Source organism: Poecilia formosa, unplaced genomic scaffold (genome assembly GCF_000485575.1).
Source record: "Poecilia formosa unplaced genomic scaffold, Poecilia_formosa-5.1.2 Scaffold132, whole genome shotgun sequence".
NCBI lineage: Eukaryota > Metazoa > Chordata > Actinopteri > Cyprinodontiformes > Poeciliidae > Poecilia > Poecilia formosa.
Window position 1 is genome coordinate 906177 of NW_006800071.1, and position 71731 is coordinate 977907.

At 39.2% G+C, this 71731-nt stretch overlaps 3 protein-coding genes across 11 annotated transcripts in view; 2 read left to right on the top strand and 1 right to left on the bottom strand.

Moving 5' to 3' along the window:
- Nucleotides 1-3349: 3349 nt before the first annotated feature.
- smad1 (SMAD family member 1) lies at nt 3350-21606 on the top strand. Of its 3 annotated transcripts, none has more exons than XM_007561982.2 (8): nt 3350-3471; nt 10975-11498; nt 13636-13710; nt 17104-17367; nt 17451-17567; nt 19523-19744; nt 19837-20093; nt 20915-21606. In XM_007561982.2, exons 2-8 carry the CDS (start codon nt 11099-11101, stop codon nt 21056-21058), a joined length of 1479 nt encoding a protein of 492 aa, XP_007562044.1. In that variant the 5' UTR covers nt 3350-3471; nt 10975-11098; the 3' UTR covers nt 21059-21606. The 3 variants fall into 3 exon arrangements, with proteins under 3 accessions (XP_007562044.1, XP_007562045.1, XP_016531844.1); XM_016676358.1 differs by lacking the exon at nt 3350-3471 and adding an exon at nt 5744-5922; XM_007561983.2 differs by lacking the exon at nt 13636-13710 and having other exon boundaries at nt 3353-3471.
- A 3088-nt stretch (nt 21607-24694) lies between these two features.
- mmaa (metabolism of cobalamin associated A) lies at nt 24695-32630 on the top strand. The gene is made up of 7 exons (XM_007561985.2): nt 24695-24783; nt 25038-25434; nt 25814-25936; nt 26014-26184; nt 27241-27326; nt 29948-30097; nt 31360-32630. The coding sequence occupies exons 2-7, from the start codon at nt 25041-25043 to the stop codon at nt 31645-31647; spliced, it is 1212 nt and encodes a 403-aa protein (XP_007562047.1). The 5' UTR covers nt 24695-24783; nt 25038-25040; the 3' UTR covers nt 31648-32630.
- A 20323-nt stretch (nt 32631-52953) lies between these two features.
- Nucleotides 52954-71731, bottom strand: part of znf827 (zinc finger protein 827) — a 95324-nt gene continuing 76546 nt past the window's right edge. For 2 of the 7 annotated variants that reach the window (XM_016676328.1, XM_016676327.1), the window contains exons 9-14: nt 70486-70623; nt 67459-67630; nt 65777-65943; nt 61275-61484; nt 59913-60090; nt 52954-54127 (exon numbers count right to left, since the gene is read on the bottom strand). In XM_016676328.1, coding sequence (XP_016531814.1) covers nt 53299-54127; nt 59913-60090; nt 61275-61484; nt 65777-65943; nt 67459-67630; nt 70486-70623 — 1694 coding nt within the window. In that variant the 3' untranslated portion in view covers nt 52954-53298. Of the gene's footprint in view, nt 54128-55938; nt 55990-59903; nt 60091-61274; nt 61485-65776; nt 65944-67458; nt 67631-70485; nt 70624-71731 lie in introns of those variants that run through there. The other 5 variants (XM_016676331.1, XM_016676330.1, XM_016676329.1 and 2 more) reach the window with 5 other exon arrangements.

The window sequence follows — 71731 nt, forward strand, 5'->3', positions numbered from 1 at the left end:
TGTCTGACACTCTTCTGCCACAAAATCTAATTTGTCAGCAAATCTTTTAAGCAGCAGCAGCAGCAGCATTCTCTTTCTGCCAGTTTTCCATGATAAAACACCACAGAATGACTGATTGAGCACTGGAAGTAACAGCTTTTCTAATAAGTAAATATCATTTATTAACATTTTCTGTGTTTTTGTAAAAGCATTCCAGTTTGTCTGGCATTGTTTTCCTGTGCTATGAGAACTGGATCGTCTTCTAAATACCAGTCAACCTGTTTATTAGAAGCTCCAAAAGGCCCAACATCTATCATATGAACTTTGCAGGCAATGGCTGATATTGCAATTTGTATTGTTTTTATTGTTGATACTAGCAAGCATTGATAAAACTATATTATCAGATGATCTACAGCTGACTGAATGGCAGAAATATTTACAAGGATTGTCCTTGATGCTTTATTGAGGATTTTTTGGTATATCACAAAAAAAGGCTATGATATATCATAGTCAGTGAGATATCATAAAGAAAATTTAGATAAAGCAGTAGTAGTAGAACGTAATGCTATTTTTATTAAACTTGATTGTTTTATTGTAGCAAAGCACAATGTCTCCCTGAATTTCAACATCTGCACAAAACTATTGGAGGATATTTTATAGCATGTTGACTGTTTTTACTGCTGGATAAATTCCCCAAAGTAGCAGATGTGCAAAATATTCTTGGACTTTATGTCCTGTCTACATGTGGTATTCCAAAAATTAGTTCTGTTGCATATCTGAAAAAAATTGGGTTTATATAGGAGAGAAAACACTCCGTGAGCAGATAAAAACAAATAGCATTGGAAACAATGTAGAACGCTCTACAAGCGTAACCCTTGGCTCATGTTCACTACAAAAACACAAAATCTTACCAAATAATTTTCGTTAAGTTTCTTGTGCAAATATCTTAAAACACTTCAAATAAGATAAAACTAACTTACAAGTAACTTTTCAGCAAGAAATAGAAGCTTGTTATAAGTCAATAATTCCTTAATATTGATGAAAAAGTATTAGTTATATTTGCAGACTACTTCACTTATAACAAGACATTTTTCCCATGTTATGAGTCAAATAATCTGCCTATGGAAATAGTATTTTCTCATCAATGTTAAAGAATTATTTGAAGTCATAATTCCAACTTTTCAGTTTGACAAATCAACTGCAACTCTGGTGAGTTTCAATATGGCCGCTACTCGCATCAGCAATAGTGTGGCGAAAACGTGTTTATTTTACAAGACACACATGTAAGAGCCGTCTAAAATCAGTGTTACATGTAGCAACTCTTAACTGAACAAATTAAATAAAATTGGAGTTTGCATGTGGAAAGTACAGCTTATAACGATGTTCTTAAGAGGTACTGCAAATAATGACTACTTGGGCATCGCCATATTGAAATTCCAACTTCTCCGAGGTAACTGGGTAGGTTGACTTGACTGACATCATTTCCAAATGTTTTCTTTTACACAGACATGATTACCGTCACGTTTTGCAAAACTTCCACTATGGAGCCTGTTGTCAAATGCTATTACCGTGTAAATGAGATACCAAAACGCAGCAAAACATCTCCATATTATTGTCCTGGCATTATCATCAAAATGGAGCCTTAAAATAGTCCCTACAACTACCATATGCTACCTATAAAATGTTGGAATAGCACATCAAACTTCCTTGTGAGTGGTTAACTTTGTCAGTCTCTCGAGATTAACACGATTTTCAGTGGTTGCATCTTCAGGTGTCAGAACGGGCTGACAACTGTGGCAGGTTCTTCTGCATAGATCCAGTTTAGGTTCAAAATAGTTGATTCAACTGGGTTCGCTTTTGTATAAAGCTCAAACCAAGACGTTTGCACGCCATAAAGGTCAAATTAACCTAATTAGAGTGCTACAGGTTTATTGCAAAGTTATTGTGAGATAAAATGCCACAACGCCTGATAATGTCTGTATAAACTCAGTGGGTTCCTCTCTGTAATGGGACTGTAAATCTGCGGTCCAATGAATGCACAGCTGCCGCGGGCGCGCGCGCGTGTGTGTGTGTGTGTGTGTGTGTGTGTGTGTGTAAGAGGGAATCCTCTAGTTAAAAGTTTAGGAATCTTTCTACTGTCTCTTCTCATCATCATCATCATCATCATCATCATCACCACCATCATCATCATCAACGTGAGATTACCCCCACCCGCTCCGTCTTTCACCCTCTCTACCTTCACGCGCTGTTTTCCCAGATTTATTCACGTGCAGCTCGCGCCCGCCTCACTCAGACATGCTGCCGCCAGCTCTGTGACGTCACGTTCGATATCAGTCGCCACCGTTTGGAGCGTAACCCTCCGCGAGTCCTCAAGACAAACTAGTCCCTTTTGTTGTGGCAGGCGCGAATTTTAGAGATTGGTCAAAAAAAAAAAACTTATGTTATTTGATTAGAAAATAAGTTATATAATATATTCTAACTTCTTTTTCTTCATAAAAATATCTTCTTCCTGATAGGTCATTTTCTTCATTGCACCTGTTTTGTTTTATACACTCTAAATGTGACTTTTGCTTCACTTTAATGTGTCTATGAATAGCTCTGGTAACCAAATTTCTTAAACTGATGTAAGTATTCAAGATATTCCGTGTTAAAAATGATGTAATCAAATACTTCTGCAGAATCATAAACTTTAAAATTTGGACAATATGAAAAATAGGCACCAAAATAAATAAGTAAATGTTTCATGTAGAGGAATAATCATGCATGAACTTTGATGGTAACATGTGTAAGACGTGGCTATGTTCTTGGACACAATATTTCTTAAATATGACCACTTTTTATCACATTGCAATCAAAGTGAATGAGAGGAAGACTAAGTGCAAGAGTTAACAGAAACCACCTAAGCCGAATCTAAAATTACAGAAAACAGAACTGACTTTATCAAGTGCAGACATTTTTAAGTTTTAAGAATAAATTTATTACCAAGCCAGGAGAGTTTAAAGTAAGAGTTTTGTCCCATTTGAAACTGTTATAATACAAATTATAGAATGTGTTTCATTTGATTGGGAGAGGGAGAAAGCAACACATCCATAAAATGACAAACAAAATTGCAAAGTTTGACAACAAAAGTTGTCAAACTTTTGTTTATGACTGCATCAACTTTACCTGGGGGAAACAATCTGAGGAGGAAAAAAGTCTCCTCCTTCATGAGAACCTCGAGTAAATTAGCGAGAAATCTGCATTGTTTCACAGTTACATAATCCATGATTTCCCTGCTGTGAATGAAGATGTTAATGTAGAAAAAAAATGTAGGTCCTCTTGTTGTCTGGGGTGATGCTGCATCCCGCGGCGTGATACTGGCGCTCAGCGGAGAGTGAGACGGCCTGCCGACTCTCTGACGCCAGGTCGAGCTGCAGACTCAACTGAGGCGGTGGGAGCGCTGAGGAGGGGCCCGCATACAGACCCAGTGCCGGGGCGGCAGGGACAGGAAAGGTAGTGTAAAACTTTTATTCATTTATATTTAAACACAAACGGAACGTTTCTTCATCTAGGTTTTCTTCTTCGTAAACTCTGCGCGGCTTCGTTTCTGAGAAAGTAGATCCCAACGGTCAGCAGCTCTCAGCTGTGTGTCAGTTGGAAAGCTTAAAACTTTTCTACTTCCTTTTTGGCTCACATCGTCACACTAGAGCCATGTTTAGCTATGTTTTTACTACAACTGTTGCCTTTTAGCCTTCTAAAACTTGAATTTTGAGGTCTTTCAGTAAAATATATATCGATTCAGTTCTGATTCCACTGCTACTTGATTTAAGTTTATCTTTAGCAATGTTTATAAGGAACTTTTCCAAGTACAAACTAAATGTGAAGCTTTAAAAAGAACAATTGGGAATCAATGCATGTTGAGTTACAGGATGTAAAGAAACTGGTGGTGTTACTGTGTCACACATCTATTTTCTTCACATCCAAAATGACAATTTGTCTGAGTAACTTATAAATATGTGCTAAAAACTGTGTCACACATCTATTTTCTTCACATCCAAAATGACAATTTGTCTGAGTAACTTATAAATATGTGCTAAAAAGGCCCTAAAAAATAAAGAATGTGTCTTCAAACTCAGGTGGTAATGTTTCATTTATGATTATTTAAATAGTATGAACACTGGGGATGAATGACTGAACTAAGCCATGTCTGTGACAAATGTAAGCTCACTGATTAATCCTGAGGTTCTGATATTATGCAAACCTTGAATAAAAATATCCCAATTTTAGGGTATCATCATATTTACACAGATTAAAACAGAAGTGCATAATATAGTCCAATTGCTTTGTTTTAAAACATAAAAGCAACAATTAATACCACTTCTGCAAACGTAATGAAATATATTGATTACTACAGTTATAATAATGCCATGTATTGATTCATTGATTACATTTTGACACAAAATTGTGCGTAGCAATATACAAAATGCTCACCCGTTAAGTGTTTTGTGTGCAGAATATTACACCTTTTTTGTTTCCGCTCCATATGGAGTAACAATCAAGTGTAACGATCTAATTTAAGCAGGTAAATTACCATAAGTAGAGCCTGCAGTTGGTTGTTTAGCAGCATTAGTTTCAAACACCTAATAAAGTTGATGGTTTTCCCTAGATTTTCATGTTGGGCCTGAATAACAATTTATTTGTGTTTAACACCAAGAAAAGAAATAGGTAAACACGAGTCAAACTTAATATTTCCTGTAATTCTTCGTAAACAAAACAAATAGGGTGCATTTTACACAAAATGAAAAAATAACAGTCAAGGCATAATAGCTTAGAAACGCTGACACATTTCATTAAAAATTTAACAAAGAAAACCCAAAACTCTCAGAATTAGCATTTTTCCACTGCCAACAGATTTAAGGTTAATTATGGGTACTTATTATGTATTTTTTCTATGTCAGTCTTGTCATTCATGAATCTTTGAAAAATATTCCTCCTCTTATGCATCTCTTCATAATTTTTGCACTGTTATCATTAGTATTTTTGTACACTCAGCTCTCCTAAGACCTTTTCAGAGACTTTACATCATAGGATATGTTTTGTTGTGTTGCTGTATCCGTGAATTCATATGTCTGCAAGAGAATGGAGGAAAACAAAGTGAGGGACCAACAGCAGCTAAGCCTAGATCTGCTGACATTATTGAGGATGACATATCAGATTACCCAAAGGACAGGAATTTGTCCTTGTTCATGCTACGGTTCCAGTTGGATCATTGCTCTGCTTTTTCCATCATGGGAGCATTTTTAGTGCTTTTTGAGACTTGTTTCTTTGACAAATTAGACGTGATTGTTGTAATCTTTTCAGTTTATATCAGTGCATGGTAACATCCACCAAAAAAATCTGCAGAGAACAACGCTAAACCAATACCAAGTTGCAGCGCTTCTTGTATGTCTGCATGGTGTTTGATATGGTAGACTGGATGTGACAGGGTGAGGTGTCCTCTCTAACATAACACTGAGTGCCAAGCATGTTTGACATGGCAGCTTGAAAACCCATGTGTTTGCTAGTTATGTTTGCCGTGGTCATGTGTGGACAGCTGTGTCTGGGATGAAAAAATCTGATTCCAGTAAGGCAAAATATGATTTACCTCCAAACAACACAGAAAAACATAGTGGTTTTGCTATTGTTCTTTGTTTGAGAGACATGATGGCTTTATTTCATCTTTACCGACCCTGGATCTGTGTTTGTGTTCATGTCTGTCAGGAAGAGTGACCCCAGCGGCTAAAATGAGCCTCCTGGGTCAATGCCATGTCTAGTCAGGGAGGGCAACACCTCCTGCCTGTCTGTGGTTATTTCTAAGCCCTGCTCTTAGACTGCCGTATTGACATGAGTGGCTATGGCAAGAATCTGCATCTGCTACTGCATGACTGCTTGTCTACAAGGGATGGCTTCCATAGACCAAATGAGGTATTTACTGTTGAGTCCGCCACCTAGGATGGTTGTTTTTTTTCTTTTAAACAATCAAACATCTTCATTTTAAACTCTTTTAGGGTACACCTGATAGTCTGGTAGACTCCTTCAGTTGTTGACCAAAGTTGCAACATTTGTTACATTTTCAGTTGGTGCAGTTTGCTTTCACACATTGCATTGTGACAAATGAACCAAACCCTTTGAAAAACTTGTTTTCTCCCTTGGGGTGACGCTGCACCAAAAACCATTGAAGGAAATGACATGAAAACCTCTGAAGAAGACACTGAGCGGCATTTCCTTCTTCACGAAATGTAAACAAAAATGGAGTGGTGTCAGAATTTAGCAGTTATAGGATTACTCTGTAGTTAATGGGAAAAGACCACAAGCCATTTCTCCTAGTTGTGCTGCACTCGCATGTTTGTCAGTCATGTATGTTCTTCCAGACTAGAATTTGTACATCTTGTAAGGGAAGGAAAAGCAGAGCAGCTTTCATTTAAGCAGCTGATCAGCAGTACGCAGCAACAAGTGGTGCTACTCTCCTCCACACAGCCGGACAAACTCACATCACCTTAGCCTCTGTAATTTTGTGAAAAATAGTTTAAGGTGTAAAAATGATGTCAAACCTTAGTTATGCCATAAAGCTGGTTAAATGTCAGCCAATGAGATTAAATCTCATCAGCTGGCATGATTTTTAGTGGGTAAAATCAAGACACTAAAATTAAAAGCTGTTTTTTTTGTAAGAATAAAACTCATGCATGGGTTTCCCCAGTGTGATGCCCTGATCTCCTTCTCTGCTATTTTTTTAACTGAATTGTTACCATTTTATAAAACACAGTGTCTGGTTCGTCAGTAATGAGCCCTGATTGCAGATCGTCTGTCACACATCTTTGGCTGCACCACTCGTACTTTCTCACTCTTTTTCTGTCTCTTCATCTTTCCCCCCATTCTTCCTTACTCTTTCTCTTTATCTATCACCCTCTCTCGCTTCCTGCTTTTCTCTGTTTATAGCCGCTGACTCCATTGTGCGAGGGTTAATGGACGCCCCATCTAGGACCCTGCTGATAAATAATGTAGCTTCTTCTTAATGCCCCGTCCCTGGGGAGGGTCCAGAGAGCATCATTACTGCCTCTTCATCCTACACAGCACAGGCTTAAATTGATTAACAGATATTGGAGCGGTGCAAAGTGATCCATGTGGCTAGTGTAGTGGCTAGCAGCTTGCACCAGGTGGGTCAAACACCTCGCCTGCCTGTGTCGCATGATCCCACTCTGTGCTCCCATTATCTCCAGTCTCTGTCCAGTGGGCTAACTGATGACCATAACATGCTACCGCTAAACTAATAGGGAAGCACTGCGCTCGGGCTCGACTGTAGGGAATGTCAGGAGGGTTTTTTTATGGGTCTGTTGTGTAAATGATAGTGAGTGTTTCAGGTTTTATAGGGAAGAGAGCAGCTCCGAAGTCACTGCTGGCATCTGTTGGTTCTTCGTTGACTAGGAGGAAGTTTAAAGCTCCATGGCAACATAAGAATCACTTCAATATAAGCAGTTGATTTAAAGGCTTAACTATGATGTTTACTATTTTGTTTGACTGAAAACTAAATATAGCATATAAACATATTGATCACTTATTAAAATATTAATCAGAAATTTTAAAATATATTAACCAACAGTTTTTGCACTCCAACAATCCTTTGTGCCATGTTTACTGATATCGCAATATATTCACAATATATTGTGCATTCCTGTGTGCTGGGATGTAGTGAGATTATTTAAAAATGTAACATTTTTCAGACCAGATGGTCCAGTGAGCTTTAATGGTTGGTAAAACCTCGATGTGTCATCACAAATTGGATTTCTGCTCACAGCCAAACAAACCCAGCAGCTTCCTGTAAAATAGACACAAGAATGTTACATCAGAGATCTGGCATTACTTTTCAGACAACACACATTATATTGGAATTTATCAACCAATAATTCTGAAATAAGAAAAACAAATATTAAATGAACCAAATGTAGAGGACTCTACGTTGGCACTGTTGTACTTTGACTATCCCTAATGAAGCAGTAGAAGAGCATTGTCCTAATGTGCAACACAGTGCCACATCAGGCTCTCTGAATACGCTTGTGGTGAGACAAGCAGTCAGATATGATAGACTGTCAGCAATGGAAACATCCAGGAAACATGGCCTCCAGCTGCAGCTGAATCATAGCAAAAGATTGCGTTAGTCCTCTTCCAGATGTTACAGTCCAAACTTATGAGACGGGGAATTGTTTTCATGCGGCTAGTCTTGAATTCCTCTGAGAGCGTTGGCTGTTACTGAGAAGCCTTCAAAACATGTGCATTAGCTGGATGCTTCTTAAAATGTCTTCTTATGATACAATATACCTGTGACATCGTTTTAAAACCTAAACTTTTACACTTCATGTTTAGCTGCTTCCAGATGTGTCTGTTTTTCCTGTGATAACATCACAATCTGCTTTTTCATTTGAAACTGAGGTCTGACGAAGGAGAGATGGTGTCAGATTTTGTAATATTTAAGTGAAATGACTCAGTCAGAAGTTTATTGAAGCAAACCTCACAGTCGGTTGGGGTAAAAGGTACATGTTATTTTTTTCAGGCAGAAAAATGTGTCATAGATTCAAGGATGCTTGACTGCGAAATACCAAAAATGGATAAATTATGCAATCATTTTATTGGTTTAGAACCAGATTCCACATGTTGTAGTTCTATGACAAAAAAATGGTTTTAGTGAATTGTTTTGAACATTTTGGTTTTATTTTGGGGACTTTATAATTTGCAAATATATTCAACATTATTTCCACATTATTTTTCTTGCTAAAGCCACAAACTTTAATATATTTTCCTGGGATTTTATGTGCTAGAACAACACAAAGTAATGCATAATTGTGAAGTTCAAGATTTATTGTTTATATTTATTGTTGTTTGTATCCATCCCACTGATGGCCTTAAATAAAATCCAGTGCAACTTATTTTGAGAAGTAAAGTAGAAACTGCTGGAATGTAAATATTGCACATATGGATAAAGTGATGGTTGCAATTTAATCTTTTGTGCAGCTGTAGAATAAATACAGCTGTTCTGTGAAGGCCTCAGCAGTTTGTTAGAGAGCTTTAGTAACAAACCGTGTCATGCAAAACACTGTGTGTGGAAGAAAAAAAATGTTGCACATCCCCCTGAAAACACAATATAGTGGTGCCAGCATCATGCTGAGGGGATGAGTTTCATTAGCAGGGATAAGGAAGGCTGGTCAAAGTTAATAGGAAGTTTTGTGAAGCTAAATACAGGGAGGAATGAGCAGAAAATGTGTCGACGTGTGCAAAGCTAGGAGAGAAAACTTTAAAAGACTTGAAACTTTCCAGGGAAAGTTGGTTCTACAAAGTATTGACTCTGAATAGAATCAGATTTTTATTTGTCAAAAATAAAAAGCAATTTCATTTTTCAATCCTGCACTTTTTTTATATTGAATTCTGTGAATATTACTTATACTTTTGCAAAGCATGTTTCTATTTCAACTTGCAGGTTATTCAGCATTTGTTTACATCAGACTGCATTACATTGAGTCTTACACACACTGATGACAAAGATAGAAAACACTCTTCATCCCATAAGCTGCATCGCCAGAAATAACTGCAGAGTGGTCTTAATGATGTATCTGTTCTGTATGGGCTGTTGACTTACTGTCAGATGCTGATGCATCCTCACTTAGTGCCAAATTTCTGGTCAACTGTTCATTGGATTCAGGACATTTATCCAGAGCCAAACCTCAAGTATGACTGAATTTTTCTGTCTAATTTTATTCTGACAATTAAAAAAAAGAGAAGGCGAATAGAGCAGAAAGTTTTCAATGCCATTTAGTTTTTCCTTTTAAAAACTGGAAGGTGTGGACCTTCTGGGTATGTAATTGCCCCGTTGGGACCCAGTGAATGGGCACTTTTATTCAGGGGTCCACATGTCACTTCCCTTGTATTGTCCTACACAAACACATGGTTGGTGTACAGAGGTTGTGTAATTTACTAAATTAAAACAAATCTGTTTGCTAAATAAAAAAATGAATCGAGAAATTACTTACAATTACTTGTCAAATGCTTGGTGGTTTACAAGCCTGCAAAATATTAAAGTCACAACAGATTAAGGCTGAAATGATTAATCACATTAATCACAATGGATCAGTTATTGAAATAATTGTCAACTAATTTAGTAATTGATTAATCGTTGACTGAAAAACAGACTCAAAAAAGGTCAGTTAGAACGACATATTTAGAGCAGTAATTAAGCCTAAACTCTAATATGTAATGACAACAGTTACAAAATTATAATCTCAAAATATAGATTTTGCATTTAAATTAAAACAGTTAAAACTGAACGTGTTCTACCCAGAACACCTCACGTGTCACAGTTTTTGCTTCATCTGATCCTATTAAAAAATCTCCTGTTAATCACCTTTTGCTATTCATTTATGAATCAGAAAACAATAACTAACAGATCAGTCCTAGACTGTATTCATGTTAAATCCAGCAGAGCTGTCTGATCTTTTCACATGATGACATTAGAAGTATTTTATTTTGGCAGCAGACAAATTCAAATGAAAAATCAGCAGAATGTGCCAATGTTTTTATCCAATTAATCATCAGAAGAATAATCAATAGATTAATCAATAGCTAGAGACATTGTTAGTTGCATCCTTACAGTGGATATAACTGTGTAGTGGAAAATCAACAGGTGCTGAGCATGAAATACCTCAGCACCCTCATTCTGCAGGTTGTGGAGGTTGCAGTATGCAGACTTCTTCCTGTAAGTGACATTAGTAATTGGTGGTAATGTGACAAGTCATACAGACAGGAAGCTATCTGAAGAATGTCAGGCTGATGTTCACAGAGCGGTGCCACTTTCCCAGAACTCATGACTGACAGCTGTGGCTGCAGGAGTCACTTTTAACTTTACCTTTCTGCTATAGAAAAGAAAATACAGAATTTATTTATTTATCTTTCAGATTATAGCTTCATTGTAAAACCTTTTTTTCTTTCTTGCAGGACCTTGGAAACTTGGGAAGTACTTGGAAAAACAAAAGAAACCCAAGAATCAGACAATCTGTCCCTCTTTTCTAGCTGATTCTGCTGCTTCTTTTGGCGACTTCAGGAGGGAAAATTAGTCACCATGAATGTTACTTCGCTCTTCTCCTTCACCAGCCCGGCCGTCAAACGGCTGCTGGGCTGGAAGCAGGGCGATGAAGAGGAGAAGTGGGCAGAAAAAGCTGTGGATGCTCTGGTTAAGAAACTGAAAAAGAAGAAGGGAGCCATGGAGGAGCTGGAGCGGGCGCTCAGCTGCCCGGGTCAGCCCAGTAACTGTGTGACCATCCCTCGCTCGCTGGACGGACGGCTGCAGGTGTCCCACAGAAAGGGTCTGCCACATGTCATTTACTGCCGGGTGTGGCGCTGGCCTGACCTGCAGTCCCACCATGAGCTGAAGGCGCTGGAATGCTGCGAGTATCCCTTCGGCTCCAAACAGAAGGATGTGTGCATCAACCCCTACCACTATAAGAGAGTGGACAGTCCAGGTGAGAAATATCAGATAGTCTCAAGGCAGCAGTTAAATTACAGTATTTTGGGTTTGTCACTTTTTACTCCCCAACAAGTTTCAACACAGAAGCCAAAAAAAAAATGTACAGATAGTTTTTGTTTTTGTTTTGTTTTTTTATTCAATAGGGGAGAACCAATTGCAGTTTCCTGGGCGATCACAGATTACCGGTTATTAGCCTGAACTTGCTGTTTCCTATTTTGGCTGATACCAAATATTTTTGCCTGAAATGTTTCTAAATATAGAAAGAAAGTTGCTGAGTTGGCAACAGTGGGGAAACTGTTAACTGAAAAGGTGCAGACACGACCTGGTGCACCGGTCTGTCAGTCAAACTTTCTCAGAGCAGAGCAGAAGAGGACAGTTGTTGATTTTTAGACCTTAGCTGAGGTAGATAAGATCTGGGGATAAGATCGGCCGATCACCGATCCCCCAAAATGAAGGAAATTGGCCCTGATAAATCGGCCCACCCCTATTATTCATTATAAAGTACTAGATGTTTTTAGAAGCACTATAGATTGGAATCCATATTCCTACTACAGTCTAGCGGAAAATAAGACCAACAAAAATTTACTAATGTGATTTTAATGTAACTTTTCCTTTAATTTCCATTTAGATTACTTTAGTCGGTGCACTTGATGGTTAACTGTTTTCCTTTATGTTTTGAACTATTTTTGTTAAGAAATGTAAGGACAAAAATTATAGACCAACAACTTTCTTCATACTTCAAATGAGTGAGTCAGATTTGTCAGCTTTTAAAATGATGTTCCTTTTCAGTTCCTTTTCTCAGGACATTGACTCTTTTATCCCTTATCTTCAGTCCAGTACAGCATATTGTACTGCCTAAAAATAAAAATGACTCTAAATGGAGGACAGAATATTGTTATTGTATGAGTCACTTATGTTAAATGACATCAAGTCTCTGGTGTTGAAAGAAGGCGTTGGCGTTGGTAAGAAGCGCCCCAAAGGCATTGAAGTATGATGAGAACATAACATCTCCTAGCAGACAGTTTTCTTTGATATCTCCAATAAGTTGAGTACAATTAACTACAAATCACACCAAATCGCCTCAAAGTGCACTCCTCTGGTGTGCGCTTTGCTCTACGTTCTCACCGTTTTAGCCAGTGTTACTACCAGGTGTGTAGTAACAGGATCTGGGCTGGAGGTGAGCAGCCGTCAACAGAAAGAAGATGTTCCTGTAGACCCTCAGCTGCTAAAGGAAGGTTCAGCCCAAAACTTTTGGCGCTCTGATCTAAAAATGTCTAACTGTAATAACATTTAACCGCAGCAGATATGGAGAGCCAAACATGCCACAATTCAGTAAGTCAAAATATCCCAAAACTGATATTTATACATGTGGAAATCTGAATAAAACTTAAGTCTGATTTGTTCATTAAAGTAATATACCTTAATTATGATAATAAAGATATGACTTAAAGTGTGTTTTTATTTATATTTGAAATTTTATTCATATTTTCACTTAATGGCTGTGTGCTGAAGGAAAGGCAGTGTATTTGTACAGCATATTTTCAGCAACTAGGCAATTCAAGGAGCTTTTCATGATTAGGAAAAATAAAACAACAAACAAGAAAAAAACATGACGTTGCAGTATCAAAGTAAAAGAAATGATGACAGGTTGAAAGATCGACTACAGTTTATGATGTTACAGTTATTAACTGAAGGCATCTCTAAGCAAATGGGTTCTTAGCATTGATTTAAAGAAACTGTGTTTCAGCAGTTTTGTAGTTCTCTGGAAGTTTCTTCCAGATCAGAGGAGCATAAAAATTGAATGCTGCTTCTCAACGTTTCAATTCGACTAAAGATAAACGCATGGATGAGTTTTCTGAAGATCTTGTTGAGAAGTACAAGATCTCATGAATTTATTTTATCTCTCCAACTTATGACTAATTTTCCCAGAGGTCCTAGAAAAGTAGAGTTCACCCCTCTGAGATATTTTGATCTTTAAAGCAGTCTACTTTAAAGTTGCTGTACAGTTTAACCAGTCAGATATTAGGGTTTATTTAGTGAGACACAGATGAATAGAAGTTATTTCATAATGTACTTCATAACACTTCTTGAATCAGTGACCATCTCTCCTATGGTCTTTTTAATGTCTACAGTCTCAGATCAATACAGCCATGCCCTCCAGCACTATCAGCAGCAGGAGCAGCAACAGCAACTTTATACCCCATCAGGTAAAACATAGGCTACTTCTGCTTTACATACCTGAGGACAATGGTATAGAATGGTTCAAGTCTATGTTAGATTCTTGATAAACATGGGCTGTTGTAGTTATTTTGTAAGTTTGGTTTACAGGTGTGGTGTGAATTAGGTTTTGATTAAGGTTGGAATAGGAATGAATTGATAATCGTTAGTGTAGTGTGATACTTCAGAAGGTCAAGTATCACTCTAAGTGAAGAATGCTGGTTCTGTTCTGAAGATTGCTGTGGAACCTCTGGAAGTGCAAAGAAAGACTCTTCATAAAAATCAAGAAAATAACACAATTAGAAATGCAGAAAAAATGTATTCTATAGAGAATTATTCTTAAAAATCGATTTTAAAATGTGTAGGTGTTGCATCTTTGCCGCTCCTATACTGCATCACGCGTCTGCTCAGCCACCGAATGTATTTTGAGTAATTCTTTGATATACAATTTTTATTTAAGAAAAAATCCGACAGGTAAGCTAACCTAATACTGGTAATTTATGTTAGTGTTTTATGTACAAACCTATTTTTGTTTAAATGTAACCTGATGGAATTTGATACAGTATGCAACCTTGTAGAGTTGTTTTAAATAAATGCTTTGTTTACAGTCCTTTCCTCTTCTCAGCCATCGTTTAATAGAAAACTTGTTTACTGAATTGAATTGTGAGCCTAAAAATCAAAATCAAATTGGCTGAAAGATTTGCATCTCTACAGAAAACCCTCAGCTACTTCATCATCAGACTTTTATACAACAGCAGTGTCTTCAGTCAGGGGCTTCTTCAGAGCCACTGTAATATAAGCTGCTGCAGGAAATCCTCCCTGCCTGTAGCCACCAGCACCTATAGCAACTTTTTAAAGAAAATTACATGAGTTTTAGCAACGTTTCATTTCTCTTTGGGATTAATAATGTAGTTTTGAATTGAGTTGTAATTGTTAGGATTAGGCAGTTGATGCAGCTACTAGAATGAATCGAAGTCAATGTGAGGTTGTAATATGGGTAAAAATGTGTGTGCGTGCGTGTGTGTGTTCTTTGATGTGTTTTTGGAGCAGGAAATTCCATGTCAGGGAGAACGGGGCTTTGTTATACGCATGCTTCAAATTGTAGACCCCTTCTTCTGCACACATTGACACAAAGGCACACGTGCTCATTCACTTACGCACAGTCTACAAAGACTCACCAAATCTCTCTTGCGCTCACACATACACGCATACACACACACACTTGATTCTTGATTGCATGAGGGAACAGGAAGACAGTCGCTCACACACAAAGGGAGGAAAGACTCGCTGCCTGCCTTGCACACGTTTAGTTTTAACGGCGGGTAGATCAGGGGATTCAACTCCAGACTACCTGTCTGTTCACGTCCCCCATCTCACACACACACACACACTCTAGCAAACACACACCCCGTCACCCTCCTCTTGCTGCTTGAACATCAATTTTTAACCTTTAAAATAACTTCTCTGATGTATCAGCCTCATCTAAAATGTCAGCTCCAGCTTTCTGTATCTACTCAGGTATTTATAGACGCAAGCGGAGCGTATCACTGTGGTTTCCGCTGCACCTGAATAGCCATCAGCCGGGATATTTACCCCAAGTGATGAATTCCACAAGAATGCCTCATCTCGCACAAACTTTCAGGGCAGAAACCTGAGAGTCGGAGCCAAATTCTGCTGGCTCAGACCAACTGCCTGCAAGCTGACATTTGAAAAATGCAGCGACATCTGCGCTCAGAATGTTGGATCATGGAGAGCAGCAGAAAGACATCGGGGTTTAATCTGAGCTCGCATGCATGTGATTGTAAGTCACGTCTGTTGTGAACTGATCAGGACCGGCCCAAGCCTCCATGGGGCCCTAAGCAAAATTTGGTTTTGGGGCCCTCTAGTTCTACTAACAATGTGGACTGGCTGCAATCAGCAGCCCGATCATTAGATCATTCACACACTTGCTATAAACTGAATGCATCTCTGGCAGTGCTGTTTACATAATATAAATGTTTAAAATAGGATACATTTATTGGCCAACTGATTTATTGACCAGTTGATTTCTGGGCGCCGATTTCCTTAATTTTGTGGGATCATGATTGGGCGATACTTTCACGTGAAGCCCATCCCCTAATCTTCTATTCCTCAGCAAAGGTTTAAAAATCAGTCTCTGTTGTTGAAAAACAAGATATTTACTACCTGTTGCTCTTTGTTATCTCGTCTCCCCAGGTCCGTTAATGTCCTGTGTAAAAGTGAAACCACAAAGACAACAGTCACTGTTTAACTTCACAATCATCCAGAATTTATTCAAACAATCAAATGCATAAAATCATACAATTTTCTTAGATATAATGATCACAATTTGATTAAAATTAGTCTTATCAATAGTTTTTTTTTATATACTGGTTAAGCTATATATTGATTAAACTGTGAGTCTAAACCTAACCAAAATTGAGGCCTACTCAAAACAATCAGGATCAGTCTAATATTTCACCATGTGCTAAAGTTAAAGCTAGCATTAAAACTAGCATAATTAAACTAATATTTCCAACACTGTCCTCTTTTGCGCAACAGTGAGAGGTGTGACTGACAGACCGGCCCACCAGGTCAGGTCTGCACATTTACATTTAACAATATTCACCCCACTGTTGCCAACTCAGTAATTTTCTTGCTATATTTAGCAACATTTCAGACAAAAAAAATTAATATCAGCCAAAATCAAAATTGGCAGGTCAGGTTTTTTAAGGATCGGTGCAGTTCTGATGCATATCTGAATGCTAAGCAGATTGGAGATTGATCCAAAAGCAGGAAGTGGACTACAACGCAGGGCATTCTGGGTAAAAGTAGCCAAAACAAATGTTTTGTGTCTAGCACTAGCAGGAGAAGCAACTCTTGGCCTTCTGCCAGTGAAAAATGTAAAATCCTACAGCCACTAAAATCCGAGTCTGCCACACTTCACGGTGTGAAAACACTAACGCTGATGCTAAGTTTGTGGTACAACACGACAAAGTAAGGGAGAATTAAAGCGTTATGAATACTTTTGTGAGACTGTTGAGCTATTCTGTGTCTGATTGTGACAACATGTGTGTTTTCTTGTATTTGTGGAGTCTTTTCAATTACTAGGTTACTGAACCCCCAGCTTATCTGATCTGATTTGATCTGGTAAGCAGTAACACATTGGTCAGTGTTAGTGCTGACCAATGTTAGAATGGTGGCATCATTGTTCATTTATGAAAAAAATTAAACGATACACAGAAGAGGAAAATGTTATGCCTTGTTATTGTAGATATTTTCCAAACAATTGAAGTTTTGTGGAGCTTTTTACTTGTAGACAGATTGTCGGCCAACATTTTGTCACCAACTGTCTACAAACTGAAGTATTATTTTTCTTCTTTCAGTGTTGCCTCCTGTTTTGGTGCCGAGGAACAGCGAGTTCAACGCCAAGCACACGATGCTGCCTCGCTTCCGCAACCCACTTCAGCAGAACGAGCCGCACATGCCCCAGAATGCCACCTTCCCAGAATCCTTCACTCAGGCAAACACTGTTCCTTTCCCTCATTCTCCGGGAAACGGCTTCCCAAGCTCACCCGGTAGTGGCAGCAGCACCACCTTCCCTCACTCGCCATCCAGCTCCGATCCGGGAAGTCCGTTCCAGATGCCTGGTAGGAGCGATGAGTCTCCGTTTCCTATGCGCCACAGTTCGTCACTTTTTACATCATTCTGGGTCTTTTTTTGCCTCATGTAGAGACCCCCCCACCTGCTTACATGCCCCCAGAGGAGCAGATGACGCAGGACTGTCCTCAGCCAATGGACATCAACCTCATGGCTCCACCTTTGCCTACAGAGACAAACAACCGGGCAGGTAATGATGTGCTCACACATCCTTGTGATGTGCAGGGCTCGTACATCGTTAATGAAAATATTTACTTATTACCTCTACTTTAATAGGTTGGTGCAATAATCATTTATCTTAGCTTAGGGGTTTTAATTTTCCGCATATACTGTTTGAGTTTGTTTTAGCTTTTAGATATTTATGTGTATCAGCAATGAAACTACACTTTGCGTAGGTTAAATTAAAAATATGGATTTTCATTACTGTAAGCATTTCTTACACCTCTCCATTAGAGCATTAATAAATATCAATGTCTTTAAAATTATGAATAAATAAAGTGTTTTTCTATGCAGGTCCATCATGACGACAACTTGCTGGAAATTTTCACAGAAATTGTGATTTATAGTAATATTGTTGTTTTGAGACTATTTTCAATTAATATAATATAAATAATTGCATAATATTGCTAGTTTGCTAGTTTGCTTTCGCAAAGAACAATAAACCTTAATTTTGTACATTGCAACTGCAAGACATTGATTTAAATTTCAAAAATAAAAGACAACAGCCAGAAACAATAAATAAAAAGAAAATTAAAAACCACACACAACCAAAACCATAAAAAATAGATTAATAAGGTCTAAACGAAACTTCCTTTAAAAATATTGATCATCAAAATGGACATTATTGAGCTCATTTTAATTTATCATGCAATTAGTTGATTCATTGCTTATTGATATGCAGATAAAGCCATACAGACTTGCCAAAGGAGACTGCAATAATTTTTTTATCATCACTTTTATCATCATCATAACAAATACCACAAAATATCTTAAGTAAACTAAACTTGATATCACCCACCTAAAGTAGCTTTATTGTTTAAAGCCAGTGGGAAATAAGTCTTTACCCGATTCATGTTTTACTGTTTTAGTTTACACCTGAGTTGCCACCGATTATGAAAATAATCACCGATTTTCATTATGCAGCTTGTTAACAAACGCTTCATGGTCTTAATGTTTTAGCACACAAAATCAGAAAACATTTAGGAGTTTGTTTTGAATTTAATCTGACTCACCACAGACTGGGCAGGGAGTGTATTAAAACCTTTGTCTGAACTTTTATCTCCTCTTTATGGCCCATAAAGTACATTATTTGCACTTCTGTATCATCATTCACTTTAAGCTCACAGATTTGTCCTCATCCGGTTGCAGCAGTAGCAGGAAAAGGCGCTGAAAGTTTTGTTAGCTGGTAACGGGAGGTCGGAGGTGTGTTGATGTTTTTCTTTTTTTCCTTTTCCACAAGCTGCATCCTGTACAGGGGGGCAGGTTTCTGTTGTAGATCAGCTCTGGGAAGGAGAAAGACAAAACACACCTGCCAGCCAGTGCCACACTGCAGAGGAAGTTTGGGAGGGGGGGTTGCACCTAGATAAACATGATTTATTCTTCTTTCCATATGGGGGAGGTCATCCTGGAATGGCCCAGAAGCTACAGGATCACACCACAAAACACAGGCTGCACCTTTTAGAGCGCAACAAGAATGACAAAGCTACTCATCAACTTTTGAAACTTTAATCAGAATCATTGTGATAAACTGATTATTCAAATAATTGTAAAGTAATCTAGTAATACACTTAACTACTAACTGGAGAGTACAGGCTCTAAAAAATGCCATTTGGTGAAAGAACAACAAATTCAGAGCAAAACGTTAAAAACACTAAATTTCACAATTGCGGCATTTCCATTAAATAAGAAACGACCCACTTCCTGTCGTCCTCCTCACCTTTTCCGCTCGTAGTAATATCCAGTTATCTTTCTAAAGTCAGTGGAAACAACTTCTGAAACATTCCTGAGAAAGTTTGGAATAATTACGTGGATGAGCTGGAATTAAAAACAATCTTTCCAGCTCAGAGAAGTCTTTCTGCCTCTGTGTCTGGCTGTTCTCTGACCTTGGCTCCCTCCTCTGACCCTCTCCTCGTGTTTCCTGTGCAGATGTGCAGCCAGTGGCCTACGAGGAACCAAAGCACTGGTGCTCCATTGTTTACTATGAGCTGAACAATCGCGTTGGCGAGGCCTTTCAGGCTTCCTCCACCAGCGTTCTTGTCGACGGCTTCACAGATCCCTCCAACAACCGCAACCGCTTCTGCCTCGGCCTGCTCTCCAACGTCAACCGCAACTCCACCATCGAGAACACCCGGCGGCACATCGGCAGAGGTGAAGCATCTGAACAATCAGTTCATCATTCAGCTGTACCACAGTGCTGGTGCTTTTTGGAATTAAAAAGCCTGTTATCACGTTTCTGTCAGGCGTTCACCTGTATTACGTTGGAGGGGAGGTGTACGCAGAGTGCCTGAGCGACAGCAGTATCTTCGTCCAGAGTCGTAACTGTAACTACCACCATAACTTCCACCCCACAACTGTGTGCAAGATTCCCAGCAGATGTAGCCTGAAGATCTTCAACAACCAGGAGTTTGCCGAGCTGTTGGCCCAGTCCGTCAACCACGGTTTCGAGGCCGTCTATGAGCTCACCAAGATGTGTACCATCCGGATGAGCTTCGTTAAGGTAATCTGCTTTAGAAGTCTCTGAAAAATAAAACAAGTTGAAATTATACAACCTCATACAAATTCATTGACTCATTCAAATTTGAATTTGAGTCAAATTTGAATGAGTCACTTTCCTAATCTTTTATATGGGACTAAGAAATACATTGATTTTACTGATTAATCAAATTTTCTGTTTTGAAGATTTAATTTTCAGAAAATCTGGATATTTTTTTTCACCAGTGCACTTCTTGAGTTTCCATTTTTCAAACTGAGGTTTGCTCACCTGCAGCAGCCATCTTGTTCGACTGTGTTTCACAGCTTCCATTTATTTACCCTTTAATCCAGGTCAGCTCACAGAGGCAATAATTGAAATAAAAACAAGGTCTTTAAGATATTTTTGACTTGCATACATGAGGTTGATTGACATCGCTAAGAACTTACTCCTGGCTGTGATTGGTTGTTTTTAACAAAAACAACCAATCATCATCGGCATTTCTACAGATCATAATAGTATCACTGGAAGAAGGTGGATGAGACATATTCATTTCTTAAAATGTCCTAATCAAAGTCAAAACCTTTGTGGCAGTACTTAAACACTGATGTTTATAGAAGTCCTCTGTGTGAACTGATTGAGCTTGAGATGTTTTACACAGCAGACGTGCAAAACTGCTAGAGATGCACCTTGAAAGACTTGCAGCTGTCTCTGGAGAGAAAATAAGCAAATATGAATCTAGGTGTAAAGTGACATAATGTGAAAAAGTTGAAGGGAGATGAATGTTTTTAATTGATGCTGTCTGAACAGTTCTACTTTGGAAGATCTAATACAATCCTGCATTTCAGGGCTGGGGAGCAGAGTACCACCGTCAAGATGTGACCAGCACGCCCTGCTGGATTGAGATCCACCTGCACGGTCCGCTGCAGTGGCTGGATAAAGTCCTGACCCAGATGGGTTCCCCCCACAACCCCATTTCCTCTGTCTCATAGGCTCCAGTAACCCCAGGCTCCTCAGCCACGTGGCTGTCCGCACCCCAGCATCTTGGTCCAAGTAGCGAGAGTAGCAGCTAACTGGTCCCAGACTGGTTTGTAGTCCAGTCAAGTTGTCTGTAACTGATGGGAGCTCAAACTGGTCTGGGACCAGTAAGGTTAGGTGGATTGTTACACGGCGCTTCTACTTGAAGGACATCCGAGTTGAACACATGAACAGGTTGGGAGAGGAGGAAGCAACGTGAGTGTGACGCAACTGGAAGATACTTGATCTTTGTGACCAACTGTAATAATTGAGGCAAACAACTCCTCTGGTATCTTCCTGCTACAAATGCTTTCTTCATTGTTCTGCTATTCTGACTGAAATCTAGTTTGCATTTCAATATTCCCTTAACAATACAGCTGTATTTGTGTTGCAACAGTTTGTGGGACATTCCAAGTCATCAAATTTGCAGTTTTCTGATGTTTCCTGTATGAATAAGTGGAATTGACCTCAAATGTACCAACGCTGCAAAAACACAAAATCTTATCAAGTAGTTTTGGTCTAGTGAAAATATCTTAGTACACTTGAAGCAAAACTATTTCAGCAAGAAATAGAAGCTTGTTTTACGTCGTCATTTCCTTAAAACAATATATTTCCACTGGCAGATTATTTAGCTTATAATATGGAATAAATGTCTTGTTATTAGTGAAATAATCTGCCAGTGGAATTTTTTTAACCAATGTTAAGGGACTATTGGCTTAAACCAAGCCCCTAAATCTTGCTGAAAAGTTACTTATAAGTTAGTTTTATCCTATTTGAAGTGTACTAAGATATTTGTTCTAGAAAGTAGACAAAAATACTTGGCAAAATCCTGTGTTTTTGCTGTGCAGAGTACAGTGGTTTATATTTTTGGTCAATGAATTGATGTTATGCCATCAGAAATCATAATTAGTCACACAAAGACAAAATGAGGGGTTTAAAAGTGCAACGTGTCTGGTTGTGGGTGGAGCATGGGGCTTAAGTAGCATTTCACAAGATAAAGACTGACTTTCATCGTCATTTTGTTACACTTTTTGTTTACTATGTAGATGTTTTCACCATTAGAAAATGTGGATTTGCAGAGCATCTTTTGGTTAGTGTGGCGTTGCATAAGAATGGTAGCTGAACATGACAAAGTTGAGACAAAACACAAGAGGAAGTTTAGTTTTTCTTTTGCGGTTTTAGCCTACAGCAGAATGGTGTCTGATGTGGGAGCACTGGGGATTCACGCCGTCATTCAAAGGTTTTGGAAACACTTCATGATCCATTTTATCTGTTAAATATAAAGTTCCATCCTGCAGCATTTTACCCTCCTGGTACTGAGAGTAATTACATAAACACTGTTGATGAGGACTAATGATGTTTCGTTTTTCATCAAATGTTTTTTAAACTCTCCCTGCAACCTGGAGGTTACTTTAATGAAGTTTACAGATTTATTGCTCAGAATCAAAGATTCTGGTTTGAAAATTAAACCAGAAAAGTATTTTTGAAATTTATAAGTTACTTTCCAGTAACTCTTCTGTACCTCCAGGGTTTCCGTCTTTGAATTTACAGGTTACTTTGAAGTAACTTTTCGGTGCTTACTGGGTTTCTTTCCTTGAATTTACAGGTTACTTTCCTAGGACTTACAGATTACTATTTTCTGAAATTTTAAAAGTACTTTTGAAACTCAAGGGTTATGTTACTGGAATATACATGTAACTTTCTGGAGCTTACATGATACTTCCTTAGCCCTTCCTTAGCTTACATGATACTTCCTGAAATTTATAAGTTACTTTCTGATACGTGTTGAAAAGTAACCTGAAAGTCTAGAAATCCCGTTATTAAGAAAAACGGAAAATAATACACTTTTAAGTGTTAGCAATGCAACCTGCTGGTTCTGGAAAGTATCCTAAAAGTTGCAAGAAAGTAACTTTGTTGTGTTAAATATCTCTGCTAGTTTCTTTTGTTACTTCCAGAGTGGCATAAATCTTCCTTAAATGCTTCAAATGTTTATTTTCTGGTTGCCTCAGTTTTTACCCATTCTGAGCATGGTTTATGCTTCTACTGTCAGCATGGGACTGATTGTCACAAACATACTGCTGCAAATTCTTGATTTTAACCAAAATACCTACTGGATTTATTTGTATGTAATAGCTGAAATTTATATTTGAAAGCGCTCTTTGTTTCCACCCACCTGTTTCATCCTGTTACATTATTTACACATTTTTATTAAATTGCTAGTCCGTCTGTTTTCATTTTTAACTCACCCTTTACTCCTCCTTCAGTACCATACGGTCCCAACTGTTTCTTTTTATGTGGTTTTGTTCTGAAGGCTGGTTTTCAAACATGAACTCACATCAGTTTTCTGCATCATTTGACTTCAATAAAACCTGTAGGAATATTTGTTTTGTTTTCAAACACTTTTGAAAGGTAGTGTAAATATTCAGTGACTGCTCATTCTCTTATTAAAGTGACTGAACAAAGTGTATTAAAATAATGTTTAAGGGAAAATGTTGAGCATTCAGATTTTAACCAGTAACTGAGAAAAATATGCCAGTTACTGTTCTATTGTGTTTTTTATTAAATGCAGATTTTGCTATTTGTTTCTTTCTTGCTTTTAGCAATCCTTTTTGCAACTGAACTGATTTACTCATAACATTCTTTTTTTTTTTTGTATTTTTTGAACGTGTTTCGGTTTGTCTGCACTTTCAAATTTTTGCCTCATTGTTGTTTTCTTTGTTTTTTGTTTTCTTTTCTGTTTTGCTCTGTAAAACTCCCAGAAAAGCAGTTTTATTCCATGAATATCAAGTCTCTACTGGAAGATTGAATAAAATTGTTTCATTAATCACAAAACCAGTTTCCTCTTTGGATGTGTCAACATTTTTCTGGGCAAACTTTCAGAAGTTGAAAGCTTTGTGTGTCTGCCTTACAAATAAGCATTATGTTTGTGTGAAGGTTGGAGCTCACTTTAGCTACCAATACTGCATCTGTCCTAAGTGTGTGAATATTTCTGTGTCCAGATGGGTCAGTATGAGTAGAAAGGCGCTGAAAGTTAAGATTGTTAGGAACTAGAATAGTCATAAATAAATCTTGACATGCTTGTTTTATTCTTTAGTGTGGCATTTAGCAAATATAAAAGGACCTAAGATGAGAAATTTGGTCAGATTTCACTTCAGACAGTATACTTGAACATCTGGTTTCAACAGTAAATAAATAAATACAAATAGGAGTCTGACAAAATCTTTTGAAGTAGTTTATAAGGCATTGGAATAAAATACAATAAATTATTAAAAAAAAACATTTAATTTGGTCACGAGCTCTAAAAATTGGGAAGCAGTGCTGTACATTGCTACAACAAATAAAAGTTATTTTGTTTGGATGTGGCTTTAGGAATAAAGTTGTCACGAAGTCTCCTGGTTGCTGCACATCGTTTTCCTCCGCTGCCATCTAGAGGTAATGATTGCGAATTGCATCCATTTAGATATTTGAACTTAAATATTTTTGCCTGTTTATTTAAGACGTTTTTTTTAAAAAAAACTAATATTTTTACAAATGAATCATAAAAGAAAGTTCGATTATTTTAAAAATATATACTTTTTAAGTCATTTGTTTGCTTTTTTTCGGACCATGAAAATGACGTCACAGGAAACCGGAAAAGAATGAATTAAACGGGACCGACATGTAAAGTGCTGCACCTCTGAGCGGCTGGTGCGAGGTCACAGTAAGTTCGGTCTTTCTTGATATTTCATCTGATAAAGAAAACACTGTCACAGTTTCTGTTAACTTACTAACGCACATGCTAGCATTGAGCTTTAACCGTCAGTCAAATGTGACGTGCGTAAGCAGCCGTTAACGAACATAAAACGACTGTTTTTGGAAACTTAGGCGGTGTTTGGTAATATCGCCCAGAAAATGTGATGTTTACCAATTTTGATGAGACTTTCAGGTGGTGGTTCATGTCCCATTTCCTTCCAGACAATGAGACGGCTAGGTGTTCGTCTCCTCCGCCACTTCTACCGTCCTCCGCTCACTGGTTTTAGGCTTCTCCATCAGAGGGGAATCTTAACAGGTTCCCTCCCGGGTCACAGCAGCACTATTCCGGGTTCCAGCTGCCACATCCACAGGAGTGTGAGCAGCACTGCTGTCAGCCAGCACATCCAGGACCTGAGTGGGCCCGAACAGAGACTGTTGGATAAACTGTATGATGGACTAATCTCTGGACAGAGGGCCTCCCTGGCGGAGTCCATCACGCTGGTGGAGACCCAGCATCCCAGGAAGAAGGAGCTGGCTCAGGTGTTGCTGCAGAAGGTGCTGGTCTTCAGGAGGGAGCAGGAGCGCAGAAATGGAGGAAAACCAGTGGCCTTTAGAGTAGGTGTGTGGTACAGAGGCAGTGATGATGCTTTTCCATGGGAACACATAAATAAGAAATAATCTCCTTAACACCACAAAAATGAAGGAAGTTTATAACAAGAAGTTTAATACCGATGGTGTGTTAGGGCCAATGCACCTTGCATAAAAAAGGAGTACATTTCAATTGGATAAAATTGGCACATTCTGCAGATTTTTCATTTATCCCCTTAATCTACATTTCTTTAATGCAGAAGCATTATGTTTCAAATAAAATAAAGCATTTTATTATTTGTATTGAATTTACAGTAATAAGGCATGTTTTATGTAGCTTGGAAAACGTTCTGATCTATACCACAGCTTTACTATAATGTTGATTAATTCTCTACTTGTTTCGTGTTTAGGTTTATCTGGCCCTCCTGGAGCTGGGAAGTCGTCATTCATTGAGGTGGTGGGAAAAATGTTAACTGGACAGGGACACAAAGTGGCAGTGCTGGCTGTTGACCCATCCTCCTGCACTTCAGGAGGTGACAAATAAGAGTTAAAATATGGTCCTTCAAAATAAAATTCAAGCTCTAACTAACTAACTGAGTTCTGGTTGCAGGGTCTTTGCTAGGGGATAAAACTCGTATGACTGAGCTTTCTAGAGACATGAACGCTTTCATCAGGCCGTCGCCGGCTTCGGGGACGCTCGGCGGCGTCACCCGGACAACCAACGAGGCCATCGTTCTTTGTGAGGGAGCAGGATATGACATCGTTCTAGTGGAGACTGTTGGTAAGGCAATCTATAGTAAAGCCGCATAAGAAATTGAAGCGTCATTGTCATTGTAATTTGATTTGGTGCTGAAACGATTAATCGATTATTGAAATAATCGTCAACTAATGTAGAAATCAATTAATCGTTAACTGAAGTATACCAATTTGCTGAATAAATAACACACTCATAACAATATTTAAGCCAAAACTGTATATAATATATTTACCTTTTGCATTTAAATTAAAAACACATTAGTCTGTAAATATGTTTTAGTCAAAACACCTCAAATGACAGTTTTAGCTTCACCCAGTTCAAATTCACTAAAGGAATGCTATGCATTTTTTTTGCATCTGTCATAGGTAAGTGCAAATTTATTTTTGCCTGAACGAAGTTCTTGCATTTCTGTGCGGATATAGGTCTTAAATTCCACGATAAAATTTATTTAAAAGTATTAAATTTGATTTGGTGAAACCTGTAGAAATGTTTTTCATGTTTTCTGATATATAGCCGGCTATAGGTTCGTATTACTAGCCTGAAAAGAGTTTACTTATCAGATTAAAGAACACCTGGTAAAAAGGATACTCCAACAGATGGGTGACGTAATTATGCAAACAAAAACTAATAGTTTTGTGTGATATCGATTTGGTGGAAGTGTTTTTGGTTCTTCTTGTACTGCAGAACAAAGCTAGGAGTGACAGTCACAGCAAGTATTTGTAACTGTTAATACACACTTTTCGATCTTTAGTGATACTCAGACAGTTTGGTCACCAGGCCCCTGATTTGCATATCAAGGGTAAAATTTATTCACTGTGAGGAATCTCAAGTTTGTTTGACTTCATGAATATTCATTTATGATTCACCCAAACAATTCCTCAGAAGAACTTTTTTTCTTTTTCACTTCTTCATTTGCTATTAAGGCATTCGAAGTTGAGTTCACAATGCAAAAAAAATAAATATTTTTTTCTCTGTAGGAGACGTTTTTATGACCTTTTGGTGTGACTTTTTGGCTTTTTTTTAGTGAAAGCTGAAGTTCTGGTCTTGCATTACTGACTGAAACATTTTTTGCTGTTTCAGGTGTTGGTCAGTCTGAGTTTGCAGTGGCAGACATGGTTGACATGTTTGTGCTTCTGATCCCACCAGCAGGTGGCGATGAACTCCAGGTCAGTGAGGAGCAACACACTGAAATATCAGAACATTATTCTGGTATAAAAAAGTTTTTGGTTGTTGTCGTGTTTTCCTAACAATTAGCAACCGCTACGGGTTCAGAAGTTGTTTTTACATGTCATCCCTGACTATAATTTGTGAGTGACTTCAACATAGGATGTCTCTTGTTTTAGGTCAGTTGTAATTAACCAGGTTATTTCTATTTGCTAAATGCCACAATAATGAGAGAAAAATATGTCAGCCCATATCTACATTCAACTAAACACAGCAATAGCTTCACCAGTAGGAGAGTAAAGTTTTCCCTGTTTAGCCTGATGTATCGGCTTATAATCATAATCTGATAGATTTGGAGACATTTTGCCAAATCAAGATGTGAGATCAATCAATCAAATTTTATTTGTATAGCACATTTCAGCAGCAAGGCATTTCTAGGTGCTTTACATAATTAAAAAATGAAATAAAAACAACAGAGATGTTGAATGTTGAAAATGTACAATAACTAAGTATTTAAGGTTGTTTACATTTAATCAAAAAGCCTCCAGAAGATTTTGATCATTTATCTTCTTACTGTTGAATTTATCATGGAAAAAATTTGATTTATTAATTTTTTTCTTTTTCATTCATACCAAACTTGTTAAAATTGGAATGCGTGTGCATTTTTCCTCCTGGAAAGTTAACATTTTTGTCAAAACAGACGAGTTGATGATGTCTTATTTGCGGAAGTCTAGGTTTGTTTTGCTGACAAAAACTATATGCTAATCAGTTTATTAATTAGGATAATTAGTGGCTTCATTAGGCCAGCTCATTATGATTCATATTGTTGTGATTGAGGTTAGACAGGAAGGTGAGATGACATTGGTTTTGATTATAGTCAAGGTTTTTTTCATTAGAAACGTGATGCAGACTTAAAATCAGATGGAAGAATTTATTAACACTGAAACAATGTTAAACAGTTAAAACATGTTTTTAATTACATAATTTTAATGCAATTTGGTCTAATTGCCAACCACTCCACCAAAACAACTGTATGTTTTTTTTTTTATAGAGAACATTAAGTGTTTGTTGGGTTATATTTGCTATTTTTAGATCTTAAGAAGACATTAAGTTCTTCTGATTAAACTTATTAAAATCTTTCTATGAATGTTATATTGTGGCTTAAGTCCTACTTATCAAACAAAACTCAATGTGTGTCTGTGTCCCACCTCGTATATAATTAGACATATGTTGGGGTTCCACAGGGCTGCATCCTGGGACCTTTTCTAATTATTCTTCACAGGTGATGCTGAGAGTTTCATACACCGAAAAAATATTGAGACAGCTGCTTTGATAAAAATGCAAGATTGACTAAAAGATATTTGTCAATTATTGAACACTATCAAAAATTGCATTACGATCCCTAAGCAATCTGTACCACTAAGCAACAGTCACTGAGGGGATCCTTTATGTTTCTAAAGGGAGAGGAGCTAGGAGGTAGTCACCATTTTAAATAAATCTGTATAATTCTGCGCTCCTGTCTCGTGTTTAAACAACCCATACAAAATGATAATTCAAACAATTTAACCTGCAAGATTTTAAACTGATTATGCCTCTTATCTTAACAGAAGCTGGTAAATCTCACTGCATGATTTTATCACATTGAATACCGTTTCACAACACGGTCATTTGTTGTGCCATTGCATTAAAAGGCAAAAAAGCAGCTTTACAAAAAAGCTATAAAAGTGTTTGATAGGAGGCCACAATCATGTATTTGCCTAAGCGACCCCAGAAGGATTTTATTATAAAGCATGATGGTATAAATAGAAGCAGGTCGACCTCCAGGGGAGGCTGCTCAATTCAGAAAATCCTCGTTTTCACTGAAGGTTTTTATCTATTAAAGGAGCTGGAATACATTGTCTGTCACCATTGGCAATAGCTTCACCCATTTCTCCTTAAAGTGGCAGCTTAACGCCTGTTGGTCAGTTATCAGCCCTGTGATCGTCGAACCTCAGGCACCTTTCAGGAACTTCCTGTTTCCATTCATATTTTATGGCAGATATTGTCTTGTGTACACTTTAAAACATAGTAGTACTTTAATATAGGTATCTTAAAACAGGTTTAACCCAACATTTTTGTATTTTTTGTAATCTTTATAATTTTGTACTTGGGTTTTGAGTAGATTTTCATGGGAAAAAATAAAAGATAGAAATATCCTTGCCTCATGCTGGAGAAATTGAAGTGCAACAGCAGCATTGATAAATCAAGGCTCCCACAAAAATCCAAAGGTGTTGAAAATATATATAAAAAAATAAGATTATAGAGTAAAAATACAGAAATACTGTGTTTATCAGAAATGGGACACACCGATCCAAAGGAAGTGAAACGGAGTAGGATAACTCTTTTTATGTACTTGATGTGCATTGAAAAGACAAGACTATTGACAATAAATGAAAAGTGAATACTAGTTCAGAAAAAATGCAGTACCAGTGGAAATATATATATGCAAAAGTCCTTTTTGTTAGAATAACAATTATTTACATCAACTTAAACGACCCTGAAAACCATCCTTCTTTCAGTCTGCACAGATCTGTCAGAGTTTATTTGTTAATGACCTCCTTTATTCAAATAATTTTCTGTCCAGGGCATCAAGAGGGGCATTATCGAGAGAGCTGACTTGGTGGTGGTGACAAAGTCAGATGGAGATCTTGTGGTTCCAGCCAGACGGATCCAGACCGAATACACCAGCGCCCTGAAACTGCTGAGGAGACAAACCAGATCCTGGAACCCCAAGGTGAGTCTGAGTGAGGAGACGATGGCTGCATGCATGTTAGCCGACACAGGAGGGCGGAGGAAAGGTTTGACAATAACGAAGACGTAATAATAGTATTTTTCATGCTCCGTCTCAGCCTTGACCTTGTTCCTTTCTTACTAAAATCCTTCATTTTCAAACAAAAGCTTCATCGCTTCCGCCACCATCAATTTTAGTGTTTTTCCAGACTTTTTCCCTTCAGTGAGTCTGTTAGCCATCAGTGGAGTCTGCTGTCTTCTCTCATTTTTAACTCACTTCTCTACATTCAGTCTTGCTTTGCATGAAACCACAAACATCTCAAAGGTGCAAAAAAACAAGAAAGAAAACCATCAAACAAAATCAAACTACATTTTTTCACTAAACAAACATTATTTTGTTGTTTTTATTTATTATTCTAGAGTTTAAAGGTTTCATGTTGGGCTAAATACCTTGCAAATGTTTTCATATCCTTAAATTTGTACACATTTGTCAGATTACAACCCTAAAGATTTTATGTGATAGATCAACATAATATTGTGCATAATAGTGTAGTGCAGAGGTCTGCAACTTTTAAAACCCTAGGAGCCACATTGGCCTTCAGCCCAGATAAATAACACTTTTAGAGCTGCAAATGTTACAACACCTTTTAAAAAGAGAAAACTTTATTTTTAAAGAACTCCATTTACTTCAGTTTTTAAAATAAAGAAAAGCATAAAACTTGCAGAAAAGAAGATGGACAAGTTTCTTTGTGAAATTTGTAGAAAATTAAAAATAGAAATGAATATTAGAATAACAAAGATTGTGTAAAAACAAGAGGTCTCACTTTAGGTTTTTTCTCTCTGGTGCATTTTTGGTTAAAACAAACCTGTTCATTCAGCAAACTTATTCACTCTGGGTAGAGTGTCAAGAAACTTTTGTCAGGTAAGAGTGGTGATACTTTACATTACTCAAGTAAAAGTAAAAAGTATGGTACAGTTAAAATGTCCCTGAAGGAACATTTCAAAAAGTTACTCGGGTAAATCACAGTTTTTGTGCTACTCTGCATATTTTTCACATAAAATCACAACTAAACATGCAGACTTGTGTGCTGTCATGTGAAATAATGTAAAACAGTTGAATAAGTCTGGATAGTTCTTCATGGCGATGTGTGGAAGGAGGTTCAGACTATTTTTTAAAGTTTTTTTTTGTCAAACCTGTCAGATGAGTGAGGGTTTTAATCCACGTCTGTGACCCGGTCTCCCCCCCCTCACGAACCCCCTCTTCAGGTGGTCCGTGCCTCCGCCCACACCTTTGAGGGCATCCCAGAAGTCTGGGCCAAGATGGAGGCGTACAGGGCCGCCATGCTGAGCAGCGGCGAGCTGCAGGGCCGGCGGCGGGCCCAGCAGAAGGTCTGGATGTGGAGTCTGATCCAGGAGAACGTCCTCTGGCATTTCCAGAACCACCCGGCTGTCAGAGGGACTCTGCCCCGCCTGGAGCAGAAGGTCACCAGGGGAGAAATCTCTCCAGGACTGGCTGCTGACCTGCTTCTCAAAGCTTTCTCAGAGACATCGTAACATGGCGGCCAACAGAACGTTTGAGTTGAACAAATCCCTGGTGGCCATCGCCGCTGCGCCCCCTCTGGTCAAGGAAGGCAGGACGGCGTGAACGGCTGTGATTCTTTGATTTGCACAAACAGTGTTTGTTTTTAACCTTTCTGAGAAACAACCAAATTCTGATTCATTTTTACTCTTAAGTATAACAGAGTATGAAGGCCACTCTAAGAAAATAAATACATAAAATTACGAGAATTAAGTTGTGCGAAAATAGTCATAACTTTAAAAGATTAAAGTCAAAGTACTTTGAGAATATTCATATGAGAATAAAGACGTATAACTAGAATAAAGTTGGAATATTTTCAGAATAAACTCAAAATAATACAAGAACAAAGTTGTAGTGTTACAAGAATAGTCATTTTCTAACTTTAAGGTAATATTATGTCATTCTTGAAATATTCCGACTTTATTCTCATATTAATACAACTTTAAGCTTGTGTTATTTTGACTTTATTCCCTTACGACTTCTTGTAATATGACTTTGTTCTCGTGATTTTATGACTTTATTCCTGTAATTTTATTTTATTTTGTCTTAGTGTGGCCCTAATACTTCATCAAATGTAAGAGGTGGTGAGTGAGGTGTATGGCTTCATCTCCATGGCAATAACAGTAACAAGTGACTAAATAATGAATCTGATAGTTTTAAAGTCGGTGCTGGTCCAGTTTTCACTGCAGCATTAAAGTTTCTCAGTGTTTAGAAAAAAGGTCCAGATCTTGAGGCTTTTCTGCTCCCATCCCTTTTCTAATCACTTTTACAAACTGGGTTATTTACCAGAACAGCTTTAAATTGAGCACAATGCAAATCTTTAAACGATAAGCTAAACAAAAAGAGGCCTCGCATATAAACAATTATGACCCTGTCGGAGCTGCTATGGACAGTGTTTTATTGTGAAAATCTTTTACAGATGTTGTAACTTGATTAAAATGGTTAAATAAAAGACAAATGTGAATCTTAAATCGATTATTTAAGTGTTTGTAACAGAAATTGACAAAGCTTTTCATCCGTTGTTGTTTGCATTTGAAAGAAGAGGAGTGATCAAAGTTACCTGCAAGCATTTTACTCCTGGGTTTTGGCTTTTCCTCTTCTGCCTGGGGCCAAAAACACCGAGGTGAGGTTCTCTATAAAAGACTACGGCGGACTGATGCTGCCAAAATTGGCAATAAATATCAAAATAAATGAATGGATTCATAAAGTAACTCGTGTAGGAAATATTAGATAAAAAACAAAACAATAATTAACTTATTTGATTGTACAATGACAAATTATTTCATTTTTAACAGTATTATTTTAATGTTGCTATTTGTTTTCTTAGTTTTTTCTGACCATTTTGTTTATTTTCTTAAATTTTGTATTAATACATTTTCTTTTATTTGCAGTTGCATCTTATTTCACTTACTGTAGATCGAAGTTTTATCTCATAGACAACTTTTTTGGAGAAAAAGATGGACCTGGAAGCATAGCGGTGGGGTTCTCCACTGCAGCTTTAGGCTTCATTTTGAGTTTAACCTGAATAAATTGGGCAATGCAAACCATATAAAAATGGGAAATGTGTGTTTTAGACTGAATGATTTGATGGCCTTTTTAACACCATTTTTCTTGGTTTAGTTTGAAGAACAAAGAAGATAATTAATATAAAACACAGATACGTAAAATAAATAATAAAGGATGAGTACAGAATTTATCGAATAGATCTGATCCAGAATTGTTTTCAATATCAGGACTGATGCAGATATTAACATCTAGATTAGGCCTTTTTTTCCTGAATAATTCACGAAGCTGTGCGCGATTACTCCATTTATCAACACCTGGTTCTGTATGTAAAATTCTTGAAACTTCCCCCACTAGAGGTCTCCCAAACACCACCCAGCTCTGGGCTCATTACCCTAATGACGGGGCACACACCTCCCAAGCCGCCCTCCCCTCCCAATGCCTCCTGTCCTCCATCCATTCTTCACTGAGGTTGCGCAGGGTGCCAGGTCACTCGGGGGTGAAGACATCAACAGCTGCCACTCTCCTGGAGGACAGGCTGTACTGTAGCTCCTGCTCCCCTCCTCCTCCAAGAAAAAAAAAGAAAAAAACAAGAGTGATTCCTTGAACAGTACAAAGTAGAAGAAGGCAGCTTTTAGCCTGTCTTTGTGTATTTTAGGGGGAAATTATTGGGTGCGTTCAGTTATCTGTGCCCGTCCTTGCCAGGCTGCTGGACAGACTCCCAGGTCGCTGCTCGTTTGCTCCCGTCTGCGTACGAGAGGAAGAATGCCCCCTGAATGCAGATGGATTCATTAGGTCTGAGTAACTCCCTTCTCCTCCATCATGCTGGCACAAACGCATACACACTGTGACTGCTCTGGCTTTGCAACAGGGTACAGTGAGTTCTGCAGCTCTCTCTCTCACACACACACACACACACACACACACAGGTATACACACAGTTATCTCCAGTGTAAACAACACCATGCGGTTTCGCTAAGAAAGATTTAATCAACTGCTGCCGGCTCGTGTTCGGCCATTTTAGCCTAAACACAGAGTCGCTGCACATGTGTTTAGCATTTTGCTGGATCTCTTGAATGTAAGTAGAGGGATAGAGACTGCCTCTTTGATGAGGTTTCTCATGTTTAATGGACAGGATTAGAAAGACGGTGTCAGCAGTCTGTAGGACAAATCTAAACAAAGCCTTCGTGCTGTTTTCATTCTAGGAACTCTGCTCCCCTCACAAAGCCTCAAAGTCTGGAGAGAAAACCCTGAAAAACTGGATCTGCTAAAAATGTCAGAGCTGGCATGTTGTAGCCTGGAAACACATCTGTGTTTGTCTTCCTGCTGGTTGTATCAGTGTTGGAGTTTAGTTGTTTTCTGCTCAGATCAGAGCGTAAGGGGAAGCCTGACACTGAGGGAAATGTCAGAGCGGCACTGCTACCTGGTTGATTTGGGAGGGGGGGCAGTGACAAACTGGCCATGGACTGCTGAGCTGCACAGCTTCAGCCGTCCCTGCTGCTCTGCTCGTTGCACACATCACACCCAGGCACCGTCCGTTCCCTCCTTACACACACACACACACACACACACACACACAGCCGGATAAGCTGCCTGGCTTTTTACTAGGGGTGGGAATCTAATCAGACTAATTCTGACTTTAATCTTCTGAGTTTGTCGGACTTCTGAGAAAAAAGTTGGAATTATGAGAAAAAAAGTCAGAATTCTGACTCGGCACTCTGAGAATCAGTGATGAAAAAAGGGCAAAATTATGAGAAAAGAGGTCAGAACTTTCAGGAAAAAAAAAAAAGAATTTTGAGGAAAAAAAGTTGGAATTCTGAGATCAAAGATGAGATTAACATCGGAATTCTGAGAAAAAAAAACTGAATTTTGAGAAAAGTCATAATTCTGAGTTTAAAATCAGAATTCAGGGTAAAGTTGTAATTCTGAAGAAAAAAATCAGATTTTTTTTATTCATTTGTTTTTTCAGTGACCCTAATCCTTTTCTTTATGCCTGGCTTCAAACTTGGGTTGGGAATCATTTACCATCTCATGATTCGATCATTTTTGGAGGCCCACTGTTTGATTCAAAATTGAATCAAACAATTTCTGGTCTTTGAGTCAAGACCAGAAATTAGTAAGTACCCAAAAATAAAAAAAAAATGGAAATCAGAACTGGCTTATAATTCTCCATCCCTCTAGCAAACAGCATGTCCTCCATCGATGATCGATCAATCAATCAATCAGGCTTATTTGTATAGCACATTTCAGCAACGAGGCAGTTCAAAGTGCTTTACTATCTCAAGAAAGAAACGTTGGAGTTGGACTCTCCTTAATGGCGTCGGCGAGCTGCAGCTCGGCTCCCCGGCTCATGTAGCGCCTCGCTCATTACGCGGCTGTGATGGGTCACGCTGCTGCCTCTTCATAAGAAGACCCTCATGGCGACACGTCTTATTATATCAACCGCAGAGATGGATGTTAATACCAGGCTTCAGTGTGCGCGCTGCGTGCTCTCTAGCCTGTAGAGTGCGGAGCCGCAGTTGGTATTCAAAGTGCGTCTCGTTGCGCGGAGCTAATTCTATTTAACCCGGTGAAGTCTGCTGGATGGTTCAGTGAGAATGCCCCAGGGGAGTCCAGTATGTACCTCTGCTTTATTACACACCTGAGGAGGCCCACTCTCCCACACATGTACACTCCGCTGTTTGCTGTGTGTAATTTACTGGGTCGCCTGTGGGCAAGGCCTTCATCTGCAGGAAGGCGCGAATGGAGCCTTGGCGCCAGTAATTGGACTTTAGAACAGATTGGGGAACTTGATTGACCCCCGGTAATGGATTTGAGTGAATAATTATTTGTAGTTATGGTTGGAAGATGATATCAGGGAGAGAGAGACCAATCCCACCAGTGTGACTCACCCCTGCCGCCAGAGCGGAGCGCTGCCAGCACTCAATTAATGAAATCCAGCTGCTCGGGCTCCCAACGTGTAGGAGCTGATCAAAAACACACACACTGGGGGTCTGGTCAGAAGAAGGGTTATCTTTATCCAACCTTCCCCTTTTTTCGCAAGACTGTCTGCCTGTGGCTCATCACAATGGTGGTTATAAAATCTCCTCCACTCCAGGTACAGGACATTAACTCTGATAATGTCTCCATTATTTTTTTAACTGCCCGTGGCCCCGCTCGGCGCGGCTCGCGGCGGACATGTTAATGAGGCCCCTCAAGATGGCGGGCAGCGCCTCCTCAGGACACAAAACGCAATCACTTTTAATCCAGAGCTTTTAATTGCCGGCCAAGTTCCTCAGAGTGAATTTGGACGGTTGGACGTCACGACGGCCGCCTTTCAGTGGTGAAACAAACGGGAAGTGATGAAAGGTGGGTTCGGTTCTAGTGGGACATTAAGTGTATTATTGTTATTTGAGACTGAAATTAAAGATTTTCTTGATTTTATTTTTAGCTGTGAAGGATAACTGCATGCCTTCATTCCTTGATTGACCCGTTTTACTCATTATTCTCACTGCACTAAATGTTTTGCCTCTGTCTCCAAACAGAACATTTCCATGAAGTCTGGTGGAAAAAGTCTGGAATACGGATTAAAGGTTTTCCAGGCCTGAACAAGATGGAGGGAAATACGTTGATATTTACAGATTATATTCCTCTTCCCATTAAAGAAACATCCATCCATCCATCCCTCCATCCATCCATCCATCCATCCATCCATTCTTTCGTCCATCTGTCCATCCAGGAATCTCTTCTATACATTTATAGAACCTTTAGATTTGTCATGAAGGAGTAAAACCTCTGCATGCTGAATCCTCCTGTCATATTCTCCTACCCCCTCTTCCTCCCGCTCCTCCTCCTCCTCGTCTCCGTCCCTGTCTCTCCCTCCATCTGACCCCTCGTTGCCCTGTTGCCAGTCTCTATTATTTCTGGCTGCCCAGTGGCCTGGTCAGGCTGCTGCTCTGGGCTCCAGGCAGCCCGTGTTATGACAGGTAACACTGGGCCACACACTCTCTCTGGTAACACGTGGAGGTCAGCCTGTCATACCTGTCCACAGCTCATCCGTGCACACGCATATTCATCTACACACACGCGCACACACATGATTCACTGTATGGACAGCTGCCAGGCGCTCTGGCTCTAACCTCACATTCAGCACAGAGCAGTAGAGATGCACCGCTTCCTGGTTTGCTCTTGCATAACGACGTCTTGTTTTTTATAAGGTCTAACACGATGTTCTTTGGTGCTGAGGACGGCTGTTGTTGGTGTTTAGCACTGATGAGGAGGATTTAGCTGTTAACTACTGCAGGAGTCCCCTCTCTGCTGCTCACCGAGTTAATGACCACTCACAGTTGCTGCCCTGAGGGGCCTGCAGGCCGAGTCAGCCAACACCAGACCCTCACTGCACCTCCTGCACCAAACCAGGCTAAAATCCTTCAAAATGCTTCACTTTAAATGCAGTGTTTTTAAGATTTGGAAACTGCTTGATATTCAAGCTGCACAGTTTTGTAATAAAGTGAAATCTAAATGTTTGATTAAAAACTTAGTTACAGTTGAAACCAGACACTTTTATTTCCACTGTATGAAGTGAAATCTGACTAAACTTCTCTTGTTTCAGGTCGGTTAGAATGATCAAAATTATTTATGTGAGAACATTTTCAACACATTTATTGTAACTGTTTAAGCATTTAATTTGAACAGGAAGGTCATTTAACTTGACATAATTTGTTTGAATTGTTTCGGTAGCAGCATTTTCATTACAAATGTAGGCAAAACTATCGCTATTCCACTAATGTCTTAAAAACCTTACAATTGTTTTACCATTAAATAAGACAATCCATATTAAAATCATATGTAAATAAGTTTGTTCACACAATGTCATAAAAAAACATGCTGCGCCATCATCCTCCATTTCCTGTCGTCGTCTTTGTTGTTTTTTCCACCAATAGTAACATCCGGTTGTTGGTCATGTGACTCATGATGCAAAAAAGTGTTTTTTCTTTACAGTTCAGCGAAATAAACAAATTTCAATAGTAAACAAACCATCTCATCCTAGAGCCAAAACAAGTTTTTTTTTTCCCAAAAGTTGCATGTTATCATCAAGTTATTTTAATTTACCTTGTTCCTGCTGTAGAATGTATAATACTATGACAATATATTATTAATAACAGTAATACATGATAACATGTAATAGTGAATTAAAACTAATTATTTTAGTTAATTTGTTTTGACTTAATCTACAAAAAGTGGTCCTGGAAAAGTTTAAAAATTGACCTTGAAAATGCTTGAAAAAGTGCTTGAATTTTAGTGTGAACAAAAACTGTAAATACAGCAACTTCTGCAATGTTTTGTGGTCTGGAACCGTTAGTTTGGGCTCAAAACAAGATTCTGATAAAGACATATTTTAAATCACTGCAAAAACACAATCTTTCTAGTGCAAATATCTTAATGCATTTGACATAGAACAAAATTAATTTACAAGTAACGTTCAAGCACAATAAAGGAGCTTGTTTTAATAAATCATTTCTTTATTGATTTTTTTCAAAGTACTTTTTCCACTAGCAGATTTTTTTTCACTCTATAAGTGAAATAATCCACCAGTGGACCAAGTACTTTTTAATCAATAAGGAATTATTTATGGATAGTTTTGTTGCTCAGACATTTGCTGTAGAAACTAGACAAAAAGTACTTGGTAAGATTTTGTTCCCATTGTTATCAGCTGGCCTGATGTCCTGAAAAGGTTCAAGGCCTATAATGAGAACAATCATCCTCCACCCCAACCCAACAAGCCGTATTCACCCCGAACAAGATGGTGGCGCCCCAGCAGTCCATCAGCAGTGTGTGTTACCGTGGCATGTTCCTGGCTCACGCTGCCCGTCTGATGTGGGGCAGCGGCCCCGCGTCCAGGCCCGCGAGGTCCAAGGGGCGGCGCGGGTTTGTTACGCCAGGTTGACATTTCAGGGAGCTTTGCCAGGACACCGCAGCACGTTCCGTCCTCCGGAAACAAGCGGTGTAAGAGCAAACGTGTCAACTCAGGCAGATGGGCGGCAGTCGATGCCAACCGCACCGGACTGTAACCCGCTGCTGGCCTGGAAACAGCCGACCAGCGAGCACAACGCTGCACTTCCTGGCACAGAGTGGGAGGCTGGGTGTCTCCAAGTTATTTAAACTTTGAAGAGGCAGAAAATTTAGCATTTAGCCTGGAGGGGAGAAAACAAACCAATTCTTTTGTACAGTTTCTGGTGAGTTCCTTGGTCTTTGTGATGCTGCTTCTTCACTAATGTTCCCTAACAAACCCTTAGGCCTGTTCATAGTGAGACTAGATCCCACACAGTAGAAATCTTTATATAGGTTAGGTGACATTTCATTTAGAGGTAACCTTGTGAAAGGGGGGGTCTGAAAAGATGCGAAAGATGTCCTTTTAGGGCTGGTTATTTTTAGTTATTGTGACGATTAATCAGATTTTAAAAACTTGCACCTTCAACTTTGTACAAAATTAGAAATACATAAAAAAAATGCAAATAATCAATTCAATTCCTTTCAAAGTTAGAAAATAAACATTTCTTGACATGCAACAACACAGCATTAAATTAGTATACACTTGATCATTTGTAGCAAAGGATGCATCTGCAATGCAAAAACACTATCAGCATCATCCATCATGTGAACAGCTCAGCCCTTTCTGCACTGTTTTGAATTCAGTGTGTGGCTAATCTGATATATTTTTTTTTAATTGATTGATAACGGAGTAGCAAAAGATAATTGTTTTTTTTTCTTTTCTTTTTACAGAATTTGAACAGGTGAAGCTAAATTTGTCACCTGAGCAGTTTGGGTAGAACATGTTTGCAGACAAAGGATGTTTTTAAATCTTAAATGCATTTTTTTGTTTGTTTAATTAGCATATTGTTCTTTAGACAATTGGCTCAATACTCCAGTTAACAATCAATCGATTGCTAAATTAGTTAATTCATGATGATGAATAATTTCAGCCCTGTTGGTTTATCACATAAACCTGAGACTGTACATAATATAATGAGGAAAAGATTCAAGGAGTGTGATTACATCTCCAAAGGGCTGGATGTGACATTATCAGTTTGTAGTTTTGTTTATTTCTCGTTTCTTTACCTGTGGTCTCCTTCTGCTGCTGGATGGATCATTGGGTGGTGCTGCACATCTCAGTTGGCTCTGTTGGGAGACTCATTAATCTGAGCTAATCAAATAAATCAAGTGCACTTTAGAAAAGGGCTGTCAGAGTAATTGTTGCGATAGTCTTTGTCCTGCAGCTCCAGGGGATCTCTGTTGAAAAATGTGCCAAGGAACGTACTCTCTGTCCAATCCTAAATGGGAATAAAAGCGAGTGCCAAACCAGAGCCTGAAAGAATGCTTCTGAGTGAGATGAAGTTGAAGTTTGCGGCCATGTTTTAGCCACAGATTTGATCATGGTGGGGTGCTGAAACGGGGCCCGCCGCAGTGTAGCCGGCCTGTGTTTGTGTTTGATCTTACCCGCGGTTAAATGTGACCAAACCAGCCCTAACGCTGCGCTCTGCAGCTGGGGGACTGCTGTTAAATTATTTTTGCTGAAAAGAAAGGCGCCGCGGCGATAAAACATCAAACCTAATCTTCGGCCCCCGTCCTGCGCGCCTGCACAGAAAGAGCACAGTCTGGTATTTCCCTTTAACAAAATGCTAAACCCTTTCATGGACACCACATTGCAGGGTGAAGGGATGAGACGGAGGAGATAATAGGGATGGAAAGAGCAGCATGTGAAAAGGCTGCGCTGCCCTTGGCTTCCCTCTCAACCAATGAGGGTTAAATGACTATCTGGGCACCTTGGCAACCATTTCTGTGCTCCTTCTTCTTCCTCCTCTAATTCAACTCTGAACAGGCTAAACAGACCTGAGCGTTCCTGACAACAGTTACAGAAATCCCTTTGATGGTTTTGAACATTAATGTTTAATTTTTACCAGCCTCTTTGTGGGATTTTTGCTTTAAAACCTCTTAAGTGGAAGCTTTCTCTGTGTTCCAGAAGATGGTGCCAAACGTTTCTCACTATAAACTCTCTATCTTTACATCCTTTAAACTCTTAAAAAAGAGATATGAATAAAATTAACGGCAAATATCAGCATTATTAGATTATATTTGGCATTGACGTGTATGGCGGGAATAAGTGACTCTTCATTGCTGTTAGCAAGAAACGTAAACCAGACAAAATGGCATCCAAAAGAAGTTTAGTGACCTGGAAAAACAGAAGCAAAACAAACCAGAGGAAATGGAGGATAAAGGTTGTTGGGGACGTTAGCTGGATAAGAGGTGTGTTGTCTTTTTAAAATTTTGAAGAGTGTTTTTTTTTGTCATACTAGCTAGCCTTTTGTAATTATTTAGCTGTAATTTGTTCCTCATCAGCTCAGATTTGGTGTTTGCTTCATGAATATGTCACATGTGAATGAAGAGTTTATGCTTCCATGTGAATAACTGACTAGCCGAGTTTCCATTGACCATATATAAAAATACATTTGTTTAAAAACAAACTTGTTTTTTTTAAAGGTTTTGTGCCAGGTTGAGATGGCTTAAATTGCCATCTCATAATCATGACTTGTGTGATGCATGACTTTTTTCACACAAGTCGTGATTAACAAACAGATGTTGCTACTGGTGGAAAAGACGAAGACGACGACAGGAAGTGGTAGGAGGATGATGATGCTGTTTAATGGCTTGTCGTGTGAACAAACCATGTGTGATTTTAATTTCTTATTTAATGGAAACTCAGACAGCTAATATCAGACAATATTAGCTGTCTGAGTAGCTACTGGCAATGACTCCAGGCTCTTTGTTCCTGCCACAGTTCTGTAAACATTTCTCTTGTAGTCTCCAGAGTCATCTCACACGCCCCATTTGTAGCCATGGTGCTTTCACATACGAGTCTGAAGTTCCTGCAAAATAGTTTTTTGACATAAGCAGAAAATTGACAAAGTTTTGTACATGTTAGTAATGGAAACACAGCTACTGACACTTTACCTGTTAACTTAGATTCTAGCAGAGTTTTTACAAACATTCAAAATTGGTATTTTTATTGATGTACAGAATATTACCATTTTCCCCTGTATTGCAGTTTTTTATTGTTTAATTCACCTTTAGTTTTTACTGTTAATATATTGTAGCATTTTTGTGGAACATCTAAATGGTTTGGAATCTCTTTATTGTAGTTTTATAAATTTGGGGCCCCAAAACAGCATCCTGCTCAGGGCCCCACAAAGCTAGAGGCATTGCTCTGGAGGCATTGCTGTTATTTGTTGCTGCAAGCTAAACTTATTAAACACTGGATTGATATCTATAAAGTTAAAGCCACACAGCGGTCCACATCCATCCCAAACACATCAAAAGTAAACAGAATGAAGGTTGGAATATGTGAAGGAAAAGATGAGAGGACATAGATGGATGCAAAGCGTTTTTAATTTGCTTGACCCGCTCCCTGGACAAACGAGAATGGATGGAGGGATTTCTGATGTCCTGATCAGAAGATGGATGACTGTGCTGCTATAGCTTTAATTGATTGAAGACAGGAATTTAGTTAGGGATAATTGAATCATGGAAATCATTAAAAGCTCAAGTGCAGAAGATAATTAGGGGAGCTAACCCGGTTATAATCAACTCTCGTCTTTTGAATGTGGACTAAGAAGCAGCTTGTTATCCTGTCAGACTTTACATTTTATGGCAGAAGGTGCAGAACATCAAAGCTCATCTTTTTCAGCGCTGAAGCATTTCAAACTCTTATTTTACAATGCCTCAGATCTTGTACACTGTATTACCGCGTGACGTATATGTTTGTCTATTTTAATATTTCAGTTTACTTTTGCCTAATTAGTATCCAGGACAGATTTCTGCTCCAGATTCCCCCGGTCGGCCAGGGGTCAGGATCTTCTTCATTACTCCATCCAGGGAAATAAGCAGGCTGATTAGTTTGGGCTCGACCTTGGGCTGTATTCTGTTGACTACTTCTCTTCACATTAGACGGCAACAGATTCAGAATCGCTAAAATAACCGCAATAACTCAAACTCAAGTGTGCTTTGTTGTTTTAAAATGAATATCTTTGAGAGCTTTTGCAAGCTATTGAGAATCAGTGGGTTGCAGCAGTAAATTCAGTGTCACAGTGGATGTGAAGTGCAGTGTCGATTGTTACCCATAGAAACTAAGTAACCTATGGCTGGTGGCTGTCACTGAATGCTATGGTAACAGCAGAGCCTGACAATAGGGGAGTCAGCAGGCTTGTTTCTTATCCATTTCCAAGATTATAGTTGAAAAGAGCTGTATGGCAAGTTAATTTGTAACATAAATTTCAACCGAATCTAATGAAAAGATACACACTTTTCTGGATTTTACATTTCCTTTGGTCAAATTGAACATTTTTCTTGCAGAAATCAAAATTTTAGATACTTCAACCATCATTCTTTAAAGCTGAAATTACAGAATCCTTTACATTTAAAGAGTTAACTACCACGTTTTGGTTTTCATGTCCCAGACATCCATATTGTTGCTGTTTAGTGTGAAAATATGGTGTTTTTAACTTGGGTTGGACTTGTCCTCTGTTGGTGGTTAATACAATTAAAGCTGCAAAGATTAATTACAGTATCAGTTGACATGTTTACATGAATGCGGCTAGTTATACAGAAGGAAAAATAAAAATGAAACAGTTTAACCTGAACACTTCCTGCTAGCATAAAGACCAGTATTCATGTAGCAGCACAGCTGGTAGTGGAAGCTAGCATCAATTAGCTTATAAATCAAGTTAGCATTAGCACTGCAGTAATGCTAACTTTTATGTAGCATAAATAGTTACTGAGGAAGTTAGAGTTAGCATAGGTAGCTGCTAAAAGATGTTGGCATTTGCTTGTTAAGCCAGCTAGCTGTGTAAATTTGGCATTAGCACTGCAGTTCAGCTACCTGTGAAAGGTGCGCTAGTACCTTGTCTTGTTTTGTCTTAAAACAAGACAAAACCAACTTACAAGCAGCTTTGAAGCAAGAAAAAAAATGCTTGTTATTAAGTTAATAATTCCTTAGTATTCATGAAAAAAGCTCAACTAGCAGATTATTTTAGCTTATAACAAGACGACTTTTCCCATGTTGTGAGTGAAATAATCACTTACAAAAGTGTAACTATACTTTCTTCCCCCTCAATATTAAGGATTTATTGACTTGAAATGAGCTCCTGTATCTCACTGTAAAGTAATTCAATTTTGTCTTATTTCAAGTGTGTCAAGATAAAATTAGACCAAAAAATGTTGTGTTTTTGCAGTGGGGACATCTATAATACACATCAAGAGCAACTATTAAGTGTTGAAAAGGCCATTAGAAACTTTTAGGGTTTTAAGAAAATCTTAGTTTCACTTTAAAGCTGTGTTTTTAAATAATAACATGACTTAAATCAATATCTTAGACCGTGTAGGAGAGGATGGTTTGATTTTATATCGCAATGGCCTGCCATATCGCTGGTCTCCCGGAACCCATTACCATCCTCCTCCTGGTCCTTTAGCTCAACGATGTGTTTGTCATTCAGTTGGAGTGGCCCAGCATTAGCTTCATATCTGAGGCGGCAGTCAGCAGGGGGGGGAATGATCTGTCTCCCCTGCTGATTCGGGCCGCCTAAAGTCTGGATACGCCTGGCCCAGAGACTTGTGGGTAAGCCGTTCACCCCAAACACCCCCCCGCAGTGCCTCCAGAATCAGATTGCTGCTGACCCCCGCAGAGTGATGTCTCACCCCAGAGATTGGGGAGCGGGCGCGGCGGGGGAGCGGGCGGCCACTGATGCCATTTTCCTGGGACAGGCGCTGATAATAACATGCATGCACGTTCCATCATGCGTGTCCAGCTTTTTTTTTTTTTAGTAAATGACAACAAGCCGGCCCATCAGATCATGTGACGTCTTGGTGTAAATCAGGAATGCTTTTTTTAACAAGCTGGAACATGTCATCTTCTTGCCCCGCTGCATTTAACTGCATATGCTCCCTGCAGCTCGGGTGAACTTCAACAATCTTTTAAGGTCTGAATAAACATTGAATTTCACATTCGCCAAGTCCCCCCGCCCCTAATTTTTTTTCAAAACTGAATAGATTTGCAAAAATCAACAAGCTGCCTCGGCGGAGCTTGTTTCAGCCCTGACTTCAACTCGAACCGAATCGATACCAGAGGTCATTTTCCTTCCCTTCATTTTCTCCTTCCTGTGCTCCGCTGGTCCTGCTCTGCAGACTTCACTGAAGGTTATCTGTGGCAGGACTCTGTTTATTTTCTCTGTTAGAGAGAGAGAGGGCAAAAAAACTAGATCTGTCTCCACTTACCAAAGCCGTGGCTCAAAACCTTGATGGTAGATGAATAAGTGGCGAAGAGGGTGAGCATTGAGGCTGAATGAAGCATTGCATGAATTTACAGACCGAGGAAACAGAGAGAGAGAGAGAGAGAGAGAGAGAGAGGGGGGGGTAAGATAAGACATGCAGTAAAAAAGATGCTGCGAAGGCAAAAAAACGGAGTGAGGTACATGTTATAAAGAGAGGCCAGGCAGCTGGGAGCTCCCACAGACACACACTTCTGTCTAAGCAGCTTTCCTCTCAGGGCAGGGTTGCAGCAGGTCACGGCGGGATTACACTTTTGGCAAACAAGAGGGAGCTCCACTCTCTCAAAGCGTTGCATGGCTCCCCCGTGACTCTCTGCAGCTGTAATAAAGCCAAGGCGGCCTGAACCTACAAACAAAAAGCTAACATGCTATTGATCGACAGCGCCCAACTTCGGCGAGGTGGTGTCGAAAGGTCGACACGGCGCAGCCAACTCGGCCTGGGGTGAAGGGCTTTTATTGGGATGTGGGAAAACTCCGCCGTTTGGTCTCATCACAGAAATTCCTCACTTAGTTGCCAATTTCACCAAACTGTTGGCGCAGAAGGGGCGTTATTGGGATTCAGTGAATGAACACCATCATTCCCGGTTAGATGCCTGATATTCAAGTCCAAAAAAAAAATCCAAATGAGGTTTTTCTATCCCTTCAATCAATAGCCATCCCCTGCAGTGCCGCAATGTCTCTTTACTTCCTAATCAACACTTCCACTCGTAGAGAGGTCGGCTGAGCAGGCGCGCTGTGCCCCGAGCGCTGCTTTGAACTTAATTAAGCAGCTTTAAACACAGCCGAAAAGATTCATTAATACACAGGCAAGATGAGCAGCTAGATGAGAACATGGCCCCACAACAGAGGAGATTCAGCGTCGGATGGCTGTTGAACCCACTTGGGTCAACGTCGGGGGCGCAGTGATGGCGGCCCCGCAAGGACTACCAAATCCTTCAGATCTGATAAGGGTTCCTCCAAAACGCTCTTTTCTCTGTTATACCGTCCTGCTGAATGTGTAAAGTGTGCAGATAAGATGGTGTGGGTGTATGCAGCACAATGCGAGCATGTAAAGAATGACAGAGGAAACGGAGGCGAAGATGGAGGGCTGCATGCGCCGGGGAGGCTGCAGAGAGCCACTGGGGTGCTGGGAGGCAGCGCCTGTTAAAGGAAGGCTCCAGACCAAGGTGTTCTGTAGCTCCAGGCCTAACGGTGATAAATGAGTCCCTTAATGTCGGCAAACACTTTATCTCTGCTTCATCTGTTTTCATTAGGCAGGGCCAACCTTTGGCTGGGCGAGAACGTGCTGTAACTTTCATTACTGCAACACAGAAAGGAGAGGCTCAGGGACCTCCCATCGCTCTAATAAAAACACCAGCGCGACACAGTGACAGATCCTATTCCTTATTATTATCTCGGCATGCTTTTGTTAGAAATTAGAGAATGCCTCGTCCCTCATAGATGATTGGTGCTCTTTGCTTACCTGGTTCTGCCGATGAATGATTGAGATGCTCTCTGTAGCCTAAAATGGTTTGCTGTTGACCGTTTCAGGTTTTTACTAGGTTGTGATTGAGGAGTTCCCATCAAACTGGATTTGGGGTGAATTCACACCAGCCCCGTTTAATCCGCTTTTATCAAACTCTAGTTCGTTTGTCTAGAAAGTCTGGTTCGTGTTGGGAGGTTTGACAGCGCAATCAAACTCTGGTCCTCCTGAAAACCTCAGTCTTGGTTCAGTTAAAGTGAACGCTGGTGTAGTTTGACTGCACATGTGGATGCAAGCGCTCCAAAAGCAGCTATAGCGCAGGGCATTCTGGGTAAATGCAACCAAAACTAAAGCACGAGTCCAGTGCTAGAGGCAGAAATGGCTTGAGGCCTTTTACCAAAGACAGAACAGAAATCCTACATCTGCTAAAATCTGATGCTACTCCATTTTTGTTTACATTTTGTGAAGAAGGAAATTGTTCTCATGTCGTCTTCAGAGGGTTTCATGTCGTTTCCTTCGATGGTGAGGGGAGTGAACAGGTTTTTCAAGGGGTTTGGTTCATTGACATAATTCAGTGTGAAAATGAAGCACAGCAGCTGAAATGTTGCAGTTTTAGTCCCCAAATCAAATCGATTCCACTGGACTATCAGAGGTGAGAACATCCTAAAACCTATTCCACGGCTTTGATGACAGTAGACCAGATTGAAAAGCAAAGCTCTCCAGGATCTGGATGACCAGGGAACCTTCCTGGTCTGGAAGGGAGGCTAGCGCTTGGTAGCTGATCTTTGGCTCCTGCGGTTCAGCTGGGCATCAATAGGCTCCACCTCCTCAACATGGAGGTCAAGTGTAGCACAAGCCAGGTGGTAATCCCATTCCTCCTGCTCTGACAGAAGCCTCTTTGATTAAACACTTGATTTGGATATACCGTTTCCGAAAGAACCTCTAAACAAGCGACAAAGCTGTTAGCTAATGGTTAGCTAGCTTTGCAAGTTGATGTAGGAAAGAGCTGGCAAAGGCGTTTAAGGTGAAACTACTGAGGGGTCAGCAGTCACACATCCAGGGTGAAGGATGTTACATTTAAAAACATAAAAGCGTCCTTTTTTAACTGGTGCTGAACGCTGATGTGTTTTATCTTTTTACTCAGAAAATATCTGCCACTTATTTGGTTGTCAAGCTCCCTGTGGTTATGACATGATTAACTTTAGAGGCAGCACAGAGCTCGTCTTTGCTAGGATATGATAAAAAGGCCTCGTCAAACAGCCTAAAAACAAATATTTCCAGTGTTCAAAATACCCATTTGAAACGGTTTGCTATGTAGAAGCAGTCGTAAATTTTCAAGGTTTTTTTCTAGTTCATTATTGCTGTTTTTTTATTGCCAGGAGTGGAAAGTCTCCATTTTTAATCCAGTTTCATTACTGGAGCTTCAATTTCCGAGTCAATAATAAAAACAACAACTGAGCAAAAACCTGCAGCAGTTATAGGATTTCTTCCTCTATGATTTGGCCAACAAAATCTTTACTTGATATAATCAGCTGGGCTTCTATGGATGAAAAAACTTTACCTCATTCTTTTTTTAACCAACATTATAGAATCAGTTGCTAAATTTGTATTAATGTTTCATAAATCCTGCAGAACGGCTACATCATTGGATTGTTTTACAGTAAATTAGAACAAATTGGACCTTTTTGCCTTTCAAGGTGCTTTGAACATTAAAAATAGTTAAATTGACTTTTCCCATCATTAAAAACTTAAATAAACTTTGTATTTTTGCATGTGTAACAACAGACGTTTAAAACATTGTTCAACAACAACCAAAGAGACGACAGACAACAGAAGTAATATCTGATGTAAGCTTTACTTTCAAATCCTGTTACATTTAGATCTGGCAAGTTGAACATAAAATAAAGTGAAACAAGAAAAAAAAACAAAAAACAAAACAAAAAAAACAAAACAAATACAAACCCAAAAAGAAAAAGTACAAATGATCTATTTACCAGTTATCGTCACAACCCTGTACAGCCTTAACAATGGAGTAATAAAAAAAAGCTTTGTACAGCACATACCAATCTTTACCAAGTGCCAAAAGTTAAGATAGTTGAGCCTTTTTTTTCTAATCATGACATACAGCCAAACTTAAAGCTAACCGACTGTAGACAGTGCATCTAAATGCAAACCCCGGGAGTCGAGTTGGAAACACAATTAAGTGCTGAAGGACCAGAGAGAAAACGTGTCATGCATACTTTGAAGTGCTGAGAAGGTAGTCGAGCTGAAAAGAAGGTCACTGTTGCTGCGGACAACTGAGCAAACCCCCTCCAGTCATAAAAAAACAAAAAAACAAGCAGGATAAGTGCTTTAAAAGACTTGATCCCCGTTTACCTTTTCAAACATCAAACTCAAGCTAAAGGGGGCGGGAGGAAGTGCAGCAAGTCATGAGTCCGCTGTAAGAAAAGACAGAAAAAGAGCGGACACATTTTTATTCTATTCTACTGGACCCTGACAATTAGTTTGACTCATTCTCAGAAGTCTCAGGTGGTTTCCTTCCACCAAGTGGCACTAGAGTATAAAAGATAAAACAGTTGGGAAGGATGCTCCTTTCTCTCAGGAAACAAACGGGAACGGAACGGGGGGAAGACGATTGCGGCGTCGCTCCCAGAGCGGGACGTGACGGATTCAATCCTAACATCACATCCGGTGGCGAGACGCAGGAACGGTCCAAGATCTTTGAAATTTCAAATTTAACGAGAGAAATTTAAAAACAACAAAAGCAAAAAACAAAAAAACCTGTTAAACAGAAATAATAATAATAATAATAATAATAATACAAAAACATTACAAATAAGGGAATTTGGCTTGAAGAACACTTAGGAACACAAGCGCAATCGATACGTAAAGCCTTTTTAAAAAGAAAATACTTGAACTACGCTGCCTGATGTCGCCAGAACAAACCTTTCCTTCAGCATTTTTATGGATAAATACATATTCTCATCATCAAAAAAAGTGCAGCACTGTGCAAAATTGGCCAGAACTATTTAGTCTGGGACCTTTAGTTCCCAGGAGGGGAGCTTGACCTCTACTGTCTAATTCCTGCAATTTGTGTTCATTGACTTTTCTCCGATTTCACAGAGGCGCAGCCTTTTGCACCGTCAGAAACGAGCAGAAACTAAAGGAAAGGGGGGCTGATTGAGTCCCATTATGGATCCAAATTTGCTCTTAAAAAAAGAATAAAATAAAACGTTTAAGTGCTTTTGGCTTAAAGAGTAACAATAACGAGTGCAATTAAAACTCAAAGGTCGACAAAAGGGGGGAAGTTGGACGAACAGCAGTACCAAGTCGGCCTGCCAAACCGAAGCCGCTCAACGCAACGCCGTACAAACCATGGCTTCTCTTCTTCTCTGCACCCTACAGGAGCTTCTCCGTGAGCGTTAGTAGAAAATGTTGAATATGATGTAAAAGGCTCAATAATAAAAAAACAAAACTGAATATAAAAACACAAAAAACCCAACAGAAAAAGACACAGAAAGGCCACCAGACACACCAGCTTTCCCCCCCTCACCGTCTCCACCAGAACTGTTCACACTCCTCTGTATCGCATCTTTTTCATGTACATAAACAAAAATACATTCATTCAAGTCATTTTGGAACAGTTTTTTTTTCTCTTTTGTACACAAAAATTACAAAAAGCTCCAAAAAGCACCATTGAATCGGCCTGTGGCGACTCTGGCTGGCGGGGAAGCTCGCTAACCCACAGCAGGTCGCCTCCACAAAACAGTTTTCTCATATATCTCTTCTACATATGGATGCGTGATACATAGATCTGCATATTTGCTGCGCTGATGTCAACCTGGTCTCAGAAATAATAACAGGAGGTTTGCTTACAGACACACGTAAAGGCGGGGATCACCAAACGCCAGGCCTCCCAGTGACTACAGTAGACTGGGGGGCTGCACTGAATGCATACGGGGGAAACATCATGATTAATTACAGTACTGTGCAAAAGTCTGAAACCCTCAACTTACCCTTAATTGCAGTCATTCCTGACTTTTTTAAAGCTCTTTTATACGTTTTATTCATACGTTGGCTGTTCTTTTGATCGCAAATTAAGATTTTTAGTTTTTCACTAGAAAAGTTGACAGAGGAAAAAAATTAAGACCTTACATGTAGTAATGCTTTTAAAACCAGGTTGACGACGTGTAGCTAAGAGCTGCTCGCTTTGACGAAATCTTTGGTCGCAAACTTAAACTGGCGGTTTGTGATGTCACAGGATAACATTTGAGTCAAAACACCAAAGTCATAATATTTAAATAAAGGTGATATCATCTCTCAATTGATACTGCTGTCAAAATAAGCCGAATAATTACAGTTATACCATATATAATGTTGATTTATTATATAAAAAACTTGAATAAACTCCAGCTAAACTTCTTATTGCATAAAATATCTTCCTTTCCAGTCACTCTGCTCTCAAAAGCTGTTACTAGCTGGTTGGTTAGTCAGGCCATCAGCTCCATCACTCTGATTGTAAATAGTCATTTGATCGTTTGTGTTGTAGCCAGTGCTTTTTTGTCCATAAAGTTAAAAATAAAGCAGCTTCCAGCTCAGTTTTCAGCTCAGCCGACACAATTGGGTCCAGATCCATTAAAACAAACAAATAAAATGCGTTTATTTGACTGTGGATGCGGCCCAGTCGGGTTGGTTCCACCACTAATAGATCTGTGTGTATGACTAGGAATTGTGGATCCATCCCTTAAGTTTTAAGGTTTTCATGCCTTCATAGGTAAGAGATGAACAATTTAAACTAATTAGTAAAAAAACGTGATAATTTACTGGGAGGAAGTTGAGAATAAAAGCAGCTAAAACTAACAGATTTAAAGAAATCTTGGAAGAAAAGACAAAAGAACTGAAGGTGATTTTTTTTGCACAGTACTGTACGCAGCTGCAGCGATGCATATATTGCTTTATTTTTTAAACACTAGATGACGTGTTGAGATGACCCCCGCTCTGTAAGATTTTACTGCTTATTCACCTGGGAATACGAAAAAACTTTAATATTTAGCTTCTCTGATAATAAATGCATCTTTCTCAATTATAGTTCAGATTGAATATTTTCTATATTTACAGTCACTGCAGAAACACAAACTCTTACCAAGTATTTTTGTCTAGTTAATGTTGATTTTAAAAAAGTACGAGTCGCTTTGGCAGATTTTTTCCACTTACAGCAAAATTTTTTCTGTTATAAATGAAATAATCTGCCAGTGAAACAGCAGATTTCACTGGCCGGACCAGGCCTCCAGCGAGGCCTGGTCCGGCCACAGACCCTGGCAGATTTTTCGTCCTTTACTTTTTCATCAATATTAAGAAACTACTGACTTAAAACAAGCTCCTACATCTCACTAAAAACTGACTTGTAAGTTAGTTTTGTCTTATTTTAAATGAACTAAGGTATTTATTCTAGAAACTAGACAAAATTACTTGGTAAGATTTTGTGTTTTTGCAGTGTAATCAAATCCTCCAAGCTTACAAAGAAACAACAACCTGTTAGCTTCATCTGATCCATGAAACCACATTGATTCTGAGACAGAATTGAAATCAGTCAGCAGCAACGCACGTCACGCCGTCACGTTATACAAAAGAAAAGCAACTCAAACAGACGGGAACAGGGCGAGGGGCTACAAAACTATGTACAAGGTTGATAAATAAGTAAGTAAGTGCATGGTCTGAGGCGTCGCTTTGGAAACGTGACCTTTCAGATGAAAAGCTTTCCCGTCTCATTGGTTGCGTCCGAGTCGCAGGGTTAACACTTCGGGAAATCTGGAGTTCAGCTTCCTAATGACGTCACAGCTAGCTGAAACACAGAAACAGGCATGCCATTTCGATGCATAATAGCAAAGGGACATAAATGCACTAAAATGTAGCACTTGCAATGTTTGTTTTGTCTTTTTTTCCCTTCCCTCTACCCAACCTTTTTTTGTCAAACGACTAAAGAAAAATATCTATAAAACCGCGAGTTTCATCAGATAAAGCGACTGGGTCCAGGTCATTCAGATGCTTACAAACAGAAAACAAAAAGGTAATAGAGTGTAGTACTTGTAGTAGTAATAATTCAATTGATAGAACTGATAAGAAAAGCAGCTTTTTGATATAAATGCATTTTAGCATGTACAGCGTTTTTCTCTTATAAATGTTTTTTTTTTTCTATTATTATTTTTCGTCCTTTAATATGTTTGTCTGGTCCAGCTTATTCTGCTGGTCTGATTGGAAAAGACGTTGCTCCCGCTGCAGTGGTCAAGAGGTGGAGGTGGGTGAGGTCACACAGTCTTGGCCCTCTCCATCAGTCCCAGGTAGGCCAGGAAGGAGTGTTTGTGGGAGTGGGAGGGCGAGGCGAAGACGAGGGGAGACGTGGCCGGCCGCCATCTTGAGTGGAGGTGCGAGTGGAATGTGTAAAGGGTGGTGAGGGGGATCAGGTGGGTCTGCTCGCCGTTCCTGTACTGCTCCAACACGTGGCGGGAGGAGGGAGGGAAGAGGGAGGGGCTGCTGATGCTGACGCTCGTGCCGCCGTTGGTGCTGGGCGTCTCTGGTTGGCGGGACCGGCCCAGTGTTAGCGACAGCGCGACGGACTGCAGCGCCTGAGACGCTGTCAGGCTCATGAGGGGGCCGCTGCCGCCACTCTTCTCCTCCTCCTCGTCCTCACCTCCCCCTCCCACGCCTCCGTCCGACCCCCCCGGGCCTCCGCTCTGATGTTTCTTGAGGTGGCGGCTGAAGACGAAGGGGTGCGTGGTGGTGAAGGGGCACTCTCGGCAGCCGAAAGTCTGGCGCGGCGCGTGCTTCAGCTTCTTGTGCAGGTTGAGGTTGTCCTTGCGCTTGCAGCTGTATGAGCAGCGGTCGCAGTGGAAGGGCCGCTCGCCCGTGTGCACGCGCACGTGCTCGATGAGCTTGTTGGCCGTTTTGGACAGGTAGCCGCACCGCTCGCACTTGTAGTGGTTGCCCAGGCGATGCCCCCGCATGTGCGCCTCCAGCGAGGCCTGGTCCGGCCACAGACCCTGGCAGATGCGGCAGCGGTACTCCACCTTACAGTGCGTCTTCAGGTGGCACTCCATGGCCGCTGGACGGTTGGTGGAGTAGATGCAAAAAGGGCACCTGGTTAATGCAACGAGAGGGGAGGAGGGAGGACGGACGCCACACACAGAAGCAGAAGACAGCTGAAGGGAAAGTGTACGTTCACAAACCTGAGTGGAGTTACTTCCTCCTCTACCGTCTTCAAATCAAACTAAATTAGCGTCAAACGTTTGCGCTACGTTTCTGCTGGTTTGAGCAGCCAAAAAGTTTCATTTGGGGAGCTTTAATTTTTAAGATATTAAGGGTGATCTATTATGCTTTCTTAAACATGGTAGGATAGAACTATGGACTACACAAAACATGTTACTTTTTATTTTTTTTTATTTTTTTTTTTACAAAATCTATGAGATTTTAGTCTGGCTAGTTCTTTCAGATTGAACTTTTTTAAGACCTCCTGTCACTTTAAATCCAAATCTGCTGCTCGCCACACTCCCCAACTCATGTGTGAAAATGGCTGCAACAGATGAGCAATTATACATCTGTGCATATTTGAAAAGCAGAAATGGAGCTTCCTGCACAAACAATAAGAATGCACCAAGTGGTTTCTGGATGGTAACTAAATAACAAAATATCTGTCTTTTCCAGCAGCCACTCTAAAACCAGTTGAGCAAACGTGCTGGAGCTCTGCTTGGGTTGCTAGGTGGCAGGCTGGACTCAGTTGGGGTTGCTAGGTAACGGTCTGGGGTTGTTACGTTACATTCCGAAGGCTCATTTTCCAGACACCAAAAAACATCAACTTATTGCCAAAAACTAACTGGGTGAGTTTTTAAGTGCTTCGGCTGCTTTTAGAAGTTATAGAAATCCAAATGGAAGCACAAAAACGTGGATAATGTGAATTGTGTTCCTTTTAATATAAGTTTCTGGAAGTCGTAGAAGGTCAATCAGCCCCACACATTTACTTAATTTGACAAATTTGGTGTCAACTATGCAACATTTACGCTGGTAAAATGTTCGTTTTTAGTGCTTTTGTTTTCAATGTCTTAAAAGCTCAAAGGTCAAAAATTCAATCCATATTCCCCTAAAACAAAAATGCTTTTTCTATCTTCGTTTAGGAACGTCTTGGCAACACAAACTAAGAGAAGCTGTGTCTCCATTACAAAGCTGTGTCCAAAAACAGAATTTCACAATTGCAGCGTTTCCATTAAACAAGAAATGCAATAAAAATCACATAAGTTTGTTCACAGGATCCGTCTTAAAAACATGCAACGCCATCATCCTCCTTCCACTTCCTGTCGTCTTCTTCGTCTTTTCCTCCAGTAGTAACATCCAACTGTTGATCACATCACTCTTTTCCATTACACTAATCTCAAGAAAACTGAAAAACCACCTCATCCTTATGCAAAAACATTTGATAAAAATTTCACAATTGCCATGTTTCCATTAAACAAATTTATTAATGTAATTCCAGTTTGAGCAATTATTGATTAACACCAATTGGAAGGAGCTGGTTGACCTTCTCTGGCCTCTGGAAACTTATCAATATCTTAAAGATGACAGTGGCACAAACAAAACCTTTTGGTGCACAAACCCTTGACACCAATTTTGTTTGAATTGAAGACAGTGGAGGGGAGGGCAACTTCACTCAGGTCATTCACAACCAAGTAACAGCTTGACATTGATTAACAGGAAGTGATGAAGAGGAGGAGGACGGATAAAGGAAAACTGTGTGGAAAAAATGCTGGAGATGTGTGTCGGTTTAATGGTGCAAGAGTGGAGGTGAGCAGGTGTGAGTGGGGTGTGTGGGTGGAAAGAGTGGGGGGTGAGTGACAGGCTGGAGAAAGATGGGAGCAGGAGGACATGATGGGGGAAATGAAGGAATGAGTGGCACTTACATTTAAATAGCACCTTTCATCTGCTCTGGGCCCCAAAGCGCTTCACAAACCCTGCAGAACAGAATCACCTCAGAAAAAACCTCGAAATGATCAAGGCCCTCTCTCCCTCGCTCCGTCATACAGAGAAACACAAACATCTGGCTACACCCGTCTGTCTGCGCACACGGCCACAAGTTTACATACACTCGTCACGGACAAGGATGCCATCCATTTTGGGCTTTTATTATTCATCTACACTGCAAAAACACAACATTTTATCACGTATTTTCCAGTGCAAATATCTTGGTACATTTGAAATAAGACAAAACTAACGTACAATTATTCCTTAATACTATACAGATTATTTCACCTTTAACAAGACATTTTCGCATGTTAGAAAATCTGAACTAGAACTTTTTCATCAATATTAAGGAATTATTGACTTAAAACATGCTGCTGTACTTTGCTGTGGAGTTATTTGTAATAGGCCTGTCACAATAAATTTTGCTTAATGATAAATTGTCCCAGAAATTATTGTGATAAACGATAATACTGTTGTTTTGAGACCATTATCAAGTAATATAATACAATAAAGGAATTTTAAAGATCAAACATTAATTTCTAATGAACAATTAACATTGAAACTGGGCAACATTTTAAATATCCAAAATAAATAAAACAACAGAAACTACAAAGAAAATGGATACTGAAGTCTTTGTAAACAAAATTTTCCTTAAAAAAAAAAAGAAGAGCTAGTTGAGACCAAAACACCAAAACTGAAAACTTTTGTTATCCAGTTTTTAGTAAAAAAGGAGAAAAAAGACAAAGAACTACAAACCATGCTAATTGGAAATTATTGAGTTTGATTTATTGTACAATTAATTGATTTATTGCTTATTGTTATAATTTAACAGTAAATTATAACATGTTAGAAGGCCTGGTTTACAAAACCTACTTGTAAGTTAGTTTTGTTTTATTTGAAACTTAAAACTAGACAAAAGTACCTGGTAAAATGTTGTGTTTTACAGTGTGGAATGTTCTTTTCCAGGTTGGAAGGATTTTTACAGCAAATAAATGAAAAAAACAAGAACTGGATGTTAGAGTTGGACTCAACCGGCTTCGTTTTGTCAGCTGGGTTCCTGATGACGACTGAGGGCAGCTGGAAGGTTTTTGTTTGAATTCGTAAAGTCAAAGGAGGTCGGTTAAGGCATAAGAAGAATTGCAGATTTAGTTTGGGAAAGTGTTTTGGAGACATTTTTTAAACAATGAGTAGAAATTATTAAGAGGCCTGAACAGCTTGGATGTTGAGAAACAAGTTGATTTGTTGACTTCTAGAAGTTGGTGGTCAAACCACAAGTTAAATACTGGCGGATGTTTGTGTAAATATTTTAATCAATATATATAATCTTGATGCTGTGTGGATTAAAAGCTGCATTTTAAAACTCTATGCAGATGTATTTTACCAAAGGATTATTGTCAAAGATGGTGGTGGCAGCATCATGCCCAGACATTTTGCCACGGTGATGAGAACTGTGTTTGGTGGAGTCGTTGCAAGGCTTTCCAACCTAAACCATAACAACTGTGAAGCACAGTAATGGCAGCATCATGCTTAGAGTTCTATAAGTTTAGAAGGAAAATAAAAAGCCCAAAAATAATGACATTTATACCCAAAAAGAGCGTATGTAAACTTCTGACCCAAACTCTACTTCCTGTTTTTGATAATAAAGTTTAAGTTGAAAACTAAATACTGTTTCAAAGTGTTTACCCAAAAGTTATATGTACACAAAAGTGCTCTCTTTGCTTCCCTTAGTAACCTCTGTTAACCTGGTAAAAGTTAGATTTTTCACTGCTAGAAATTTGAACTTGAAAAACATTTACAGCAGTCAGAAGAAACATGTCAAATATTCCAAATACAGTTGATTTATCCACACAGCGGCTGCAGGAAATCTGCCGTGTGGAGACTTTGGAGCTAACGAGGGGCTTCCTATGCATTCATGTTCTGATCTCTGCAGAACACGTCAGTGCTGTGACTTTGTTTGCAGCTTCCTACTCTGATCCAGTGGCATGTGATGGATAAGTACATGCTAACTCCACTGATGTCTGCACAGAAAAACACATGTTGAACACAGATTCCTGTTCATGACATGATGAGGCGGCAGTCGTAGTGACACTTCAATGATTCTGCACATGCACAGACTAGACGAAACAAAAACATGGCTCATGTTGCTTGAAATTAGTCTGGAAACGTTACTTTTTAAAAAAAAATTCACTTGGATGGATTGAAACTTAAGGCCAGCGTCTGTGTGTGGGAAAAGGTCAGTGGATGGATTTGGCTGAGCTTGAAATGGTACAAAATGTGGAAAAGTAGGTTCTTTAAAGTGTGAAGCACTTCCAATCAGAATATTATGAATAAATGTTTAAATATTTGTACATTATAACCTGTTTATAATAGAAAGAGCAACATTTTCAATAAATAAAGGCAGTAGGAACTGAGATATCTGTGCTAATAAAGTGTGTCTGATTATCTTTCAGGGGTGCGCCAACAGATTTTATATAATCAGCCACTTGGTGAACCAATCCAAGTATCTGTGTATTTCTGCTGGAATGCAGATTTCAGCAGATATTTTTCTCTGGCATGGCTGTTAGCTGTGGGCAGAGGAACAACAGACCCCGAGGGGAAGCCCATTTCCAGCTCCTTTTCCACTCTCCCTTCTGTTCAGAACAGCCACTGCAGACCCACAGACCACTGTCTAATAAGTCAGACTTGCCAAGGGAAGCTGTCAAGCAGCGAAACTACAGCTTGCATCGTTTGGTTTTCCTGGCAGCAGATAATGAGCAGAGAAGTGAGGTTAACTGATTCGAGCCACATGGCTGAAATCGTCCTCAAATTGACCGTGCATCTGCGATTCTGCCGCTTACAGGTGTCATCTGTGTGGCTCTCGCAGTTCACGTCTTATTTCTCAGCCGTCATGTGTCGCCTTGATTACAAAGATGGTGGCTGATGAAGTGCCTGATTTCGTATAGGAGAGATTTACCCAGTTTTTGTTTGAAATAATTGCAGTCTTTAACCAAAATTAGGTGAAACTTCATTGAATTGTGCAGTCTTGATTACACCATATGGAGAAATATTTTATGGCAAAACAGGAGAAAAATATGGCTCTCTGTAAAGAAGTAAGCTTGGAAGAGTTGAGGCTCACAAACAAGCATGGAGGTGGCAGCATCACCCTCTGGGTCTATTTAGTTAGGAAGTGGCAGAAGTGGAGGGAACTGTTTTTTTATATATATATTTGTTAAATATAAACGAGTTGCGTAAAGGGCGGCCCAGTGGCCGTTTGTGGCTCTAAAATGATTTTGTGTGGCCCTCAACTATATTCTGTAACAGTCCAAGTCTGCTGATTGATGCACATGGACTTTAAAAATATTTTAATTCATTTTTGTAATTTTTTTGTTTAGTGTGACGTTTTCACAGACAAACAAAATCTTCAAATACTAATGTTTTTTTTTTTAATTCATTCAGGGTGACATTTTCACTCAACATCTTAAAATATATTCTTCTTTTTTACATAGGTAAAACAAATTATCTGGAGTAAAGGTTCCTGGTGAGAGAAGTGAAAGTTTTAGCTGTTTGGAAGAGCCGAGGCTTTCACAGCTAAGACGCCTTTTCCAGATGTGAAGCATGGTGAAGGCAGCATAATGCTGGGTGCAAATTTTACAACCAGAGATTCTGGTGCACTTTGCATAAACTGGAGGACTTTATTTTCAGACTTGTACAGTATGTTGTTACTAGTGTTAATCTTGTTTTCTATATATTTCTTGTGTGAACCTTTATATCTTTAGCACCTGACCTAAATCAGGTAGAGATTAAATAATTCAGCTGGCACATCTCTGTTGTAAATCTGTACTTCTGGAGGTTCTTGTATGTGGTGAATTGGAACGACGATGGAGAGGAAGGACTGGTGGAGTTAGGAACCTGTGTCTGTACTTGCTTTCCTTACTTGAGCCCTCCGGAGGGGACGGTGTGGCACTTCTTGTGCTCCAGCAGCTGCTCAGGCGTCTTCAGGAACTTGTGGCAAACGTCGCACTCAAACATCCGCGTGATCAGGTGGATCTGGAGGTGCCGTTCGTACATGCTGCGCGTCTTGCACACAAAGTTGCAGAAAACACACTCGAAGCCTGGAGAGAAAAGAATAACAGAACAAAATAAGTGAAGAATGAGGGAAGCAAATCTAGTCTGACTAGATTCTGGATGTGATCCAGACTAGATTTTAGCGAGACGGCCTCCAGAAAACAATCAAATACAGTAAGAACAAAATGTCATGCAAATCCTATAATTCTGACACATCTGTGATTTTATTGATTCTTGTTTTGTGAATCAATAAAAAGCTCTCAACTCTATTTTCAAATGGGAATATTATTAAATTAATTCATTCTTTAGGTCCCAGTCTTGATTAAACCTTTAACAAACTCGATAAACAAGGCCTTTTGTTTACCTTTCTGACCCAAAAAAGGTAAACAAAACGCAAAAGCCACAACAAAAGTTATGCTACCATATGTTAGCATAACTTCCCTTTTAGCATAATTACTATTTTTGTTTTTTGTAGTTGTGTTGTGCTTTTATAGAGACTCCCTTTTAGCATGTTTCAACTTTTCAGACAAAAAAAGTGTATTGGCCCAGTTCAGAACAGGTAGGTCAGGTTTATTTATTTATTTAAAATTGGTGATCGGACAGAAAATTGCAAACAAGACGGCCTTTTTTCTGATGTTTATGTTATAGTGCGGAAGTCACTACTGAAGGAAGAACACGAAAAGGTCAGAACGTTTAAAAATGAAGCAGGAGGAATCAGAAAATGTGGAAGTAGTTATTTTCTACATTTGTCTATATTTTTCTGTAATTCATTCACAGATTATTCTCCCTTTGAAGAGCCTATGTAGAAAAACAGTTTGGGGTGACTCATTTATTACCAAGGAAATATTTATGATACCCTGCCTGTGGAGTATACATCTCATTCCCTCCTGAGCTCCCATAATTTCATTTGGCATGTACGGACTAGATTTTAGTGGCTTATTGATCAGAAAAGTCCAATCTGATCAAAAAAGTCCAATTCTGCATGGGCCCTCCCCCTTTGCCTGTTCTCCGTCTCAATGAAGGAGCTTCAATGGTTTACGTCTTAGTTCCTGCTGCACGTGTTAAAAAGCTGGTTGAAAACTTATTTCAAATATAACTAAACCATAGATTAGACTGATTTTAAATGTTAATAAATATTATTTTAAATGAGAAATTTAAAAAAAAATCAAACTTGATGTCAAGATTTTATAGACTATAAAATAAAACAGGGCATGTGTTTCCTGTTCCTAACCTTTGTCCGACTTGTCCTCGGTTCCTGATCCCGAGTGGCTTCCGCAGCTCGCCTGGCTGCCCGCCGACGAGGGCGGGGCCAGCAGGTTCTTCAGTTCTTCGTTGCCGTGGGCAACGTCCCCGCCCTCCAAACTGTTGAGCGAATCGCTGAGGGCCGAGAGAGACGATGAGGTGCTCTTGGTTTCGCTGAGGGGACTTCTTGAATTCAAACCTGGACAAAAGAAGGAAGGAAGTGAGAGTTATGTCTCAGAGAGACGACAAAACTGAGAAATAATAATCACAGTAAAATTCAAGCACTTTAAAGGATTTTTCAAAGTAAGTTTTCAAACTTACTTTGGAGATAAAAACAATACAAATGAACTAAAAAGAATAGTTTCAAATCACTTTTGTGTTATGTAATTTATCACATGAATAAAATCTAGTGTGTGTTTTACCTTCTACAGCAGAGGTCAACTAAAATATAACAAAATTTCTGTTTTGAAATTTCACACACACCTGATACACCTCAGTGGTCCAAGAACAAAACACTAATTTAACGGAAAAAAAATAATGTCAATAACGTTTAACATATAAAATATAAGTCACTGAGTCACTAGCAATAATAAATATTAATATCACTGACACAATCCAAACAAATTGTGTAGAGGTAAATGACCTTCCTGCTCAAATTACACACTTAAATACAATATATAAAGAAAGTCACAAAAAATGTTTTTTTGGCAAGTTTTTTGGCAGTTAGACGGAAATATTTTTTCTGATTCCAACTGATCTAAAACAATAATGGTTTATTTGGATTTCACTTCAGACAAAGTATAAAAAAATGTCTGACTCTGTTAGATGTATGAAAATATCTGGTTTCATCTCTAAGTAACGTTTTCCAAATTCAGGCTTTTAATCAAATGTTTGATTGCACTTTATTACAAAACTATGTAGTTTCAATATTAAGCACTTTCCCAACATTTTCAAGGATTTCAAGCACCAGTATGAACCCTGAATATAAAAACGAGACCCAAAAATAAATCTGTGGGCTGCATACTGTGCAGAAAATCTATTTCTGGGCACTGCCATTGTTATCTGCATGCACACACACACACCCACACACACACGCACACACACACACACACACACACACACACACACACACACACACATGCAGAATAAAAGCAGGCAGCCTGAACTGGGAGCCCTGCTGCCAGTCCAATCAAGATGCAGTGGGCTTTTATTGATCCTCTTCTCTGAGTCCACAATTCAGCAAGAAGAGAGGGGGAATTAGACGGAGGAGGGGCAGCAGCAGGGAGGGCTGGGGAGCGCGGGTCACGGCCGAAGGAGCTAAGATGGCGGGAGCATCTTGGGGCACAGCGCAACAAAGGGCATTCACTCAGGAGGGAGTGAATGGAGGCAGGAAGAAGCCTCCAAATGGTTGACCTCTCTCCTTAATACAGGCACACACCAATGTAGAAACGCAGCAGGTCTGCTCTTTCAGGCAGGGAAATTATTCTGGGATGGAGGATGAATGATTACCTTCCATCAAATCTATATATAGCAGGTCATTACAGCTTGGTCTTTGCCGCATTTTTAATAAACTCAACCAGCTTCCTTTACCGCATCCGCTTACCTTCTCTCATGGAGAAAGGAAATTACACCACTTTTTTCCCCCTTTTTTTTAGGTATCAGGAGATTAAAAATAGTCCAGCTTCTTTTACCTGAAGTTTACAATAATACACAACGCGGAATGGAGAAGATTAATGTCAAAAACTAAGTAAACTCTGTGATTCAAGAGTTCCCTCTAGGGATCTTTTTACAAAATGCTATCAGATTTCAATCAGAGTCAGATCTGCACTTGAACTAGGCCATTACACTGCAAAAACAACAAATCTTACCAAGCATTTTGTCTACTTTCTAGTGCAGATCTCTCAGTACACTTGGAATAAGACAAAACTAACTTACAAGTAACATTACAGCAAGATTTAGGAACTTGTTTATATATATTGAAATGTACTAGTTCTATTGGCAGATTTATTATTCATAACATGGGAAAATGTCCTTGTCATAAGTGAAAAAAATGGTGGACATAGTACTTTTCTTATCTATATTGAATTGTTCACTGTTTTTCTAATTTTCCTGTTATAAACTTTAACATTGGCCATGCAACTGAAGCCTGAAGCATCTCAATGCTAACCATGTTGCAGCAGCTCAGATGTCCCCTATGCTAACGTTAGCATCCAAAATTCACATTTCTAAAGAAGTTCCATGAATGAAAAATGGTTCCTGAAACACTGGAAAGCTGCACTTTGCACTAATCTGATGGTTGAATAATGTGAATAATATTAAAAACAATAAATATATCTGTGTTGTTGAGACTATTTATTCAATAATTTATCAGAAAAAAGGGTTTTTGAATTGAAAATTATGCTTATTTTGTTAATAGTTTTTGATTATAATGTAATCAATTAATTAAAGCCCCTGTAATTAGCTCTATTAAAAAAAAATAATTCAGTCCCACCATTAAAAGAACCACATAAAAAAGCAGATAACTAACCTACAAATGGCTCAAAACAAAAAATATAAAAGCGATCATTTAGCAGTATTGCTTTGTTTATGACTAAACTAATTTCTGGGATGTGATGAAACCGATGCAGCAGATGCTTTTTAAGCTCAGTAAACTCAGCTGCACCCTGACAGATGAATCTTCCCGAGGATGCAAAGACGTTTGCTTGTGCAGTTTAAGGTTTTTGTACATAAAACGGTGGAGTTCGTCTTGTCTGAGACAAAGATAAATGCCACAGCAGGCTGCAAGGTTTAAAAGTCGTCCCCAGAGCAGAACCCAGCCTGTCTTCTCAGGACCCGAGGCCTATCGATTCCTCCCCAACAGGCACGATAACGGCCAGCCTTCTCAGATAAACAAGGCCACCACGGACTGCCGAGGACCCCTCAGCTGTCTGCGCCGGACATTCCCACCCAGCAACACCATCACCCACAACAAAGAGCAGAAAAAAAAGAGGAAAAAACATCAGCAATAAAACTGAACAAAGCTGTTTCAGACAAGAAAATGCGTATCGACAACCTGGGACTCAGGGCCGCGGCTCTAAAAGTGTGAGGACGGTCGATCGGACCGGGCTTGTTTGTGTCTTCCTCCCCGTCCTATGAACTGACCTCTGACCCCGTGTTTTTAAACTCCTGCATCACAACGTTTCTGCTAACAATTCTAGCTTCTTTCACACAGAAATGAAAAACACAGTCTGACCCTGAAAGATGATTACAGAGCTGTAAAAGTCTTCACTCTTCATGTTTCGCCACAATTGCAAAACCGACACAAAGTTGTGCATAGGATTCTCAACTGGATTCAAATCTAGCCTTTGACTAGACCCTTCCAACACATAAAAAACATTGCGCTGTAGCTCACAACTAGGGTTGGACATTAATTATATCATTTGTCATTTCTAAGAATTTTGACTTATTATAGTCACGATAAATTCCAGTTAATGTTTAAAATCCCCTAAAACTCTTTGTATCTTTGTATTTTATGTGACTGGTGTCCTAACTAACCACATTAAAATGGGAATGATTTTCAAGAGCAGTATTTATGTTTGTGGGGTTATTATAATTGATGTGTCATGCAGTCACAGCCATACAGTTACCTAAATAAAGGACTAATAAATAATTTTGGATCTCTGAAGTTCTTCCAAATTTTCCTCTCAGCTGTTTTTTACTTCATAATTCCCTCCAGTTTAGGTAGGTTTGCAGTTGTCCCACAGTCTTTCCGTTTTCAGGTGATTTTAAAAGCTATGGAGAGAAATTTGTTCCAAAGTCATAACAAGAAAATACAAGTTTCAAAAGTGAAACTGTGAAAAACTTCTCAAATAAAACATATGTTTTGTGAGGAACATACACAATATGTACACAATATTTGAACCTATATTTTAATTTTATTTTATTTTTCAGGGGGAATTTTTCGAATTACTTTTTCAGATTTTTATTTTATTTTTTTTCAAATTTAAATTTTTAAAATATTTTCTTTACTTGCAATAATATTAGAAAAAAATTCTCCCCATAAAAAGTCTGGTACTTTGTTTTATAACTAAACTCTGCTTTATGGGTTGCATTTGGAAATAAGATGCTTTCTGAAGGTAATTGGTTACAATTGATTTAAGGGGAATCTAATACAAATGCATGCCACACTTTTCTGATTTTTATTTGTAAAAATTTTGTTCTTCCCCTTAATTATAACCTAATGTGTGTTGGCCTATCACATAAAATCCCAAATGCTGAATTTTGCTCATTGTTTAAATTCAAACCCTGAGTATTGCTGAACCAGATCACAATTATCGTCCAAACAAGCTTCCACCCACTCTCGCGTGAGAGACGTTTTCCAAAATAACTCTTTTCGGGAATCAGAATTAGCAATAATACATCTTAATTTGGTTTTTTACGAGTTGATGTTTTTACTCCAACATCTGACAGGACAACCGAAGCCGGCATCTTTTGGCCGACAGCTGTCATTACCTGCATGTCCGGTGCTGATGTGGCTCTTCATGTCGCTCTCCTCCATACAGACGTAGTCACAGACGCTGCAGCAGAGTGAGAACATCCACTGCTCCTTGTCCACATGAAGCGACATGTGGCTGACAAACTGGGCATTCAGCTCCGTCTGGAAACCGCACACATGGCAGCTGGACAGGGAACAGACAGCAGAGAGGGGCGGGAGGAGAAATGGTGAGAATGAGAAGAGGGAGACAGTCAGATTCAGTGTTACATTTGCCTGCATAAATTACCAAATGTATGGTGTCTCCGCATTCATTTTAGTTTGAATAAGATTATCTGAAAATGACTAGAAAAACAGGTTTACAGTGTTGAAACACAGAGGAAATTTCTGGAGAATGATTTAATAAAAAGAGAATCAGTCCAGGTGAGTATCAGATAAAATGTTAAACCAGATGTGAACTGGTTTGGTTTCACATGATGAAACGGTTCAGTTTGCATCAATAAATATTAAAACCAGTCTGGGTTTGCTTCATAAGACAGAGAGAAAAGCAGCTCATGTAGAGTCAGAAGTTTAACTTTCCAGGTTGGAGAGATTACACCACAAACAACTTTAGTGTGTTTTAAAAACATTACCAAAACCAAATGTTTGCATTTATTCTGGATTTTCAATCAAAATAGTTTATCCTGCAGGTAAGTTAAACATTTTAACCCATATTATTCAAGTATTTTCAAGTAACCACTGTGGATGGTGATGCTGCGAGCCGGAAAGATGACATCATCAGTTAGCACTGCTATTCCGCCTCATTTGCTTTTGCTGCTCTTTAGATCGCTGTCTGACCAGATTGTCAGAGAGACGTTGAAGTTGGGGATACAATCCTTGCCCATATTCAAATTCAGAATGATCCAAATTTGAGCCATTAGCACAAGTGGAGACCTTACACTTTCCTTTAGTGAAGCGTTATTACCAATAAACCAAAATCTTTTTTACAACAGAAAACGTTAAGTCCAGAACAAAGTATTCATTTCTTAATATGTAGGAACTTCTTGCCTTCTCTTTAATATCACAGTAAATATCTTAAAAGTAGACATTGGTGTGTCCAAATCTGCTTTTAGCAAATTTATTAAACTCTGAAATAAAGCTAACATTTTTAAATTTCACATTTTTTCCCAATAGAGGCCAAAAATGAATAACTGGATGTCTTTCTGTTAATAAGCCAAATTTACAAAACTATTTCTAAGTTTTGGGTCTAGAATGAATTACTCATTCCCTTCCTAGAGAAAAAGATGACTATTTAATTAAAACATTGAATGCTTAGCTTATTGTTGAGAAGGTAGAAAATCACAACTTTTAGTTTAAAATAATTATTAATCTGTGGCAAACGAGAACTTTTGACTTTGCAATTTTAGTCGACAAGGCAACAAGTTTGGACACCAACAGTGTATGTAAACTTTTGACCGGATGCTAAAACGTCTCATATAAATCACGTGTGAATCTGGAAAGATAAAAGTATAATTTCTCAAGGTCATCATCAGAAATGTTAGGAAGAAAATCTAAATTTGACAAATTTCCTCTGTATTTATTTCACAATGTGAACCCGAGTCACAAAAGTTGGTTATGCGATCTATAATGTAAAGATTGATCTGTGTAGAACCTCAGTGTTGTCACGGTGTGTGTCAGTGTGTGTGCGGTGTGTGAAGCCTACCTGTAGTAGTACGGGCAGTTCTTGCGCTCTGAGGAGTCGGCGGTGACGGCGCTGACGATCTGCTCGGCGTCCGTTTGGACCAGCTTCACAGAGTGGATGGTCAGGTGCTGATTGAGGTTTGCTCTGCACTTGGCTGCGTAAGGACACAGGTGACACTTGTATTTCCTCTCCTCTGTAACATACACACACACGCACACACACACACACACGCACACACACACACCCCGCCTCATTTTAAACTTCACCCTGGATCAAACTTTTAAACCTGGTCAATTAATTCCTGACACGGCCCAATTCAATTTTCAGGAAGGTAAAAACACATAAATATAGATTTGATACCCAGAACATTCACCTTTTTTTCCTCACCATCTGAAGTTATATCAAACTAAACCTTTCTTGTTTTAGATCACTTAGAATTTCCAGAGTTATTTCCATCTGCTAAATGCCACAACATGTCAGGGATTTATTTATTAGTGTATTCAAATTCAGGAGTTTTCATACTTTTCCTCTGTATTTCATAGGGCTGCCTCTGAACAGTAAGACTTGGGTCAAATCTTTTGCGTTTCCTCCAACAAGCTTCTCATTGTAGTTTACTGGAGTTCTGGTCCATTCCTCCTGACAGAACCAGCGGAACTGGGTCAGATCTGTAGGCCGCTTCGCTCACACACGCCTTTCCTGATCTTCACTTTAGAATCTGTGGGAAGATCAGCTTCCCACAGCTGACATGGGCATTGTGATGGCTATGTCAAAACATTGACTTTGTTTCAATATTTCCACATAATGTTCTTTACTCACTTCATAAAGTGCACCAGTTCCTCCTGCAGCAAAATAGCCCCACAACATGATGCTGCCACCTCCAAACTTCACATTCAGGATGGTACAATCTGACTTTTTATGCGTCTTTAATGGCTTCCTCTTTGCTGAACGGCCTTTCAGCCCATGTTGGTACAAGTTACCAGCTTCAGCTGCATCTTTTCAGTTTTTTGGCTTTAGTTCTGGGCTCAATCTGCACATTTTGGACTAGAATCTGTCTCCTGAACAGAAACATGTTTCCTGAGCGGTCTGATGGTAGGACACTCCTCTCATGTCTGAACTTGAAATTATTCCCAAGGATGAACCAGACTGATGCAGCTTCACGGTTCTGTCCTCTCCTTGGCTGATTTATTTTGACTTTCCTATCGTGTCAAATCAGAAAGCAGGAAGTTCCAGGTGTGGCCTTGAAATGCATCAAATTAACTAAAGTGTGTCAGTGACCCATCAGAAGTTTCCAAAGCCATGACATCATCACCTGGGCCTCCCCTTATTGTTTAAAGGGACAGTAATAATTCTTTATGTAAACTTTTGATCTTGAAGACATTAAAAAATAAATCTCAAATATTATTTTATTATTGTAGCATTCAGCAAATAGAAATAATTTTGGTGATTCTAACTAACCTAAAACAGGAGATGTTTGGTCTGATTTCACTTCAAAACAGTTAGGAAAAAAGATGGACGTGTCTCTATTCGGTGTATGTAAACTTCTGTTCAATTTATAAGCAGTATAGAAGATCTGCAGAAACACGTTTCCTGTTATGCAAAAACAAATTAGCATAACAACACGTCTACTCCCCCCCTCAACAAAAACACAAACACTAACTCTCAACCCATTTGCCCCAAGGACATGAAGCCAGGCAACCTTTATGTCGCCGGGGAAACCAAAAAGACCATCACAGTGACATATGCCCCTGCTTCTGCTCTCTGTGGTGTGGCCAAGCTGTTCGCAGCCAACACTCTCAGATGGTGTGTATGTGTGTGTGTGTGTGTGTGTACCCTAAATGTGTGAGCATGTTCGGTTGTTTGGGGGGCATTTGGTACACAAGCCTCAACTTGTGAGCTGTGGTGTCCCAAAAAGGCTCCATTTATCTGGAGTCCAGAGGAAATGTGCCTTTAAATAAAACCGGGAAGGTGGGATTATTATTAGATTCTTGTAACTAACGAGGACAGAGAGTGGGACAGTGGAAGACAGGGATGGGGTTGAACGGATCAATGGAGAAAACGCAGAGTAATCAGGTCACCAGGGAGTGAGGAAGCCTCCCAAGCCTCTATTGTGTGTGTGTGTGTGTGTGTGAGTGTGTGTGTATGCGTGTGTGTGTAGGACAGAGAAACGGATGGAGAAGACCAGTTGGACCATAAGTGTGTGCAGCATCCTTCAAGCCGGGTAATTAGACGGCAGTTTTCCCAGAGAGACTAATCACGGTAGTAATCTTTTTCGAGGAAGGGTAATCTAGTCCGGTCAACCTTATCTATTTACAGCGGGCGCCACAAACAACATCTATGCATTAAAGGAAAGAGAAGTCCGGCTGCAAATAACGATTATTTTATCAATTATTCTGACGATTAATCGATTAGTCTGACGATTAATCAATTACTCTGGCGATTAATCAGATAAAAAAAGGCACATTTTGCAAATTTTATTTAACCATTTAAGGTTTTAATATACAATGTTATAAATACATTAAAAACACAAATATGAATAATTTGTAAATAAGAAATACACATTTTATTATGTACAACGTAACAACGTCCCTTTTGTGAACACTTGATCAAATGTAGCAAAGGATGCATCTGCAGCTAAAAAATACTAACACAGTTTATGACCAGCCTGTTGATTATTTATTTGGATTAACTGATTAATAACTGATTAGCAAAGGGTGCTTAGATTTTGTTTTTTAATATATTTAACAGAATTTGAACCAAGTGAAGTTAAATCTATGATACTTGAGTTCTGGGTAAAACAGATTCACTAACAATTTTCTTTCTTTTTTTTTTTAAAATGCAAAATATTTATGTTTTTTACACTTCTGACTTAATTATCACTCTTATTGTGTTGTACATTCAGCAAAATGGCATTTTTAGAGTCTGTACAGTCCTGTTAACGATTAATCCATTCCTAAATTAGTTAGCTATTTGAAAAATAACGATTAATCTGATTAATCGTTTCAGCCCTATAAATGAGACCAAGCTTCTGTGTGTGAGCGTGTGGTTTACCTGTGTGGAGCGACAGGTGTCTGGACAGGGTCTGCTGCCTGCCGAACACCTTCCCGCAGACGGGACAGGGGAAGAGCTGCTCGTGTAGCTTCCACTGGGCGAGGCCGTTTCCTGGCTCGCCGTCGTCCTTCTCAGAATCTGAAACAAAGACACATTTCCATCACTCACTGCCTTGAAATGTTGCGCGTTTTTGTCACATTACAACCCCAAGCTTAAAAGTATTTAACAGATTTCATGTTATAAAACAAAACTAAAGTAGCACATCACTATAAGGAAAAGAATAAATGGTTTTCAAACATTTTCACTTAAGTGACCTTTTATGCGTCCTTGAACAGGTTAGGATACGTCTGCAGGCAATATAAAAATATATTCATTACTTTTTTGCACAAAGTCATTCTCAGATAATGAGATCTTAGTCTCCTCAGTTCTGCCTATGAACTGTTTTAGGGCCTCTTGTCACTTTAAATGTGAAAATGGCTGCAAACTGATGCACATTTATACAACTTTGAAAAACAGAAGTGGAGTCTCCTGCACAATCAACAAGAATGCAGCAAGTGGTTTCTGAATGGTAAGCCAACATCCAAACAACTGTCTTTTCCAACAGCCATTGTACAGTGCATACAGCGGTAAAACCAACTGACCAAAAGTACTGGAACTCAGCTAAGTTTGCTAGGTGACAGCCAGTGAAGTTTTTGAAAATTACACATTTTCCAGACACCTAAAAACATTAGCTTATTGCCATAAAAATGGCTGTGTGGCTTATTTAAGCACTTGAGCTGTTTTTAGAAGTCGTTGAGACCAAAATTGGATTACTGTTCTGTTTAAATATTCAGAATAGTCGTCATTCTCTAAGGTTTCATTCACTTCTCGTTCAGCCGTGAACCCAACACTCTGAAAGCTGCCTGCCGCCGTCTAAACGATGCTCCTTATCTAACCTACAGGAGGGATGCCGCTTAAACGCATTCTTAATGTCAACATCAAACAGGAGTCCTTTTCTCTGAAGCCTCTGATGGTAAGTACACCTCTGCGGCTCCTTTTCACCGTATGCCAACTCAAAAACAGAGATGGTGCTTTTAAAGAGCTGAAGTAAAGAAAACATGCAGTATTTTTTCCTCCATTGTGCTGTTCAACCTCCATAGAGTAAATGAAGACTTTATTCCCAGAGTGCATTGTTCAGGCTGCACAGTTTGGCCTTGAGCTGCGCCTGTATGAGATTATGGAAGAAAACCTGTGTGTGTTCCACTGG

What these genes read in the sequence shown, in the direction of transcription:
- smad1 (XM_007561982.2), top strand. Translation starts at nt 11,099, where the DNA reads ATGAATGTTACTTCGCTCTTCTCCTTCACCAGCCCGGCCGTCAAACGG. An exon ending in TAAGAGAGTGGACAGTCCAG is followed by an intron (nt 11,499 to 13,635) that starts GTGAGAAATATC and finishes TAATGTCTACAG; the next exon opens with TCTCAGATCAATACAGCCAT. An exon ending in AGAGACAAACAACCGGGCAG is followed by an intron (nt 17,568 to 19,522) that starts GTAATGATGTGC and finishes TTTCCTGTGCAG; the next exon opens with ATGTGCAGCCAGTGGCCTAC.
- mmaa (XM_007561985.2), top strand. Translation starts at nt 25,041, where the DNA reads ATGAGACGGCTAGGTGTTCGTCTCCTCCGCCACTTCTACCGTCCTCCG. An exon ending in CAGGTGGCGATGAACTCCAG is followed by an intron (nt 27,327 to 29,947) that starts GTCAGTGAGGAG and finishes TTTTCTGTCCAG; the next exon opens with GGCATCAAGAGGGGCATTAT. An exon ending in CCAGATCCTGGAACCCCAAG is followed by an intron (nt 30,098 to 31,359) that starts GTGAGTCTGAGT and finishes CCCCCTCTTCAG; the next exon opens with GTGGTCCGTGCCTCCGCCCA.